The sequence below is a fragment of the Stenella coeruleoalba genome (assembly GCF_951394435.1).
Source record: "Stenella coeruleoalba genome assembly, chromosome: 3".
NCBI lineage: Eukaryota > Metazoa > Chordata > Mammalia > Artiodactyla > Delphinidae > Stenella > Stenella coeruleoalba.
In genome coordinates, this window is record NC_137148.1 from 127271751 (window position 1) to 127343591 (window position 71841).

Here is a 71841-nt window from a genome sequence, read left to right on the forward strand (position 1 = left end):
CAATATCAAAAAGCAAACAACCCAATCAAAAAATGGGCAGAAGACCTAAATAGACATTTTTCCAAAGAGGACATACAGATGGCCAAGAAGCACCTGAAAAGCTGCTCAACATCACTAATTATTAGAGAAATGCAAATCAAAACTACAATGAGGTATCACCTCACACCAGTTAGAATGGGCATCATTAGAAAATCTACAAACAACAGATGCTGGAGAGGGTGTGGAGAAAAGGGAACTCTCTTGCACTGTTGGTGGGAATGTAAATTGATGCAGCCACTATGGAGAACAGTATGGAGGTTCCTCAAAAAACTAAAAATAGAATTACCATGTGACCCAGCAATCCCACTACTGGGCATATACCGTGAGAAAACCATAATTCAAGAAGAGTCATGTACCACAATGTTCATTGCAGCTCTATTTACAATAGCCATGACATGGAAGCAACCTAAAGGCCCATCGACAGATGAATGCATAAAGAAGATGTGGTACATGTATACGTTGCAGTGTTACTCAGCCATAAGAAGGAATGAAATTGGGTCATTTGTAGAGACATGGATGGAACTAGAGACTGTCATACAGAGTGAAGTCAGAAAGAGAAAAACAAATACTGTACATTAATGCATATATGGGGAACCTAGAAAAATGGTACAAATGAACTGGTTTGCAAGGCAGAAATAGAGACACAGATGTAGAGAACAAACATATGGACACCAAGGGGGGAAAGCAGCGGGGAGTGGGGATGGTGGTGTGATGAACTGGGAGATTGGGATTGACATGTATACACTGATGTGTATAAAATGGATGAGTAATAAGAACCTGCTGTATAAAAAAATAAAGTAAATTTTTTTTAAAAAGTTTTAATTCTGGAAAAAAAATGGCAGGTCTTTCACTACTTCTTGTCCACTTAGTCCATTCGCCAGACCCAGAAAGCAACTCCCTAGCTTGCCCAGGCTTCCTGAAGTGTAACCTTCTTGTTGATTATCTGTGACCCTTGCTCTCAGCCACCCATAGGACCCAGAAAACCCAACCTCGGCCCTAGTCATTCAATTTATGGCCCCTGAGTCATTCTCTAGGTTGAATGGCCCAAGCAGGTATGCTTGGAACTCTCAGGAAACCAATCAAATTCCTGTTTATGAGTGTTCATTGGAACACTAATGACCATAAAAAACAGCCGAGAGGCTAGGATAAATCTGACCCATTTTTTTTTCCAGAAGACTTTCCCAAATTCCTTTGGCAGACACACCCAGTCCTTCTTCCTATTAATACTAACCGCAGGCCATCCTATTTGCCTTGTTTTAACCTGCCTAGCCTCATCTCCGGAATAGATTATTTTACCCTTGGTTTTAAAGAAGCACTTCCTAGGACCTCCCTAACCATCCTAAACCACTTAAGATTTAACATCCAGTGGATTGCCGTCTCCCACATGGTCAAGGCCAGAATTCTCAGCTCATTTTCAAGATTCTCCAACATCTGACCTCAACGTGTACCATGATCTTTTATGCAACTTCTACTTAACTTCATACTTGAGTGATTATTCTCTATAAGAGTGCTCACCCACCTTCTTGGTTTTTCCCAAGTTCGACAAATACTTTTTGGACTTTAGACAAGACATTTCCCTCTCTGTATAATCTGGTAGAAATTTCAGGTGCCTCGAGGCAGAGGTTAAGATTTGATTAAATAGCCCAGTTGAACACAAGGGAGTGGGATGGAGCCTTAGTGAACTGGACAGTATCTGGCCTGCATAAAGTCATTCAAATTTAAAATGTTTATGAACGAAGTGGTAGCCAGACAGAAAACACCTGTTGGCCTGGGACCTTCAGAAAATCTTTGCTATCAATTCTTTAATAATACAACCCCAATTCCAAATGAAATTGTACACACACTTTCAATATATTAATAAATAATAGTAGTGTCTTATCAATATAAGTTTATTTTCTGATTTTAAACATCGTTTTGGGAATTCCCTGGCAGGTCAGTGGTTAGGACTATGGGCTTTCACTGCCGAGGGCCCAGGTTCAATCCCTGGTCCAGAGGCTAAGATCCTGAAAGCTGCTTGGCGTGGCCAAAATAAATAAATAAACATTGTTTCCTGTGTTTGTTAAAACCAGTCAATGAGAAGAATAGGCATTGATGATCACAAAAACTTGAAACTGAAACTGGAGTTTGGATGACAATTGCAGACTTGAATCAGCCTTAGCAGCCAATCCACTGAACAATATATTTTTTTTATGCCATAATATTAAGAATATACCAATTTACGGATATGTAGTTGAAACTGGGCGCAATTTTTAAACAGCTCTCTTTGAAACACAGAATATTTTGCAGTTAAACAGAGAATAAAGGAGAAGTTTGATTCCAAGGTCTACACACACAAAAAAGTTAACCTGATAGTTGACTGCTGATATTTATAGACTTTTCTTTCTCAGAAATAGAAACTCTGATTTTTAACTGGGTGTGTGACAAACAGAATTTTTAAAACTAAATTTCCCAGACTGCTTTGCAGGTAGATGTGGCCATATAACTAAGTTCTGGCCAAAAGAATATACACAGTAGTGTCATATGCAATTTCTGGGAAATGTCTTGCTGACAGAATGCAATTGGGGTGGGTGGAGCTTAAGCAGCCATTTTGGAACATGAGGTTTAAAGCCAATGTTGGGTGTGGCAGAGCAGCAAAATAGAGTGAATCCAGGTCTTTCATGATCATGAAGCCAAAATCCCAGCCCTTGATAACTTGCCTCCAAATTTTGTTTATATGAGAGCAAAACAAATTTCTGCATTGTTTAAGGCATTGCCGTTTTTGGTTTGGTTTTCTGATACTTACAGCTGAAACTGTGATATGGAAAAGTAAACTGATGATGGCCTTGAATGGGTTAAAATTTGTTACCTAACACTTATAAGTGTGCCTGTTGTTCCTTAAGATTTTCAAGTGAGCCTAATATCTAAAACAGCTGGAAGGTAGCAGAATATGCCACTCCAAAATATGCCAACATGGCATGGGTGGCATATTCGGCTGCCCTTCACGATGATTCTCAAACTTTTGGTCTCAGGACCCCATTATTGTCTTAAAAATTGTTGTGAGGGGGACTTCCCTGGTGGCGCAGTGGTTAAGAATCCGCCTGCCAGTGCAGGGGACATGGGTTTGATCCCTGGTCCAGTAAGATCCCACATGCCGCAGAGCTACCACATGCCCGTGTGCCACAACTACTCAGCTTGCACTCTAGAGCCCGTGAGCCACAACTACTGAGCCCGCGTGCCACAGCTACTGAAGCCCGCATGCCTAGAGCCCGTGCTCCACAACAAGAGAAGCCACTGCAATGAGAAGCCCACACACTGCAATGAAGAGTAGCCCTCGCTCGCAGCAACTAGAGAAAGCCTGCACACAGCAAGGAAGACCCAATGCAGCCAAAAGTAAATAAATTAATTAAATTATTATTTTTTTAATTGTTGTGAGGGAGTTCCCTGATGGCCTATTAGTTAGGATTCTGGGCTCTCACTGCTGTGGCTCAGGTTCAATCCCTGGTCAGGGAACTAAGATCCCACAAGCTGCACAGCACGGCCAAAAAAAAAAGAAGAGAAAACTGTTGTGACTTCAAAGAATTTTTATTTAGTCAGTTATATCTAGCAATATTCACTGTGTTAGAAATTAACACTAAGATCTTTTTAAAACGCAAGAATATACAAACACACAACCCATTAGGTATCAGGGCAATGAGAACATCATATGTCACATAGCCGCGTGTCACGTAACCTCTGAAAAAACCCCACTGGATGCTTGGGAGAGAATGCGAGTAAAAAAGGCAAATAACATCTTAGTGTATTATGAACCTATTGTTTGGAACTCGTGGACCTTAAAGGGACCCCCAGGACCCTGGGGCCACACTGATCTAAAACATGAAATTTTAATCAAATATTTGGGGCGGCTGGACACACCTTCAGTGATTTCAGAATCTCGGAACACGATGATGCCTAAGATTCAGCAGTAGATATTTGTTGGGGCTTTGGGGGGCCACCAGCATCCATTTCCCCTTCTTTGGGAACCATGTCTTGATTTCCCTCTCAGGCAGTAATACCCTCTCCTGCACGCTCAGCCCAGCTTAGAAAAAGAGCCTGTGACTAGGCTAAGCCATCCCATGCTCCATGGCCACAGTGACCCTTTCAAGGAAGAGCATGAGGTGGAAGCCAGGCCTGCAGCCAAGGATCTGGCCTTTCCTCCTGGGCTGGACTAGGAGTGGATACGAGATCCAGGGTAGCAGCAGCCTTCCTGAGATCACACGGGGAGGCCTGTGTGAGCATGAAGCCAACGTGAGAGAGACAGAGACAGAGACGGAGACCGGTCCTGGGACGTTGGTCGGAGCCCCTAAACCAGCCCGAGCCAGACACTACTATTTGTCTGCTCTTCTGCTTAATCCGCAGACCCTCCTCAGGGAGCTCTCTGTCCACGTCCAGCCAACATACTGAGCTTCCTAGACCGCCTTGCTGTGCAGGGAGGCCGTGTGACATGTTTCTGGTCAATGACTTGTAGGCAGAAGTCCGTGCCTGGAAGCTTCTGAGGTAGCTTGCGAAAGGAAGGAGACTTTGCCCCTTGACCCTTTTTCTCGGATTGCAGGCATGAGACTAGAAGGAGGGCAGCAGGGGAGTGAAAGGCACCAGGAAGGCTGACGGGAGGAACGGGTTGCTTTGCAGAGAGAGATCAATGTGTTTGGAATCAAGCTTCTGTGACACACAGCAGTGTGCACTCCCTACGTGATATGTAGCCCTGCTCCTGGCCTTGCTGTTTCCAGGAGCCAATCAGGTCCCTTTGGGGCTTATGCTGCTTTGGGTTAGGTATTGTCACTTTCTTTCTTTCTTTCTTTCTTTTTTTATTAATTTTTATTGGAGTACAGTTGCTTTACAATGTTGTGTTAGTTTCTGCTGTACAGCAAAGTGAATCAGCTGTACGTATACATATATCCCGTGTTTTTTGGATTTCTTTCCCATTTAGGTCACCACAGAGCACTGAGTAGAGTTCCCTGTGCTATATAGTAGTTTCTCATTAGTTATCTGTTTTATGGGTGTTCTGTCACTTTCAAGAGAAGAATTCAGATTTCTAGCTCTGAGGAGATCTTGTGTTTACTCAAGCAGGCAGCTAAACTTTTCTCGCGTCTCTGAGACAAGGTGAGCCCCAGTCATAGCTTTAAGAGAAAGGAGATGAAATTCATTACGTGGCAGAGGAGAATCACCCTATGGCTTCAGAGAAACAGCAAAGCAGGACGAGAAAGGAAGAAAGTCACGGGAGAGGGCAAAGAGCAGCCTTAAGGAGAGCAGAAAACATGTCCTGGCTTTAGAAAGGAGCTGAAAGAGTGTCTGGGGCCGCTGTCTGGGTCACACGCATAATTCTGATGACTCTACAGCCAAGCTATGTAGGGAGGCTCCTCCAGTTTCTAGCAAGCTGCAGTTGGCCCTTACGCTTCTGAGGCATGTGAAGAACTGCATTCTTTCGGGAGCTGGGCCTCTCTCTTCTGGATTTTTCCACTCTCCTGGGGAGGGGCAGGGAGAAGATGGAGGGAGAATATGAATTCATGTGAGCATGCACAAACTTTAGAGTCAGAAAATCTGAATCGAAGTCCTGATTCTGCACCAAATTGCTGGGGATCTGGAGCAATGTATTTCATTTCTCTGGGACTCAGTTTCTTCCCATGTAAAACAGTCATGGTAATAGTCATCTCATAGAGTTGTTGCAAGCATTAGATGAGCTAGTAACATGTAATATGAAAGAATTACATAAGGAGTAGCCATTGGGGGAAGCCAGGTAGAGGGTACATGGGATCTCTGCGTACTTTTGCTACTTCCTCTTCAGCTTCTTGTGAATCTAGGATGATTTCAAAATTAAAAGTTCTAAAAAAAAATTTTTTTAATTAATAGGAAGGAAGGAAAAGACGAAAATCTACCAGTCCTGGGTGTCGTGTTTTGTAGTTTCCTAGCGGTTGGGCAGTAGGAGCGAAGAGATGAGAGAATATGATGGGGACGGGAATGGATTAATTCATTAGCTTAATTAATTAGATCCCTATAATGCTCCTAGAGATATAAAAGTAAAGATTATAGAGCTTTTAAATGACTGGTGACGGTGGGACTTTGTTTTCTTCGATTGTGGCTCTGCCCAGACTGGGCTGCGCGAAGCTTTGGGATTTTCCGGGGTTATGCTCTCACAGAGGCAGGTCAGCTATGTTGATCCCCTTCACTGCTCCGGCCCTGCTACCCTTGCAACAGGCTGCCCTGCAGTCCCACCCCTCACAGCATTCCTCTCAGAAATGTGGTCAGAATCAGGACAAAAACAATACCTTGGCCCCTGAGTCTGTCTAGAACCTTCTCTAAGATACCAAGTCTCTCAGGCTCATGACCTCATCCCACCTCTCCTCCATCCCTGGAATAGATTAATAGCCTCTGGTGCTGGAGGACATTACATTAGCATGTAATGTGCTTAGCTCAGAGCCTGGCACATAGAAAGTGTACGTTAAACTCAAGCTATTATAGTGAATGGAAAGCATCAGGACAAGTCAGTACATGGCTCAGCCCTGCTGTAAGTTGCTGGTGACTTCCAATAAATCTCTCCGCCTCTCTGGATCAGTTCTTCCTCCTGTGAAAAAATGAAAGAGTTGAACCAAAGGTAGCCCCCTCTACTCTAAAGATCTCTGATACCCTTGAGGGAAAGTCTAAGCCACTCCCTGCTAAGAAGCTGCCACGGCTTCGAAACACTGAGTTATCAATGCCTCAGTAAACTATACTTCCTCTAGGGAACTCCCAGCCCAAGAGGGAAGGCTGCTAAACGACAGAGAGCTTTTGAAGATATTTGGCTGGGGCTGTGCTGACTCAGAAGAAACAAACAGTACAATTCTCAGTCCTGAAGGTAACAAGAAGTCCCCTGCCAGTCCCCAGAGAGAACGCCCGCTGTAAGCTCACGAAACAGGGCAGGGCTTTCATAGATTTCTAGAATGTCAATACTGGAAAATCTCTTAGGGAGTTTCTAGTTCAGGGGTTTTCAAGCCACATTCTGTGAGTGCTTTTGCAGTTCCACAAACTAGTAATATTCATCTCCTTTTGTATACCTCAAGCTGTATTTAAAACTGTGACCAAAAAACAGCAAAGACACCAATATCAGTCGTATCAGTCACCCATTAGATTTCAACACATCAGAAATGAAAATCCATTAGAATGTTGTGCCAGATTCTGCTGGTTGTCCCCTAAATCTACCCTTCCATTTTCTCTTCGTGGTGGAAACTACAGTTGGGCCACCCAGATTAAAGACTACATTTCCCAGCCTCCCTTGCAGCTAGGTAAAGGCCATGTAATGAAGTTTTGGTCCGTGGGATGTAAGTAATGGTTGCGAGTGCTACTTCTGGGTGTTTTTTTAGAGTGAAGAGGTATGCTTTTCTTCTTCCCTCTTCTCACTGGCTCTGATTTGGACATGATGGTGGAACTCAGTCAGCCATCTTGGACTTTGAATTGGAGCTCATGTTGAAGATGGTGGGCAAAAATAGAGAAGGAATCTTGTGTCTTTGATGATCACTGTGTTCTTACATTAAGTGCCTGGGCTGTTGACTCCCATACTTCATTTACATGAAAGAGACATAAACCTCTGTCATATTTAAGTCACTTTCATGTTGGAGTTTCTGCCTTTTGCAGCTAAACGTAATTCACACATTTATGTTCTCAGCGATTGGCTTTACAATGCATTAGTAATACAGTATTTGTATAGTTTACTTAATGATTCTAAGGAAAACAGCAGTTGTAACTATCACTCATGTCAAGAAACAGAATTTTGCAGCCACACAGAAGACCTCCGTGTGCGCTGACTCAGTTACAACTACTTCTTTGCTTGTAAAAGCGCCTCTATCCTGACTTTTATAGTAAACGCTTCCATGTTGTAATATTACCTTAAAAACATTTTGGTTAAAAACCACTTTTATCTGTAGTATATGGGATACAGTTTAAGACTTTGTTTGACCAAAGTTTTCCTCTGGTCAAAAGGTAGAAAAGAACTGAAATAGTTTGACCACCTCATTTTCCAGAGGGAGAATGTGAGGCTTCTCGGGAAAGGACTTTCTAGTATCAAGTTAGTGGCAGGGTGAACTAAGACCCGGGTTTCGCTGAAGCCTTACCATTTCATTTTTCCAGTTCTTTCGAGGGGAAGGGACCCTCGATACAAGGTACCAGCCTTACCTAATTACTCAAGGATGGAAAAGATTTGCAAATATGGCCTGTCTAGTACGGGGCATTTCATCATCCACCAGCACCAAACTTGGGTCTTTCCACAGAGATCGCAGGGTAGAGAGGCTGCCAGTGTTTCTTCCCAGATGGCTATGCGTTGTAACCTAAAAGGATGCATCAGCAAAGATGGAGTCATAGACACAGAGCCACACAATGGGTATGCTAATTGGATGAAGTGATCTTCTCAGCATTTCTCAGAACCCAGCGTGGGGCATCTCTCCTGTGGTGCCGTGTGCACCCACCCTGATACTCAGAGGCCCTCAGACAGCACAGTGGTTAAGTATGATGCTGAGTCTCTGAGACCAAGAGAAGTGAGATGCAGAGATGCAGGCTGGAGCAAACCTGAGCTCTTCTGCCATATTCACTCAACTGTTATGACCTGCATGGGGCTACCCCCAAGTCAGAATTCCAGGAGAATCCCTCCTGCTCATGAAGGTCAATTATGTTATTTTGTGAAAGGTGCCCATTGTGCTTTCAGGTAGGACCTGGCAGCGTCCAAGATCTCACACTGGCCAGATTCCACAGCCCTCTCTCTCCTAGATTCTTGGACGTTTAAGGGTAGGCCTGTTGGCTTCTGTCTTATCCTGTGGATTAAAATTAGCAATCAACATTTAGCAAAGTTGTTATTATATATTCCGTGATTGGGGGTAGGGTTGTGTTCTGAGGACTCAAAGTTTGGGAAACAATGCACACTTTCTCCACTTCTGGAAAATTCATGAAGTATGGCATTAGCATATTGAAGGCTCTGTGAATTCCCACAGTAGAGAATTTTGCTTGATTTTGACTGACCTAGCATTTCCCAAACTTTTTCAACTTTTGGATCTCGTGTTTCACTAACACCGTTCTGCCTAGAACAGTTTGGCAAGTGATGCTCAGACCCTTTGGTGGGTAAAGGATGCATTAATACACATGTATCACATATACAACAGGGCTGGACAACCACCTTTCTGGCCCAGGTAGCCAGCCCATCTTTCTGGAAAAGTACTGAATTATCCCATACTCTGTAAAAACCCATTCCTAATAGACCCAAGAAGCAGTTGTGGAACTGACCTAAACCTGCCCAGTCTGGGGTGGGTTCCCGGGGGAAAGCTGCCTTGGCCGCACAGCCTGGCACCTGGCTTGTTGTACCAAGATCCCTGGCCAGCCGGCAGCCACCCAGTGTGTGTCTGGGCTTGTTTTTCCTTCCTCTCCCTGCTCTTCTTAGAACACGGCTGAATGGCTCCAGTCTCTCGGCCCTTCTCCCAGCCAACACTGGACCCCTCCAAGTCTGGCCAGCTCCTCTCCCACCGCCTTGATAAACACCCCCTCCAAGCTGGGAACCGCAGCACTGGGCTGTTTTTCTCCCTCCTGCACCCCAGGAAGCCTCCCCTTTGCCTGGGCTTCCTTCCAGGGGCCTTGGCTGCCAACCCATTTTAAACTCATCCTCAGCCCAGTCACCTGAAGAAAAAGAGGCTCACAGGAGACCCAAGATGAAAGAGTGTTTAATACTGTGGCTTTTTGAGTTTTGTTTTTAGCGGGAAACTTTATTTTCAAAACAAATTATCGTGAAGAATTTACCAGTTTATAGAACAGATAAATAAGGACATTTATGGCAGACTTGTTTATTCCGGCAAAACATGGGAAAGAAATGAAATGACCGTTCGTAGGGAATGGGTTTAATAAGATTATGGTGAAGTCATACAATGGAATACTATGCAGCCACCTAACAGCATGAGGCAATTCCCAACAATAATCACAAAAGTCCTAGGAAAATCCTTACTTTATATGGAAACTATTTGGTTAATAACTTAATTTTAGGGCACAAATGAAGATTACTACTCACATTGTTATAAGGCACCAACTCCTAATCAAACTTGTCTGATATTTTTATGGTACTTAAATATGATGACCAAACATCCCACTTCACCCAGAACTGAGGGGTTTCCCAGCATCCCGGACTTTAAGTAGTAAAACTGAAAAAAATCTCAGGCAAGGAGATGAGTTGTTCACCCTATACTTAGCACAAATTAAGACTATTTTAGAAAGAATAAGATGATTATGAATTTTAGCCCCCAGTATATTCACAAATGAAATCGAACCAGTATTTGCACTATAACTAGGAGGACAAAACTATGTGGATTGATATGAAACATGCAATCATTTCAAGATGTTGTGAAATGTATGGAAAAAAAAAAGCCAAAGTACAAAACACACCGTGCTAACTATGTTCCCATGGTCCATGTGTTCTCTCTTTTGTTTTCCCTAAAGGTCAGGGTAGGAGAGCAGTAAGGGGTGTGTCCGTATAAGATAAAAATGAAGTTTGTGACTTCTTGTCTATTTCTGTACCCCACTGCAAGAAAATGGCTGGACTGATTCATACCAAATTTTGAGAATATATTTGGGATGGTCTGACTTAAAATATAGTTTGTTTGGCATATGGAAATTTTATTCTAGGGGTCCTGGGGAGATAAGCAGTCATTCTCCAGAGAAGCTGACTAGTTAAATAAGAGAGGCCCACATAGTCACCAACTGGAAAAGATGCCCCAGATGGGTTCGGGTCCACTGACAGAGAAAGCAAAGAGTGGTTTCCAGTGAATATCCAAAATAAAGGGTCACAAGGTAGACTCTTCAAATGGAAGGCCTCGGTGTACAAGCTGCTTCCCACGTGGGGGATGGAATCAGATGTCCATGTGTGTAAGGATGGTTAACGATTCTTCTGAGTGGAGCCGCTCTTTTGGATCTCAAAGCTTACATTTGCAGACTATTTCTGAAAGATGATTATGAAATTGATAATAATCAGTGTCCCTGAGGAGAACCACAGATCTAAGATAAACTGGATGTTTATTTTTCATTGTGTATCCTTTTGAACTGTTGGCAGTATTTTCCATGTTTGTATATCAAATCTTTTTTCTTTTAATTTATGAGATACTTCAAGCATACAAAGAAGGTGTAGAGGATATTAAAGTTAGTATCTTTGTATGTAACTGCTGTCTTTGACGAATCTTGATGTTTTGCCATATATGGTTGTATTGAGAAACCTACAGTTCTCGTCCTGTGTCTTTCTCCTTTACTGCCACACAGAACACTCTGACACTTCTGGTCACCACATGTGTGTGTGTTTTCCCCACAGCAAGCAATTCTGGGTGTCCTACAATTTAACTCAATTCCGACACTCCCTACATGGAGATAGCATCAGATCCCACAGGTTAGGGACTCAGTCCCAAGACACTCCCCCTACTCAGATGTCACTTGCAAATAGTAGGTCCCCAGGTCACACCCAGCTTCTGACTTGGCTACCAATAGGAGGTTCCCATGACCTCCTCCCATTTGGATTTGATTATTTGCTAGAACAGCTCACAGAACTCAAGGGAACCCTTACTTACGTTTACCAGTTTACTAAAGGAAATGGTAAAAGATACACTTGAACAGCCAGATGAAGAGATACCTAGGGGTGAGGTCTGGGAGGGTTCCAGGTGCAAGAGCAAGGTTCTGTCCCCATGGAATTGGGGTGTACCACCCTCCTGGTACATGGATGCGTTCACCAACCTGAAAGCTCTTTGAACCCTAATTCTTTTGGATTTTCTACATAGATAATCATGTCATCTGCAAACAAAGAGAGTTGTGTTTTTTTTAAAACAAAGACAGTTTTATTTCTTCCTTCACAATCTGTATACCTTTTATTTCCTTTTCTTGCCTTATTGTATTACAAGAACTTCCAGTAAAATGTTGAAAAGCAGTGGTGAGAGGGGACATCCTTCCCTTGTGCCCCATCTTAGTGAGACAGCGTTGAGTTTCTCACTATTAAGTATGATGTTAGCTCTATGTTTTTTTGTAGATATTCTTTATCAAGTGAGGATACTGAGAGTTTTTAATCATGAATGACTGTTGGATTTTGTCAAATGTTCTTTGCGCATCTATTGCTATGATCAAGTGATTTTTCTTCTTTAGCCTATTGATGTGAAAGATTACATTAATTGATTTTCGAATGTTGAACCAGCCTTGCATACCTATAATGGTATAAAATTCTTTTTACGCAGTGTTGGATTCGATCTCCTAATATTTTGTTGAGGATTTTATGTCTATGTTCATAAGGTCTATGGTTTTGTTTTCTTGCAGAGTCTTTGTCTGGTTTTGGTATTAGGGTAATGCTGGCCTCATAGTATGAGTTAGGCAATATTTCTTCTGTTTCTATCCCCTGAGCGAGATTGTAGAGAATTGGTATATTTTCTTCCTTACGTTTGGTAGAACACATTGTTAATCTTAACAGATAAGAGGATCAGTCTTGCCAGAAAGGTGCTAGGGGCCTGGAGCCCTGCCATCTACTCCTTTTTCCCCTGACATACCTGTAGGAACCTTAGGTTTCCATAGAATACGGTTTGAAATCACTGATCTAGACCATGGATTGATAAAATTTCTCTGTAAAGGGCAAGATAGTAAACATTTTAGGCTTCATGGGCCACATGGTCCCTGCTGCAACTATTCAACTCAACCATTGTAGTGCAGAAGCAGCCACAGATAACACATACATTTGAGATGAAAATGTGTCTATGAACTATTTAGTGAAAGAAGCAGGTTACAAAACATCAATACTAATAAAATGGTTAAACTGCTTACTGAGTGCTTACTACACATCAGCCACTGTGCTAAATGATTTATGTGGATTACCTTGTTTAATTTTCAGAACTACCCTACAATATAAAGGCAATGATCTCCAATTCACTGACGGGGAAACAGAGATCTAGGTGGGTTAAATAACTTGCCAGTAACATATGGAGTGGGGATTTAAACCCACGCAGTCTAACTCCAGAGCCTGAGCTTTGAAATGCTACAGTTATTGCCTTTTATGTTTACTTACATATATTTACATGAGCCTAAAAAGGATCCGGAAGGAAATACACCAGAAAGTTAAGTGGACTCTCTTTGTCATGTAGAGATTATAATGGGGGGAGTGATTTATAAATAAGATTGTTTCACTTTTTTCTAATTATTCTGTATCATCATCGAAAGTTAGATATTTCTACTAGTAATATAACAACACCACCAAATGAGGCAGAAGGACTTTTTCTTTCTAAAGACCCGTCCAGTTCTAACATTCTGGAATTCCTCGAGGCCTCTGCCATCTCCAGAGTTTGGTCGGAGGAAGAGGCACAGGCCTGGGGCGATAGTGGGAAGGTCTGGGGAGCTTGTCTCTCTGCCCTGGAGGGCACGTGAAGCTCTTAGAGATTCCAGGCTGCTCCGCCAGCCTCTAGCCTTCCACCTCTCCCTCTAGCCCTTCCTACGATCTCAATGGCTTTTCTGGTCTCTCTAATTACCAGGCGCACGGAGGGAACCACAGCTTTTGCTTAGACCAAAAAAAGAAGTTAGGGGGCTTCCCTGGTGGCGCAGTGGTTGAGAGTCCACCTGCCGATGCAGGGGACACGGGTTCGTGCCCCGGTCCGGGAGGATCCCACGTGCCGCGGAGTGGCTGGGCCCGTGAGCCATGGCCGCTGAGCCTGTGCGTCCCAAGCCTGTGCTCCGCAACGGGAGAGACCACAACAGTGAGAGGCCCGCTTACCGCAAAAAAAAAAAAAAAAAAAAAAAAAAAAAGGAGTTAGATACTCACAAATGGCTGCCTCAGAGAGGATGGTTTCCAAATTGGACCCTGGGAGGGGCAGTGACTGAGCAGGATAGGGGCCAGGTCTGATTTGGGGGTGTGGCCTGACCAGGCAGCCTCAGTCTCCGTTTATGGAGCCATCGGATTCAGGGACTCACTCCCCAAAATGTAAAAGTGAGTGCCAGCACTGACCAGGCACGTGCCACACGCACACACGCATGCTAGGTGCTTTATGGGCCTTAGCAGTGAAGAAGGTACCATCCAGGCGGAGCCACAGTTCCCCGATGAGGAGAGATTGCGTAACCTGCCCAGGTTCCCCTGTGTGAGGACCTCGTGCTCTCTGGACTCAGCCCAGCTCCTTCCGTGCTGCGCCGGGAACCGTGTGAACGGGCCTAGGAGTGGTGGGAGCCCAGGGCTGCCTGGCCTTTTCGTGTTTTCTCGCCTTCCACTATCAAAAGGGCATCAACGAGGACTTCCCTGGTGGTCCCGTGGTTAAGACTCCATGCTTCCACTGCAGGGGGCACTAGTTCCATCCCTGGTTGGGGAACTGAGATCCTGCATGCTGTGAGGTATGGCCAAAAAAAAAATGGGAGGAGGGGCATCAACGAAGAGGCTAGTGACCAGGTGGTCTGATAACTCCAGCTCCGTCCCTGAGGAAGTGGTGGGCCAGGGAGGGGGTAGGGATGGGAAGGGGAGAGCGAGTTCTGCCTCTGAGAAGCCACCATGGGGAGGGGCTGGACTGATGCCCCGGGTGTCAGGATGAACCCAGCCCCAGTCGTGAGAGACGTGCCAGGGAGGTGAGGGTGGGCTCAACGCCAGAACGTTCCCCCAGATTGCTGTCCAGAGCGGAGCCAGCTGCTTGTGGCATTCCCTCGCAGGGGTAGTGTGCAGGCCGAGGCTTGGGGCCCCGCTGTCGGGTGTAGGGGGGCGTGGATGTGGACATGGGGCTGGATGACCAGCCAGGCCTTCTTTTCAAAGATCCTGCAATGATAGCGGCAGCCAAGCTGAGCACTCGCCGTGTGCGTATATCACTCTGAGAAGAAGGCGTAGTTATTATTCTTATTTTACAGATGAGAAAACTGAGATCCTGGACAGTTAAGCAACTTGCCCAAATTCACGCCGCTGGGAAACAGCCAGGCTGGCACTGAACCCATCCGTTTGTCTGCAGAGCCTGCATTCTCATCTGAGATGCAGCTGGCTTCTAGCTGCCTGGGGATTTGTGGTCCTAAAAGGATTAGGATACTAGGAACCCCTGATGAGCAGGCCGATGGGGGATAGCATCCTTATTTCCAGAGGCTTTGATCTTTTCTTTCAAGGCTCCAACTGGCAGTCATGAGATCTGCAGACCTTTCCCTTCTTGGGAGGCAGATTAGGAGACTCGCCTCATCCACTTAAACTAAGTGGCCACAGCCCCTAAAGACATGGAAACCTAAAAGCAGCTCTGCCGGGCACTCCCCAGAAATTACAGACTCATGCTTTGAAGAGACTGTCCCTAATTAAAGGAGGGTGCCACCAAGAGGGCTGTGACCTGAACAACCACTGCTCTCCTCCACACAGCACAGCGCTTGAGGGTCCATTTTTCCTTTTCAGAGTCTGCAGGGTTGAAAGGACCTAGATCCCAAGACGTCCAACTTCCAGTTTTCAAACTTCAAATTGTATAATTGTGAAACGTTTTGTTCAAAAAGCTTGATGTGTGGAATGCCACCATCAAGCATTAGGCATGGGATGATCTTAAGTCCCACCATAGCCATCTGACGTGGGTACATTATGATCCCCATTTTACATATGTGGAAACTGACTTGCACAAAAGAATCAGTTACTTGCCCAAGGTCATGCAGTTATGAAGTGGTGGAGGTGGAATTTGAATCCAGATCTGCTCAAGTCCAGATCGTGGCTGAATACCTCTAGGCTCGGTAGGTGGAGGCTCGGTAGGTAAAACCATACGTTGAGCTGCTTTGGTTTGGCATCTGGGACTGTCCCCCAGTGCCCTGTGGAGCCCTTGGGGAACCTGGCCAGCACCAGACAGCAGTTTGAAAAACTGGAAACAAGTCCAGTGTCCATCAACAGTTGAATGAATAACACTTTGTGGTATGGCCATGCAATGGAATACTACTCAGTGATAGGAAGTGAGTATCTAATCACTGATACCTCAGTAACATGGGTGAATTTCAAAGTCACTGTGCTGAGTGGAAAAAGCCAGACAAAAATGAGTACATTCTGTATGATGGTTATTTAAATAAAAGTCTAGGAACTGCAAACTAATTGATAGTAGCAGAAAGCAGATGGTGGTTGCTTGAGGGGGAGGGAGGGGTGGAAGGATTTCCCAGGGGCCTGAGGGGACTTTCCCAGGTGATAAATGTCATCACTCTGGTTATGGTGTACATGAGCGTGTATGTGTATCTTTAAAAATTACATATAGGCTTAAATTGTGTACAGTTTATTGAATGAAATTATACCTCATTAAAGCTGTTAAAAACAAAAACACTTAAAAGTCAAAAACTTGTCCTTAACAGGAGGCAGGGACAGGAGATGACTTGCTCAAGCTCACTCAGAGCAGACGGGCTCCCTCTGCAGCACCCCCCCCACCGGTCACGGGCGATGGACCCTCTCCCGAGTTCATGGGGGCTGTGAGGCTTCTCTCCAGCCCTGGGAATGTCAGCAGTGGACACGGTAAGGCTTTGGCCACAGGGTGGGGTGGTCGACAGAGGCCAAGGAGCCGGGAACAGTGAGCCCCAGGGGGGGTTCCAGGCTGCTGTACTCACACCAGGGACCTTTGACAAAAACATAACCCTGCTGAAAGGATCAGACCAGGTGATCTCCACCTCTGTGAGATTAACTCAACAAATGCCTCCTGCACACCTACCACGTTTCTGGGTCTGTCCTGGTCCGCTGGCTTACAGGGACCAGATGAAGATGAACGACGTGAACGCAAGGGCAGGACACACAATAAATGCCCCCCAGATGGCAGCCATTACACACCCATCAAATATCCCCTCAGTGCCTGTTCTGTGCGCTGAGGGAATAGATACGTGGCCTGATCCTTGAGGACAGGAGAGACACGTGGACGAAAAGCTTTGCCTCAGCCCCGAAGCTAGTGGGATAAATGCTGTGAGGGAAGAGGAGAAATAAATTACTTCCAGTTGTGGAGAGGTTTCATGCAGGCTGTGGTATGCAAGGGAAGAAAAGGAATTTGTACATGGCGACAGGCGGGGCTGGGGAGGCAGGCAGAGATCATGCCATTTCGGGGCAGCATAAACAAACGCAAGGCACCTGGGAGACACAGGAGGCGCGGTGGCTGCAGGGGGCGCTGGAAAAGCTGGGCAGGTAGGCTGGGGTCGGGTGCTGGGGAGAGCACCTGGGTGACAGGTGGACACATCTGCTCCCCCCTGCCACACCCTGCTGTGTGGTCTCATTTGCTCCAGCTGCTTGGGGCCTTGGCCTCAGCTGGAAACCTGGATTCCAGCGGCCCAAGACACCAGTGTCTTTACCCTTGGGCATTCCCAGTGGGCCAGACAGCCTGAACCAGGTCTCCTGGGAAGCTGTGAAAATGGAAAAACTCAAGTTTGTATTCCCAGCGCCCACAGAAACTGTCTTCAGTGTCTCCGTGGATGGTCAGAGCCAAAGAACACTGCCATCTTGTGGCCAAGGACCCTAGATACCATGAGGGCAGGGAGAGTCCCTGTGCCCCCAAGGGACCACAAAGGCAGAAATGGCCGGGACTCGTTTTAATACTCTCATAATGGGACCCAAATTACGCTAGCATACAGCTCAGAGTTGGCAAAGTTTCCAACTCTTACGTGAGGCCCCTGAGGTACAGGTATGGTACGTTGTGCAGGTGAGAAAACTGCCTCTGGGAGAGATGAGGTGACTGGTCCAAGGTCACAGGTCGCCAAAGGAAGAGCTGGGTCTCATCCCAGGTCCAGCAGCGCTGGTCCCCAGTCACTGCCCAGTAGATGGTCAAAGCAGTGATTCTCAACGTGTGGTCCCCAAGACCTTTCAGAAGGAACACAAGGTCAAAACTATTCACACAAGATGCCTTTTTCTTACAATCATGCAGTGAAGTTTCCAGAATCTAAGTGCTGTGCAAGGACCTCATCTCGCCCTGATGGCTAATGGGATATATGCTTGCGTATTCTTGTGTTTCAGAAATTCCTGTTTTAATTTCTGTTATGGCATAACCCGCATAACCATAAGCTCTTTGAGATACTCAGTAATTTTTAAGAGTGTAAAAGAGTCCTGGGATGAAACAGTTTGAGAGCTGCTGGCTTAAAGAAATTTTTTTTTTTTTTTTTTTGCATACACGGGCCTCTCACTGTTGTGGCCTCTCCCATTGCGGAGCACAGGCTCCGGACGCGCAGGCTCAGCGGCCATGGCTCACGGGCCCAGCCGCTCCGCGGCATGTGGGATCCCCCCGGACCAGGGCACGAACCTGTGTCCCCTGCATCGGCAGGCGGACTCTCAACCACTGTGCCACCAGGGATGCCCTTAAAGAAATATTTTTAAAAAATAAGTAAAGCTGTACAAACTAAAACATTTCCCTTTGTTTTGATCTAATTGCATCAACTCTGTAAGGCACTAACTTTTAGGCTGACTGGAATTCTAACTGCCATTTCTACAGATCTTTGATTAATTAAATACACACAAAAATGTATGTGAATAGAGAATGTTCACTCAGTGATTACTAACTGACAAGCACTATCTAAGCGACTTACATGAGTCCCCTCATTTAATCCCTACAACCACCACTTGCAGGAGATGCTGTTACATTTTATGCTTGCGGACACCAAGAGGTTACGTGGCCCAGCTGGGAGGTATGGAGCTTGGACTCTATCCCAGGCAGTCTGTCTTCGCTGCCTCTTCTCATTATTCTAACTGCCATACAATTTTACCTCCCTTAAATGCGATTCACTTGACAGACAAAAGTTTTTCACAATACAGAGTCTAAGAAAGTAGTGAAAAGAAAGAGGATCACCCACCTGATCCAATACCTTCACTTATAGGAAAAGTGAGGCCCAGAGAGGGGAAGTGACTTGCAAAAGCTCACACAGCAAAGACTCAGAATCCATCGGACCTCTTTCGCCCAGTTGGGAGCTCTTAGAACTCCAACCCAAGCAAGCACTGCACTTATCTCCTTCAGAGCAACATGTGAGCAGCACAGCACAGCACGTAAGCAAGTGACATCAAGACCAGGCAAGAGACAATATCTCCAGCAAAATCGACTTGACTTTATTGGAAGGGAGCTATAGAAGAGCAGGGCAAGTGAGGGTCTCCGCAGGAACTACCATCGCTGAGCAGGATTGTCAGGTCCTAGATCTGTCTGGAAGGCAGGAGCTGGCTCAGCATCCTGGAAGAGAAGAGAAGTGAGGTGGAACACAGGCGCCATCTGCTGGGCACGTGGAGACATTACAAAAGCAGTAAAGGTTCACTAAGAGGCAGTTGTACCAGGTGAGGTGGGAAACCCAGGTGCTGGAGCAGCATGTCCAGCCCTGCATGCTGCTTCTACCAAGACTGCCTCTTGGCAGTCTTGACCAGAACCCATTGATCTTGCTAAGCCGGTCACCGCCGAGGCCCTCTTCTGGGGAACTCCCAGGGCTGCTGGGGCACCTTCCCTGTCCTGTTTCAACTTATACCAGGAGGGCAACAAAAAAAATCACGAGCAAACAAATCTGCCGACAGCCAGACGATCAAGGAAACTTCAGAACAATAAACGTTCTATCTCTGGTTCCTGAACCTGGCTTCAAATCCGTCACTGGGCAGCCTCTTAAAACAGACTCAGAGACAGATGCTGCCTGGTGTGTGGGGTAAAAGCTTACCTGGTCAGTGATTCTCACCCAGTGCCATGCATATCAATCTCCAGGAGCCTTTTCATACTACACATGGTTACTGACAGATGTGCAGATGAAATTATATGATGCCTGAATTTGCTGTGAATATGGGGGTGGAGAGAGCGGGCCATGGATGAAATGATGGCAGTGACTTGATGATCATTGGATCTGGGTGATGGGTACGTGGAGATTCATTTTACTACCCTACTTGCATAGGTTCGACACTTCCTATAATAAAAAAGCTAAAATTAATTAATTAAAACTACTATGAGAACTATCCAGCCATAGAAAGGAATGAAGTACTGATACATGCTAAGCTTGGGTGAATCCTGAAAACATTATGCTAAGTGAAAGAAGCCAGACACAAAAGGTCACATAACGTATGATTCCTTTTATATGGAAATATCCAGGGCAGGTGAGTCCAGGGGGCAGAAAGCGGATTGGTGGTTGCCAGGGGATGGAGAGAGGAGGCAGTGGGGACAGCCTAAATGGGTACAGGGAGTTTTTCTAGGGTGATGAAAGTTTTGAAACTAGAGAGAGGTGGTGGATGTACAACATTGTGAATACACTAAAGGCCAATGAATGGTACACTTTAAAATGGTTAATTGCATGTCATGTGAATTTCATCTCAATAAAAAAAAGAGCCTACTATGAGAAAAATACACATTAAGCTACACATGGTTTACAAAAGGTAGGTATTGCTTTTTTAGTCAAACAAAATTCACATGCTCAGGTCGGGAGTTTCCAATTCAAAGTGTCTACACTGGGGCTCCCCCACGTGTGTAGCCAGCTGAGGAAGTTTTTTTCTCTTCCCTCCCTCCATCCCTCCTTGTCACAGAGACTTTTATAAACACAGTCTTACACGGAGGCCCAATATAAAACAGGGCTACTTGGGATACATGGAGGGGCCTAGGGTCCCACCCACCCACCCTCCCCCCAAAACCCTAGGGATGCAGGAACCATGTGATGAACACTGGTATGGTAGAAACGTTACCCTCCCTTTAAGGATCATCCTTCATATTCAGAGGGATTTCACAGTAACCTCCACAAGGCAGGAAAGCAGGGCAGAGGTTATAGCCCCATTTTACAGGAGGGAGGACTAAGTCTCAGGAATGAAAGAGAAGTGTCCACTGTCAGAATGTGAAATGAGGGCAGAGCTAAAAACTAGACTCCTAGAATACTGATTATTCATCCTGGGCTCATTCCTGAACATGGTTCATCCATGGGCAGGAAGGGGATGACGAAGACAGACACCTCTGACATCTCACGATTTGCACATGATGTCACCAGATACACAGGACACTGCCACGGCTCAGATTCCAACGCACACCTTTAGGAAGGAGGCTGCAGCTGAAGTTCACTGCCATGGCCCAGCAGTCAGTTGTAGTTGGATGCCTGATTCTCAGCCTGCCCCTGGCACTCACCTGTGTGGGGCTTTGGTCAAGTCACTTCCCCTCTCCAGGCCTCATTTTCCTTAATTACAGTGAGAGCACTGACCGACATCAGGGATGTGGCGATCGTTGTAATACACGCATGAAGGGCATGAGAGGCACTACGGGGCCAGTGACTGCTAGGAGGGCTGTGCTGTGAAGGATTTTGAGACTGTGGCTAGGCACGGAGGGAAGGAATGCTGGATGGATGACTAAAGTCTGCCCTGGTTCCGCAGTGAAGGGTGCTGGCACAGTGTCACTAGCCTCCTTTCTGGATTACATAAAATCAAAGGGAACATCCAGCTTAAACACGCTGCTGTTTTTTGTTTGTGTTGTGTTGTGTTTTTCACCTTTAACAGCTTTATTGGGGGTGTAACTGACATGCTATACGTAGACATATTTTAAGTGCACGATGTGATGATCTGTGACTTATCAATTGAATACACCCACATACCCTCACCACACTCAAGATAATGAACATTTCCAACCCCAAAGTCTCCTCCTGCCTCTCCTCGCCACCCCACATCATCAAGCAATCACGGATCTGCTTTGGTCGCTATAGGTTCGTTTGCATTTTTCAGAACTTTATATAAATGATATCATACAGTATGTGAGATTCATTGCAGTTGTTGCATGGACAATAGTATTCAATTCTACGGCTATACCACAATTTGTTTATCTATTCATCTAGTGATGGACATCGGGTTGTTTCCAGCTTTTGGCTATTACAAGTAAAGCTGCTCTCAGTATTTACAAGTCTTCATATGGACAGTGCTTTCCATTTCTCTTGGGTAAATACCTGGCAAAGGAATGGCTGGGTCATATGGTAGGTTTTAAGAAACTACCAGATTGACCACAGTATTGTCTTTGCACAAGTCTGGGCAGAGGGCATGCTCAGGCAGCTGAGAACAGTTCCAAGTGGGGACAGAGGCCAAGGTGAACTAACTCACCTGGTCAGTGCACTGGACCACAAGGCTCAGGGCGTAGGTGTCACCTCTGATGGGACCGTTAAGTTATCAAAGCAAAAGACACACTGCTCAGGGCCATATGCTTAAACTTAAACCCTGCTGATCATGAAATGTACCCTGAAGTCATAGAGGGGACCCTGGGAGACATCACGAAGTGCTCTGTCTACTCACAGGGGGCTGGAAGGAGTCCCTGAGCTTGTGATTTGCATCCGGTAGAGACATATTTTGTTGCAGTGTCGGGGCCTCACCCACCTGCCCACTTTGGTCCATCCTGCAGGCTGGGGGCCCAGGCCCTCGCTACTTGGGGCCGAGGTAGGAAACGGCCTTTCCTGTTTTCCCCAGGGTCTCCAGCAGAGTGTCCACGCTGTGCTCAGAGTCAACGCAGACCTTCTTGTTGGGCAGGTCAATGTCAAATTGAACTCCTGCAGGAAGGGGGGTGAGGGGGGACAGAGACGTTCCCAGTCAGGCTCCTGAGTTATTGACCACCACCCTTCCCTTCTCCTCTAGACCAAGGATTGGCACACTTCTCCTGAAAAGGGCCAGAGAGCACATGTTTTAGGAACTGTGGGCTGCATAGTCTTCTGTATATTGTTTTTACAACCCTGTAAAAATGTAAAAACCATTGTCAGCTGTGCAAAAACAGGCTGTGGGCTGGATTGGGCCCAGGGGCTGTAGTTTGCCCATCCCTGCTCTAGATGGGGGCTTTAAAAATTTTTTTTTCTTAATTGCAAAAGTAATACGGACACACTTTTTTTCTTTTTTGGCCGCGCCACCGCGGCATGTGGGATCTTAATTTCCCTACCAGGGATTGAACCCGTGCCCCCCTGCAGTGGAAGTGCGGAGTCTTAACCATTGGACTGCCAGGGAAGTCCCCAGACACACCATTTAAAAAGAAAAAAGGCAAGCATTTCTGAATAAAATTTGAAACTGTAAGGCCCCTACTACTTCCTACCTCTAAGGATCACTGAACAATAGGGCCCCTATCCAGTGTTTCTCCCTGATGGACAAATGAAAAGTAATTCCCCAAAGTGGCATCATACTCTGTAAACAGGTCTTGCTATATGTCACTTTCCAATGTCCAGGATATCTTGCCATCTCAGTGCATACAGACTTCATTCTTTTTTAACAGCTACTCCATATCCCATAGTGTGGATGTACCATCCATCTACTCAGTCCCCCTCTGAAGGACACTGAGGTTGCCTCCAATCTCTCACTATGATCACAACAATGTAAACATACTTCAACGTATCTTATAAAACTTGTGGAAATATTTCTATACCATGAATTCATAGAATGGAAATTGTGGGGCAACAGACTGGCACACTTTTTATTTTTTTCATTAGCATTTCATGATGTATTTCGTTGAACATTAAGACTCCTATGCACAGGGACCCATAAGTCCTGACAACTGCTTTCTAGAATCCGAACCACTCTGATTAAAAAAAAGCCCTGGTGTGTTTAAAATTCAGATTGTTGGGCCCCATTCCAACATTCTGATTATGACCAGAATGGTTTGGTCTGAGATGAGGAAGCCAGGTGGAAGAACCTTAGACTGAGGAAGTAAGTTCCAAAGAACCACTTCTATCCTACCACTGACCCATCTTTCCAACGTGACTCAGCAAAATGTGGTAAAGATCATGAGTTTTCCCCTCTTGAGTCCCATGGAACAGTTAAGGGCACATTCTCTGACTCATTTATAAATTCAGAGCATAAAATGGCAATAGGCTTTTCAACGATATGTCCATTATCAACAGGTAGCATTCTCACTTTCAAAGTGAGAAGCCTCAAATTAGGTAACCAGCCAAGGCCTCATTCTAAGTGTTGGTGCCATGTCTTCCATACTCTGAGGGGAGCTGGCAAAGGAGCCCAGGTCTTCATTCCCTAACTCCTAGAACCCGTTAGGTGGGTTTCGGTACAGGTAGGGAGGTAGAAGTGCCAAAGAACCTACTCTCACACCAGACGAGGAAAGCACTTGTTATCCTTTAATGCAGCGGTCCCCAACCTTTTTGGCACCAGGGGCCGGTTTTATGCAAGACAGTTTTTCAGGCGATGGGGAGGGCGATGAGGAGCAGTGATGGGGAGCGACGATGGGGAGGGAGATGGGGAGTGGCGATGGGGAGGGCAATGGGGAGCGGCGATGAGGAGGGGCGATGGGGAGGGCGATGGGGAGCGGCAATGGGGAGGGCGATGGGGAGCGGCGATGGGGAGGGCGATGGGGAGGGTGATGGGGAGCGGCGATGGGGAGGGGCGATGGGGAGGGCGATGGGGAGCAGTGATGGGGAGCGATGATGGGGAGGGAGATGGGGAGCGGCGATGGGGAGTGGCAATGGGGAGGGTGATGGGGAGAGCAATGGGGAGCGGCAGATGAAGCTTCGCACACTCGCCCGCTGTTCGCTGGGCTGGGCTGGGGAGGGCATGGTGTCGGGGACCCCTGATTTAATGAATCTCCCACCATGTAGCTTCAAGCTGCCAGGACACAAGCCCCACCCGCACCCTTCATCTTCTCCTCAGCTCTTCTGCTGAAGAATTTGGACTTCCCGATGACAGGCTGCTTTGGGAGCTTCCCCTCCCCCAGAACTTTGCAGTAACCCAATCGCACCACATCAGTGACAGGAGCAGCTCCAGTCTTGTTCTTGGCAGCATTTACCCGTGTCTGCTCGCTGACCAAGGTCCACAGTTTATCAAGGTTGACGGCTGGGCAGAAGCTCTAGTTCCTCGTTAAGGGGTAACGCCTAATACCAACTTTCCCAAAGTATCCTGCGTGATATCTGTCAAAGTTGATCCTGTGGTGATGCATGCCACCAGCATTACTGTGGCCTCCCGGGTGCTTCCAGTGTTTGATGATGCAGCCATGGCGCAGGTGGCCCCTAAGTTTCCGGGTCTTCCTTAGTCCAGATGGCATGTTGGCGGCCGAGATAAAAGAGGAAGGCCTCTGCAAAGTCTCGTGGGCTATTGAGCACAGGGGCCTAGCACACTTTAAATATTCATAGGTTTTGCAAAACTGCCCTCCTAAAGGGCTGTGCCCATTTGAAGCCCCTCGGTGGCATAGGGGAATAGGTACAAATGGGTCTTCTTGAAACAACAGAGGGAGAATCCCAGGCCTGGCTTCACTACTGACTGGCTGAGTCCTGCCTATCACAGGCCTCAGGTTCCCCATCGGTACATGAAGGAGTTGGGGTCAGCCAGCCCCTGTGGGCTCTCCAGTTCAAGTATGCCACTGCTCTGTGATTCCTCAGGCCCAGCACTGCTCATCTGTGGCCCCGACTAGCTCAGAAAACCCTTCTGACCCTTCTTAAGCGGCCACCCCAAGTGGGGACAGTAGTGAAAGAGGGAGAGATACCTGCCCAAGCTCAAAGGCAGATCCTCAGGTGCCAGTGAAGGGGCCTGAAAAAGCACACGGCACGGGATTTAGTCCTAACCTCTGACTCTGTACCTAATGGATACCAGGGAGAGGGCAATGTATCCTGGCTGCACTCTGGGTTTTGTCTTTTGGTTCAGAAGTGTCTCCCTCCTCTTTGGAGCAAATATTCTGGTGGCATCACAGAGCTGGAAGACACTCTGGCATCATCTGACCCAGTGGATTTCAAGCTGTGTTTCTGGTAGCCCAGGTTCCTGGACAGGTGTCCTGGAGCCAGCAAGAGTGAAAGCAGGCCCTCCCTCACTTCATGCAGAGCTGGTGCTTGCATAGAAGGGGTTGTGAGCAGAGTTATACTGTTAAAGCATCCACAGCAAAGCTGAGAGGCTGACTTTCCCATACCGTAGCTGGGGAAAGCCAGGCCCCGGGAGAGGAGGCCAAGGTCACATGGCAAGTCAGCAGCCGGGTTCTTTTCACTGTTTCAGATTCTTTTACAGTTCAGATTCCAGTTTACAGTCTAGAAACCAGCCATGGACTCACTGTGGGACACTGGGCAAGTCACTTCCCCTCCTGGGGCCTGGTGTCAACATCCCCATTCCACAGACGGAAAGTACAGCTCAGAGGACGGTGTCAAGTGCTGACGAGATGACATCCACATGAAAGCCCGTTGAAAACTGGGTGTTACTATTATCCAGGGTGAAAAGACTGACTGCCCCAGCACTACCACAACTCTGACCACAGCTCTGTCATGACTTCATGGAGCCCCAGGACCAGACCCCAGCCCCCTCTGGGCCTCCGTTTCCCCAGATGAGAATTGAGGGGACTGGAGGAGATTAATGGTTTTCTAAATACACCCAGAAGAGGTGCTTTAGGAGTTCTGCACAGGACTGATCCAAAGTTTATTTCTTAAAATGTTACAGCTTCTAAAAATCTTAATAGAAAATGACACTCAAACGTGTCACATAACAAAAGTTATCACACTGGAGATGAATGTGGTTACCAACATACTAAGTAGTACTGCCAGGGCTCCACGTGGCCAAATCCCAGCTCTGCCACTACTGGCTGTGTGATCCCAACAGGTTACTTAACCTCTCTGAACTTCAGTTCCCTCCTGCTTGAAATGGAGATGGTCAAAGCAGCTACCTGAAATGGTCACGGTGAGGATTAAATGATGTGATCCACGGAAGCCACGAAGCAGAGTACTTGGCATATGCTAAGTACGCAATATGTTTTGGTGTTACTGTTAGCAGCTTAAACTCAAGTTTCTCCCGTTCCATGCCTACATGCATTTAATATAAGTGTATCTGTCTCCCCACCCCCATCCGAGGGCCACACACTCACCTCCCAGCTTGTTGAGGACCCGAGTGACTGCATTAGAGCAGCCTTCACAGGTCATGTCCACGGAGAACTCGTGCTTCTGAAACAAAGGAGACCATGAGCCAAGTCCATAAGCCAAGTCCCCGCTAGCACGCAGGCCCACTCGGGAGCCAAGACGCAGGGCAGAGAAAAAGGCAAGATCCGGCTTTCATCACACTCCCCAGGAGCCTGAGGGAGCCCCGCTCTCTGAGCCCCACTCTCTTAAACCGTACAGTACCTAGGGGTTTCTATATCTCACAGGTGGTTGCGTTAAAGGACAGGATCCCTCGAAACCCTTTAGCGGCGTCTGGGACACGCGAGAAGAATCACCTGGGAAGGTAGTTTAAGATGTTGGTTTCTAGTCTCATCTTCAAAGCCCTGATTCTTCAGCTATGGGGTTGTCTCAGGATCACTAATAACTCTAATGTGGGTGGGCCCCATGCTCTGAACAGTGCTGATCTGGTGGTCTTAATTACGCATTAAAAGCTCACTCTCTGCATTAGACTCACCTGGGAGCTTACAAAAACTATAGGTTCCAAGGGGAGAAAGCGGGAGGTGGCGAGCGTGGGATGAATTGGGAGATCGGGATTGACGTATGTACACTAATATGTATAAAATGGATAACCAATAAGAACCTGCTGTATAAAAACAAACAAACAAACAAAAACTATAGGCTCTGGTCAGCAAGCCAGAGGGCTGAGGCATGTATTATGGTCAATAAGCTTCCCTGGTGACTCTGAAATATGGAGACCACTGCTGCCATCCAAGTGCTTCAGAGGCAGCACCTGAATCCTGGGAAGGGAGAGGATTTGCCTGGGCTCCCAGTGAGCTGAATCTGGGCCAGTAAGGGAACCCAGGCTCCTGGACTCTGCATGAGGGCTCAACATCCTACAGTCTCCAGGATATCTAACAAACCAAGGGCCTGAAGGCAAGCTCCCAGAAGATGAGGCTTTGCTCCGTTCACTGCTGCATCCCCAATACTTGGAACAGGGAGCGCCTGGCACAGAGCAGGGGCTTAACACATTTTGTTGGGTGAATGGATGTTTGACACAGCTGGCTGAACAACCCTGGGTCCTTCCTTTGCTTTCAAACAAAGGTTACTTATACCAATACTTCCCTTATTTTAAATCTCTGGAAATGAGACCTGGCTTCAGATCCCAGCTCTGGCACTTAGTAGCTGTGTGGCCATGAGTAAGTTACTTAACTCCTTTGTGCCTTGGTTTCTATATCTGCAAAATGGGGATGAAAGTCCCTCTCCAGGCTGGTGAATGGGATGAACACAAGATTTTAAGTGTGGTAGCCAGCATGCAAGATGGCCCAGTGATCTCTGCTTCCTGGTATTTATGCCCTTGAGTAGTCCTATTCCACAATGTCTCAGGGTTGGCCTGTGTGTCCGGTAGAATATGGCTGAAGTGACGTTAGGTGACCTTGGAGGCTAACGCAGAAAAGACATTGTGGTTTCTGCCTTACTCTCTCTGGGATCCTTCACTCTGGAGGAAGCTGGCTGCCATGTCCTAAGGACCCTCTGGCAGCCCTATGGAGAGGTGCACATAGAGGTGAAGAGCTGAGCCCTCCAGCCAACAGCCGTGTGAGGGAGCCAACTTGGAAGCAGATCCTCCTTCAGAGGACCACAGCCCTGGACAACATCTTCACTGCAGCTTCCATTAGAGACCCTGAGCCAGAAATACCAGCTAATCTGCTTCTAGATTCCAGACTCTCAGAAACTATAAGTTAATAAATATTTGTTGTCTCAAACCACTAAGTTTTGGGGGTAATTACTCAGAAGTAATAGTTAATTCATATGTTAGGTAAAGAGACTGGAGCCTAGTAGTAGGTTCCACTGGGGTAAAAAGTTGGCTATTGGGGGAATTCCCTGGCGGTCCAGTGGTTAGGACTCTGTGCTGTCACTGCTGAGAGCCGAGGCTCAGTCTCTGGCCACGGAACTAACATGCCACAAACCACTCGGCGCGGCGAAAAAAATTCTTGAAAAAGTTAGCTATCAGATTATTAGTATTACTTTGTTCCACTTCCGTTTTTTCTGTCCCTTTAAAAAACTATGGCTACGTTTTCCATGGAGCTTTTCAAATCTCTTACCTCAATTGGAATTCTGGGCACAGCACTGTGTCTTGCTGGAAGACCTCAGGCAAAATCCCTGCCCTTAGGGGCCCCAGTCCACTTATCTATACCAAAAGGGCATTAGCCAATTCAGTTTCCTCAGCCTCAGTGCACAGAAGAATCACAGGGGTACCTGGTGACTGGGCAGCTCTGCAGGCAGCTGCCTCAGTGAGCTCTGTAGCTCTGGGGGGGGCCCTGTGACTCTCCATTTTTAACCCACCGAGGAGAAACAGAGGGGTGAGACCACACACCTGAAACATTGGTCTAAATGGCTTCTCAGGCTCTTTCCAAGTCTCAAACCACCTTTGGGTCTGGGTTATCATCATGCTGTACAGGGGAAACTGAGGCCAAGAGTGAAGCAGTTTGGTTTCTCGGTGCTGAATTACATAACCATCGTTACAAACATCATGACACAACCAGGAGACCACTATTTTATGGAGGCCAAATCTGCCAAACCTGCCTTAAAGAAAATGGTGAGTCTTTCGTTTTTTCTAAACACCTCTGATCCCTTCAGCTCATTGTGTGACTGTTCAGCAACCACCACAGCAAATTCTGGAAATAAGGATTTCTAGGGAGGATTCCATCATCTTGTCTTTAATGGGTGGTTCTCAGAACAACGGTATCAGCATCACCCAGGAGCTTGCCAGACTGCAGACTCTCAGGTCCCACCCCAGGCCTCCTGAATCAGAATCCTTTTTTGTCTTTTCTTTTTTTCCAGAATCTTCATTTTTAACAAGACACCCAGCGCATTCCTGCCCACATTATAGTTTGAGATGCTGCTCTAGCACACAAACTGGCAAACTACAGCTTGCCTGCCACCTGGTTTTATAAAGTTTTACTGGAACACAGCTAAGCTCATTCATCTACTTTCACACTAGAATGGCAGAGTTGAGGAGTTGTAACAGACCACATGGCTCATGGAGCCTTAGGTATTCACTATCTCGCCCTTTAAGAAAAAGTTTGCTGGGCTTCCCTGGTGGCGCAGTGGTTGAGAGTCTGCCTGCCGATGCAGGGGACACGGGTTCGTGCCCCGGTCCGGGAAGATCCCACATGCCGCGGAGCGGCTGGGCCCGTGAGCCATGGCCGCTGAGCCTGCGCGTCCGGAGCCCGTGCTCCACAGTGGGAGAGGCCACAGCGGTGAGAGGCCCGCGTACCGCAAAAAAAAAAGAAAAAGTTTGCTGACTCCTGCTCTAGAATAACTGGTAATCAAGATTCATCAGTGGTTGGTACCTGTACACCCATCCAAAGCTTTAATGGGTTTGTAAGACGAATATAAAACCCAAATCTAATGAGTGCCCACTATGTGAAATGCTCTTTATATAGTATCTCAGTCCTTACCCAGCCTGGAAAGGGAGCTAGTCACTGTACTACATGTAGGAGAAAACTTGAGGTTCCAGGGGTTAACTAAGCCACCCACAGTCCTGTGGTGGGTATGCGTTGAGGATGGGACGTGAACCCAGGCTTTTCTGGTTCCAGGGACACCTTGCTGGCTCTGGACCAGCAAATGGGGCTGCCACCCCCGCACAATGATGACTCTTAGCAGGAGACCTGAGATGGGGACACCTTGTGAAGGAACCCAAGTTTTTGCTGCCCGAGGACTTGAAGTCAACAGACCTCTAAAGCTTTCTGTTGTTGGCTACAGACAGCGGGTCTCCTTCCCTCCTGCACCGTACAGAGGTCAGAAGCCAGCAGACGGCTTCCGTTGCGCAATCATTACAATTCAGTCCTCTCCTCCTCCACCTCTGAGTTGCAAAAGTAAATATGGGGTTGTGGAAAGTCTCCTTCCTGCGCAGAGTAATCCTGTCTTTACAGAGAATCCCAAGGCCGGCCCCACCAGCGAATGCTTGACTTTGCACAGTCCCAGCCCCTCAGAGCCTCTGCTCTGTCACCTACAAAACGGGTCCTGTAACTTAGAGGAAAAAGCCTAGTCATCTGTGCAATGCTTTAACAGAATCTCAGAACTGGAAGGGTGGGAATGGAACGGGGCCATACTATCCAGACCCCTCCCAGAGACGAAATGCTTTCTCATATATCCGGGGCGTTCAGTTTTTGAAGACCCTGATGATTGGGAATTTGCTATTATTAGAGTGCCTACTATGTGCCAGGCACTGTGCATGCATGTCCTCGTTTAATCGTCACAACAACACCATGAGGTAGGCATTATTATTATCCCTTTTTTTTTTTTTTTTTGCGGTACGCGGGACTCTCACTGTTGTGGCCTCTCCCGTTGCGGAGCACAGGCTCCGGACGCGCAGGCTCAGCGGCCATGGCTCACGGGCCCAGCCACTCCGCGGCATGTGGGATCCTCCCAGACCGGGGCACGAACCCGCGTCCCCTGCATCGGCAGGCGGACTCCCAACCACTGCGCCACCAGGGAAGCCCCTATTATCCCTTCTTGACAGATGAGGTTAGGTCACTCACTCTGAGTGACACAGCTAGTGAATAGCAGGGCCTAGACCTACCCAAGCCTAAACTTTTAGCCAGTGTGGTCCTTGTTGGTTGAAACCTGCCTGCCTATAGTTCTACCAATTTGTCCTAGGTCTACACAAGACCTACCATTTCTTCGGGACTAGGTCAGTGGCTGAGCTACATATTTTACTGGGATTTTTCCAGTTACTACTAACAACAGCCCTGTGAGGTCAGTTTTTACCCCCATTTTACACTGAAATCAAGGCACAAAGAGGTAAAACAGCTTGCCTGAGGTCACGCAGCTGGCAAGGGGGGTGGGGTAGGGCACAGATTTTTCAAAGAGGTTTCTGAGATTCCAAGTGTTTTGTGCGAGAAACCTCTCAGGTGACACATCAATCCCTTTCCAGTTTTGGTGTGAGTCTCCTTCAGCTGTTCATCCCGTGGTATACGGCCAAGTGCCCTCTTCATTTGGATCATCCACTCTGGTGGGTCTTTTGTTCGTCAGAATTCCCAGAAGTGAACACAGAATAGAGCCATCCTCAAGCTGGCCTTTCCCTCACTGCCATCCCCCACAAAAGGTTGGCAGCCTCCGCCATCCCAGTGCCAGAGTGATTAATGCTGTCCTCTGACATTGCCACAGGCAGATTTGCTCAGCTGGGGGGGCTGATTCTCTCAGGTTCTTTGTCCATACTTTGTGTCATCTGAGGATTTGTCTCAAGGTACCTGGCAAGACCCAAGGGAAATGACACCTGAGATGTTTGTGGCCTACCCCAGGAGGCCTCTGGCTCACCTGTCAGCTCCCCAAAGCTAGGCCGCTAGGACACAGGGCATCTGTGGGACACCTCTGTGTACCCACTTGGAGCAAGGCCAGAAAACCAGGCACCCTGGGGGAAAGTGCTAACCACCACCAATCCAGCCAGTAGCCCTGGGATGCAACTGGGATCAGAGCTTCCTCCCAAGCCGGTATGACTACTTTTGTTGGACATGTATCATGTGGTGAGGTCAGGAGAGACTGGGCCCCCGAAGATAAGGGGCTTAATCCTGGCTGCACCCATCTCCCAACACCACCTTGAATAAATTAGTGGGATTTTAATGTTTGTTTGTTTGTTTTTATCTGCAAAAGGCCTTAATCTTTTACCTACAGAATGAGGCCCTGAGTCTTATCATGTATACTGGATGGTAAGACTGAGTGAGCGGTTCATCCATCCCTCCCCAGACTCTGCCACTGAGCAACTGGCGACTTTGGGCAGGTCCCTGAACCTCTCTGTAGCTCACGGGTTCAGGTTCCTAAAGTGACCTGTAGAAAAGGTTAAAAGCACTGTCTCCATTCAGTGTGGCCCAGCGCTGACCTGAAACTCAGACACAGTGGGCAGAGGAAGGGAAGACAAACACGGATCTCCAAACTCCTGTCCTGTCCGGGAGGTAACAGTCACCCCAAGCCCCTCTTTCAGGCCAGCTCCGCGGTAAGGGGCATCCACGTGGGAGACGCAGGGACTAGCTATCCCAGTTCCGGATCGCCACCGACTCCCTGTGTGACCTCCAGCGACTCTCTGCCCCTCGCTGGGTCTCAGTTTCCTCGTCTTTGCAGGGAAGCTTTAGGCTTGTAATCGCTTGAAGGCCTTGCAGCTTCGATGTTCTGAAGCCTGACTGCCAGATAAAACTCCCTTGGGATCCGATTTTCGGGAGGGTCGAAGAAGCTGGGGGCTGGGTGGGGAGGGGAGAAGAGGGGCGACAGCTCCGGGCGCGGCCTGTGCCCTTCAAGAGGGACCGCTGGCCAAAAGGCGGTGCAGCCGAAGCACAAGCCGGAGGCCGCGGGTCTGCGCGGGGCGGGGACGGCGCGACAACTTACCGGCATGACTGAGGAGCTGGCTGCAGGCACTGGAGCGAGGGCGCTGCTTCCCCCGGCTCTGAGAGCGGACGCCGGTGCGCTTCCGGGTGTGCACGCGGGCGAGAGCCGCCCTCTGGCCCAGGCCCCGCCCACTCCGGTCCCGCGGGCTGGCAGCTGCCTGAAGACCGTAGGCCTCCCCGCCTCCTTCCGGCCGGGACGGGGCCACTGGAGCCCCGCCACGACTACGCTGGGCGGTGGGCGGGATGTTAGGCGAGCCTGCCTTGCGTGTTAGCCATTTTTAGAACTCCTGCTCCGCGTCAGGCTTGTATTAGGGGGCTGGGAATACTGGGGCCCCCGCGCTGTGAACAGGACAAACTCCACCCCCCACCCTCCCATCCCTCCCTCCCTAGAGGGACAATCTCAGTTACTCAGTCAGTATTTGTTGATTGCCAACCATGGGCCGGCACTGTGCTAGGCATCCAAGATGCAGTAGTGGAAAAGACACAGCCTAGTAGGGAGCCAGGGAAGCAGGCGATGATAATGCAAGATGATGCAAGTGTTAAAGGAGCTGTGTATTTGGAGCGAAGAAAGGATCTCTAACTCAGGGGCGGTTCGTGAAGAGAGGAGGCTTCCAGAGGAGGAAGTCTTCGTTCATCTGAAGATGGAAGATGGAGAGAGATGGAGAAACGAAGCTGCAAAGACAGGAGACCCACAGATGCTCTAGGACACTTACAAAGAGGTATACCAAGACCCAGAACTTCAGACACACACACACACACACACACACACACACACACACACACACACAGTACCAGGCTGGTTCTGTCCTTGTAATATCCAAGGGGCTCCCTCCAAGTTAATAGCTTCAAAGATCTCTCATCACTAGAACTGCTTGGAGAGCTTATTAAAAACTCAGATTTCTAGTCCTTTCATTAGATACACTGTCCCTTAATTTCCAGGTGTATTTTTAGTCTGCGTCCTCCTTCTGGTTTGGGGAACCACGTTGAGGAAAACTATAGTCTTTTTTTTTTTTTTTTTTTTTGGCCAAGCAGCGAGGCGTGCAGGATATTAGTTCCAGGGATCAAACCCGTGCCCCCTGCAGTGGAAGCGCAGATTCTTAACCACTGGACGGCCAGGGAAGTCCCAAATTATAGTCTTAACACATACCTGAAACCTTTTTGAGAAAGTGTGCTGGTTGTTGATTTATTGTCTCTTAGCTCCAATTCATCCTTTTTTTTTTTTAAAGAGCTCATTCATGTAATTTTTTTTTGAATTTTTATTTTTTATATGGCAGGTTCTTATTAGTTATCTATTTTATACATATTAGTGTGTATACGTTAATCAAAATCTCCCAATTCATCCCACCACCACCACCACCGCCCCCAGCCACTTTCCCCCCTTGGTGTCCATACGTTTGTTCTCTATATCTGTGTCTCTATTTCTGCCCTGCAAACCTGTTCATCTGTGCCATTTTTCTAGGTTCCACATATATGCGTTAATATACGATATTTGTGTTTCTCTTTCTGACTTACTTCACTCTGTATGACAGTCTCTAGATCCATCCACATCTCTACAAATGACCCAATCTCGTTCCTTTTTATGGCTGGGTAATATTCCATTGTGTATGTGTACCACATCTTCTTTATCCATTTGTCTGTCGATGGGCAGTTAGGTTGCTTCCATGACCTGGCTATTGTAAATAGTGCTGCAATGAACATTGGGGTACATGTGTCTTTTTGTCCAATTCATCCTTTTTGCCTGCTTGTGAAAATCTGGACCCATTAAACATTGTTTTTTCATTGCCTGATGGCAGGATGTTAAGCTTTGCCAGTAAAGGCTCTGGAGAGACACTAGAGGAGAAGAGCTTTTCCTTTCTGATTCCAGTGTGCTCGCTTTCCAGGCTCTTGCAGGATGTGTGATTGGCCTCTGCCTAGCTTCTGAGGATGGCTTCCCCAGCACCAGGCTCCTGCTGTGTACAGGGACCAGCAGCACCTAGCAGCCAGCAGCTTCTCCCAGTACCTGCCCTGCTTATGCACTTTCATAGAGTAACTACAGTGAGATGATTCTCTGTGAACAGCTTTCTCCAGCATCCTAGAGGGCAGTTTTCCAGCTCAGAGGGTGAATTTCTAGCAAGTTCCACCAGCATGGTACCATAGCCACTCCTCTGCCATTCACAAGGGTTGGATCTCAGCCTGGGTGTGTGGGGTGCAGGATTCTTCTTTACTATTTTAGCCTTGTGGGCAGTGGCTTCTCCCCGAATCTGCTACTCCTATATTCTTTAGCGTTCTGTTTACTTCTTACTAGCCAATCCTTCATTACTCTAGCTCCATTATAATCTTTAAACTCTTCTATTTCTAATTATGGTGTGGTTTCCCTCTCCTGATTGAACCCAGACTGATTCAGGGAGTGACAACTTGCCTACTTCAGTTTAGGAAAGAGGATAATGGTTCCACCCTTAGTCTAAGTTCAAGGAAAACAGGACATCCCTGGTGGTCCAGTGGTGAAGACTCTGCCCTTCCGTGGTTAAGAATCCGCCTGCCAATGCAGGGGACACGGGTTTGATCCCTGGTCTGGGAAGATCCCACATGCCGCGGAGCAACTAAGCCCGTGCGCCACAACTACTGAGCCTGCTCTCTAGAGCCCGCAAGCCACAACTACTGAGCCTGCGTGCCACAACTACTGAAGCCCATATACCTAGAGCCCTTGCTCTTCAACAAGAGAAAACACGACAATGAGAAGCCCATGCACCGCAATGAAGAGTAGCCCCAGCTCGCCGCAACTAGAGAAAGCCCGCACACAACAACAAAAATTTAAAAAAAAAAAAGACTCTGCCCTTCCACTGCAGGGGGCACGGATTTGATCCCTGGTCCGGGAACTAAGATCCCACATGCCACACGGCCCAAAAAAAAAAAAAAAAACCTTAATTTTCAAGGAAAACAGAAGGGGTAAGTCTAAACCAGGACCAGTCGCTGACTCACACTGACCCTAGATGACTAGGCCCACCAGCATGGTGAGTAGAAGGGGCATGGATATTAGAGCCCGTCCTAATCTGCTCAGGCTGCTGTAAGAAAATACTGTATCACAGACTGGATGACTTAAGCAACAAAAAGTTATTTCTCACATTTCTCACAGTTCTAGAAGCTGGGAAGTCCAAGATCAAGATGCCAGCCCATTTGGTTTCTGGTGAGAGCTCCCTTCTTGGCTTGCAGACAGCTGCCTTCTTGCTATGTCCTCACAGGGTCGATCGACCTAGCTCTTGTGTCTCCTTCTCCTCTTACAAGTGCACCAGCTCTACTGAAGTAGGGCCCCCCCTCTTTTAACCTTTACCACCTCCTCACAGGCCCTGTCTCCAAATACATTCACATTGTGTGTGGGGGGGGCTTAGGGCATCAACTATGAATTTTGGGGGAACACATTTCAGTCCATAGCAAAGCCATGTATACCACAGTTTGAATCTTAGCCCTATCATTTACTAGCTGTCTATCCTTGGACAGATTACTTTACCTCTCTAAGGCTCAGTATCCTCACTTACAAAAGGGAGCAGTTTGGGACTTCCCTGGCCATCCAGTGGTTAGGACTCCGCGCTTCCAGTGCGGGGAACACGGGTTCCATCCCTGGTCAGAGAACTAAGATCCCGCGTGCTGTGCAGCACGGCCAAAAAAGTAAAAATAAAGTGTTTAAATAAAAGGGAGTAGTTAAGATAACTGTATACGTTTTTATCCAAACCTCTAGTTGGTGAAAGGGGATGCCGTTAATAATGTTGTCAGGACAACAGGCATATACCATGACTGTTCCAGGGCATATGGTTCCCTCAAGGAAACCTACACTGTAGTATTGTTTGGAGGAATATATATGGTAATGTATGCATATTGTCTAGTACATTGCTTGGCACAGGGTAGGCATCAAAAAATATTAGAATTCTTCTAATTGCTAAAATCTCTGCTGGCCTCCCTGGCACTGGGTCTTCCCCTACTGGCAAAATGCTCACCTGTTAACCCTCCACCCCCTCCCTACCTGCCAGGTGTTTCCTAAAGGAGGGAGGGAGGGAGGGAGGGAGAGAGGGAGGGAGGGAGACCAGTGAAGGTAGCACTGGGGACAACTGTTTACTGAGACTGGGGAAAGCTAGATCACTGTAGGAGGCAGAGGAGGGAGTAAAGGAAAGACAGAGGAAGAGTGAACAGCTCAGAGAATTGGGGAGGAGAGGGTTAAGCAGAGAAAGTGCAATTTAATGATAAGCAGCATTATGAAAACTCACTAGAGATAGCAAATGAAGACCTGTCAAAGAGGAGAGGAAAATGTACAGGATTATAGTTCCTATATATGAATATATACATAAATTCCATTTATTTACATGAAAATAAATCTGAAATAAACTACAGCCAGTGTTCCTAGAAGTTATCTAGGATGGGTGCAGGATTACAGGCAAAATCCCAATGTACATATTATTTTTAAAATGTCGAATAATACAAAAAGATACGGAGGGAAAAGTCAGTCTCTGTCCTACCCTAATCCCCTCTTTTAAACAAAAGGCATACTATATACAGTTTTGCCCCTTGCTTTTCTCACTTTACAAAATATCTTAGAGATTGTTCTTTACTAGTACGTGTCAATTCCCTTCATTCTTTTTAGCACTACATGGTGTCCTACTATTCAGTTGTACCATAATTTATTTAGCCGGTCCCTATGGCAGAAACCTTTGGTTGGTTAATCCAGCACTCATTCCCAGTCGTTTTACTCTAGCTACTGTAGAAGCTGGAATCCCTAAATACTTGCTTTCCCATCCTCTCTTGCAGCCAAGTGCACCCACATGATATGACTTAGGCCAGTGAGTCAAAAGCAGACTGCTGGGAGACTTCTGGGAAAGCTCTTGCTTTCCTCACAAAGGAAACAGATACCACTCCTTTTCCTTTCCTGCCTAGAATGCTGATAAGATATCTAGAGCACAAGTGCACCATCTTGCAACCGTGAGGGAAATGTCAAGAGAATCTAGTTCTGACTGTGTGGTCACTGAACTGATGCCAGCTGCAGCTTGGGCCTCTGCACTTGTTATGTCAAAAATGTAAGCCCACCTTTATTTTTAGCTACTAGTACTAAGACTTCCCGCTGACACATTCCAGATACAGTCCCTTACCACTGGACATATAGGTTGCTTCCAATCTTTTATTGCTAATAACAGTGATGGAATGACTATCCATATCCATACATCTTTGCTTAAAATTTTGTATAGAATTCCTAGATGTGAAATTGCTATTCATTTTTAATTTTGATATAGCCAGATTGCCTCTCAAAGTTTTATTAACTACATTTTTCCCATCTCCAGATCTCTGTGTATTATTCTTACCCTTTCCGATATTATAAATCATTTTTATTTCCTTTTAAAAACTTTGTCATATTTTCAAGAGTGAATGTGTATTAAAAGAAACACAGGGAAAAATATTTTTAAAAAGCACAGTTCAGGAATTCTGAGTTCCAGACTGCCCAGCAGCGGTCTCATTACTAGCCTTGTCAACTTGGGTAAGTCATTTCATCACTAAGCCAGTGGGCCTGGGAAAGACTACGGTCATGTGTAGTGGTGGGTTCTCAGACAGTGATTGGAGCCTTCTTCCAGGGATACCCTACCTCTAGACTCCACCTACCGGAGTGACCCTTTGGTGGATGCTTTCCAGTTAAGCTTTGGAAAGAGAGGCCTTTATAGCTGCTGCCTACTCCCTCCAGGAGACTAAGTGTTTATTTTCTGTGTTATAATACAGGTATGCACTAGCTGCTTCACTGCTTTATCCACTAAGGAACGCTTAACCTAAGATCAAAGGTTCTGATCTGAAAGGGCCTGCAGAGAAGCCCAGGCATGAGAAGAGATGGGCTATAAAGCCAAGGGAGCTTGGGCTGCAGGCTTGGGAGAGGGAGCATAGCATCTGGCAGAGTTGCAAACTGGCTCAATCTGGCCTGTAGACATATTTTATTCAGTTCCTAAAGTATTCAAAATATTTTTAGAGTAGTTAACATTTAAGAACATTGAGTGTGGTTGCACAATATTGTGAGTATACTACGTGCCATTGAATTGGACACTTAGAAATGGTAAATTTTATCACAATTAAAAACAAATCTACTTGTAGAATGGCATGTGAAATTAGTTGCTTCTTTATTACAAGAACTAAGAAAAGCATTTAAAAAATTAACATTCCAAATAATGTTTAAAAAAGAATGAATTTAGTTATAGTCCTCTTAGAAAGAATATTTCATTATTTTTTAAAGTGAGAGCAAAACATTTTTATACCATTAATACAATGTTAAGAAAAAAAAGAATGCTGAGTGATGTCACGTGATGACCCAGATTTTGAGTATCTCCTGAAAAACTGGAAGATCTGGAAACCTATCTATAATTGGCAGGATAGGTCAGGTAATGCTGTGGTAACAAAGAATCCCCAAACCTCAATGGCTTGAAACAACAGATTTATTTCTTGCTCATGCCCTATGCCCACTGCAGGTTGGGCACCTTGGAGGAATGGCTCTGTGCAAATTGTTTTTCCCCAGGGATCCACATCGAGAGAGACTATCCATATGGGGCAACATTGAATATTGGGGTGGGGTGGGAGGGAAGACCTTGGCAAAATAATCACCAGCTCCAAAGACTGCCTGGAAGAGATCTCTGTCACTTCTGCTCACATTGCTTTGGTCAAAGCAGAGCACATGGTCATGCCTATTTTTTTTTTAAATTATTATCTTAGCTGCTCAGCTTGTGGGATCTTGGTTCCCTGACCAGGCATTGAACCCACACCCTCAGCAATGAAAGTGTGGAGTCCTAACTGTAAGGTTGGATCTTAACAAACGGCACCGCGAAACAGAGGAAAGCTTCAAGTGAGCTTTATTAGGGAGCGCTCCCGGGCGAGGTTCACGGGTCCGAGAGAAAGGGGCCAGAGAAGCGGGCGAGGGTTGGGCAAGATTTTATAGGGGAAGAAGGTAAAGGAGTGTGGTGAATCTGGGAAGGCTGGGCTGGGTTCAAAGTCTCCAGGTCAGTTTCTGGAACTGGGTGGTCCGGAGAGTTTTGGTCTGATGCAACCTGTGAATCTGATTGTGTTCCCCTGCCTCGGGCCAGTTGGCCTTACACTAACCACTGGACCACCAGGGAATTCCCATTCATGCCTGTCTTTAAAGGCTACAGTAAAGTAGAATCTTGCCAGGCATCTGGAAGGAGGAGAAACAGCATTGTCAGAAAACAACACTAATGACTGCTAGGGACTGTTTAGACAAGGCACGAACTCTTTGGGTCACCACAGTCCCCAGCATGCCTTAGTGGACTCCCAGCACTACAGCCAAAGGTCAGAGGACATTTGTTACTTTTGTTCCTTTTGTTCCTTTATTTTCTGCCAAACTACTCTAGGCTTCCAGGATTTAAAGCTGTGTTCAGTGAGATAATCCAGACAAACCTGTGTTCAATTCCTGGCTGTTTTGGACAATTAACCTCTTCAAACCTCAGTTTATTTCCCTGTAAGATAAAGATAATAATTAGACCTATCTTCATAGTGCAGTTGTGAAAAATAAGACAATGCTCACAAAATAGTTCACCGCCTGGTACACAAAAGCACTCAGAAGCTATTCTTAGGGTTATGACAAGTTATTTTTTAAATTACACAATATATGAGACATTTCTTAATGTAAAAAAAATTAAAAATAATACAGATAAAGTAAAAGTCTCCTTCAAGCTCTTAGGTCACTGTCTTCCATAGAGGTAGTAACTATTATCAGATTGCTCTACATCTTTCCAGATATTTACCTATGCATTTACCAACACTGACAAACACATGCAAATAATAGTTGGGATTTTTTAAGCATATATGACATACTGTACATAATTCGTAAGATGCTCTTTTTAATGAATATGCTCTGGAGATTTATGCTATATAATATTGCAATATATACTTAAAATGTCAATATCTATGTATATAAACACACATATATACACATATTATAAACCAGGTCAATCTTTAAAATTACTGCATAAAATTCTCTAGTATGGATTTATTATTGTAAATTTAAATATTCCCTTGTTGAGAGATGTTTCGATTATTTTTCAATATTAAAAACAATGCTGTAATGAACATCTTTGCTCACTGTATACATGTGGGAGAGTTTCTTCAGAAGGGATATAAAAAAGTGTAATCTCTGGGTCATAGAGGGTATGGATTTTAATTTTAATGGATACATTCAAATAGCGCTTGGAATGGTTATGCTAATTTATATTTTCTACTAGTAGTATATGAGAATAACTACTTTTCCACACTCTTGTCAACATTTGATTTTAGCAAATTATCATTTTCTCAATTTGACGAGTGAACAGTTATTCAACTTCTTTTTGCCTTGGTTTCCTCCTGTGTTAAAGTGAGCAGTTTGAGGATTAAATGAGCTATTGTATGTATTTTATTATTGTTCCCTTTTTCCTTATTGGGCTTTGGATTTTAGAGTGCTATTATCCTGAATTTGAATACCAGCTCTGCCACTTCCAAGCTATGTGACCTTGGGCCAGTCATTTAGCCTTTCTGAGCCATAGTTTCTACTGCTGTAAAATAGAGTTAATATTTTATGATGTTTATGAAGAGTTTTTGTGAGGAGGGCCTCAAACATGGTGCCTAGAGCACCATGCCTGTCATATAGTAGGTGCTTGATACATGCTACGTTATTTAGACTTCAAGTTTTTGTCCCTCTTCTAAGCCACAGGAAGTGAGGACACCTAGGTCTATAGATCGTACTGGAGTGTGCTCTTTTTGCAAAGAGCTTTGGCTGCAGATTACCAGGATTTGCCATGGATTAAATTCTCAAACCACCTGGAAAGCTGTCTATGCAGCAATACCTGGTGCTGTGCCTGAGAGAATGAAAGAAAATCCCAGCCTCTCAGGGGTTTCTGAGGAGGTCCTGTCCCTTTTTCCTACTTGGGGCTGTATTATCCTGCCCTGGGCAGTACTGACAAGTGGGTAAAAGAACATGGACTTGAAGTCAGAGAGTCCTACTTTCTAGCTCTCGCTGTGTGACCTTGGGCAATTTGCTTACTCCCTCTGAGCTTGTTTCTGAGAAATGGGAAATAGGATTGTTGTGACTATTAAATTAAATGATCTTTGTAGAGAACATTAGTAGGGTGCCTGCCTGAGGCATTGGTCAGAGGTTGAGGAGGTGATGTGTTTGCAGACAGTCAATGCCAGAGGAGAGAGGGATCCAATTAGGCATGCATTTCTAAGCCAGTAAAGGGTCTCTTTGGATCTTTGTATGATTTTTGTAAGGTAAGGAGAAAAAGGAAAAGAGGTTAGCAGTCTGGGAGGGAGGCAGATTAAAACATTAATGCTTCATTTCCAAAAGCCCTCATATACCTAAAGGGGTAATGTAGTATTCCAGCTGTTTGTTTTAAAGATTAAAGTTTTCATATGTGTAGTTCCTCATATCACTATTAAAATCTACACTTAACATTGAATTTTTGAAAAATACATGCACATGTTTAAAAAAATTATAAAGTACCAAAGGGTACTTTCAATGAATGAAAACTAAGCCTTCTTCCAAATCAGGTCCAATTCATCTCCCTGTTAGCAATCATAGACAGTTTCTTATGACTCCTTCCAGGTATTACCTGTGCATGTACAGCAAAACCATACAGGATTGTGCATGGATAACTGTAGCAATACAGAGTATCAATAGAAATAATTGCCCCATTAATAATGGCCCCCTACCCTGTTTTCTTTTTTTCCTATCTTCATTTATTGATATCTCCTGGAGATCTTTATAACCATACACATAGATCTGCCACATTTTCTCTATGTTTTCATGACAGTCCACTGTAAGAGTGAAACAGGCGGGAAGGGGGCAGGGCACAACTTTTAGAAGAATGACATAGCCCAAGGACATGACATAAACTGATTAGAACCAAATAGGTCCAAGATGGCGGATGAGCCGACTTTCCACTAGACCTTGAGCCTCAGTATACGCTCATTGTAATACATCAGCAAGCTAAATGACACACCCACAGGCGCCATGACAGTCCCAAGGCTGACCCTAAAGGTCGAGAAGTGGGTGGTGGCCCAACTTCTGGAAATCCCCACCCCTTCCTCAAAATAGCTGGAATACTCCTCCCACTCATTAGCCTATGAAATTACCCACCCCTATAAAAACTGACAACCCCATACCCTGGTGCCTTTCTCACCTTCTGAGATGGCCCACACTCCGTGGAGTGTGTTTCTCTCTAAATAAATCCACTTCTTACCTATCACTTTGTCTCTCACTGAATTCTTTCTGTAACGAGACATGGAGAACCTGAGTTTCATTAAGTCCTGAGAACAGGTGTGTGGTCTCAGTTAAAAGACCATGGGTTCAAGTCCCAGTCTGAGTTGCACGGTTTCAAGAGTGCACTGTATTGTTGTATTGTATCTACCCAGTCCCATATAGCTCGACATTTGGGTTGTTTCCTGTCTCTACTGCAAGCAGTGCTTCAGTGAATAATATTACACTGGGTCTTTGTTCATAGGTAGAAGTTTAGCAGTTAAAGGTACCTACAGGCACATATATATATATATATATTTTTTGCAGTACGCGGGCCTCTCACTGTTGTGGCCTCTCCCGTTGTGGAGCACAGTCTCCGGATGCGCAGGCTCAGCGGCCATGGCTCACGGGCCCAGCCGCTCCGCGGCATGTGGGATCTTCCCGGACCGGGGCACGAACCTGTGTCCCCTGCATCGGCAGGCGGACTCTCAACCACTGCGCCACCAGGGAAGCCCAGGCACATATTTTTAATCACCCTTCCTGAGTGATTAGCTTTGTTTGGGAAATACTGATTCAGGTGATATTCTTAGGAGCATTCCTTACTCAATACACCACCCATCCATCCTCTCCACAAAAGCGTATTTTCTGGGGTCTTGCCCATGCTTTTTTCTGTTACTAAACACAAGTCCGTGTGCCAGATGCACAGTGAGGCTAAACAAACTGAAATGTCAGAGTTTGGAGCAGAGAAAGGTTTATTGCAGGGCCATGCAAGGAAAATGGGTGACTCAGGCTCAGAAACCACCGAACTCCTGACGGCTTTCAGGGACAAATTTTTACAGGCAAAATTTGGGTTGAGGGCTGTAGAATGTGTGACTTTTTTCTGATTGGCTTGGTGGTGAGGTAACGGGAGAGTTTGTTCTTACTTAGTTGAGGCATGCATCGTTAAGGTGCCTGGGCTCTTCGCTGTGGCGTGCAGGTTTCTCTAGTTGTGGCATGCGGGTTTCTTCTCTCTCTAGTTGTGGTGCGTAGGCTCCAGGGCACATGGGCTCTGTAGTTTGCATCATGCGGGCTCTCTCACTGAGGCGTACAAGCTCAATAGTTGTGGCTCTCGGGCTTAGTTGCCCTGCAGCATGTGGGATCTCAGTTCCCCGACCAGGGATCCAACTGTGTCCCCTGCACTGAAAGGTGGATTCTTTACCACTGGACCACCAGGGAAGTCCCAGTTCCAGGAATCTTGTGCTCAGCCTGAAGTTATCATCTTCCACCTGGGCGGAGGGGCCTTAGTTCCTGCAGAAGAACTCAAAGATATTGTTATGTATCTTCCTTCAGGAAGAACTAAGACCCTGCCCCAAGGCTGCACTATTGTTTCTTGACTTCTCCTTTATCTCTGCATTCCGTCCCTTCCCTGACTAGCAACTGTTTGAACCTCCCCTTTGGAACTCAAGGAAGGCCAAGGAGGCCGAAGTCTTTTTCCAGCAAATAAGAAACGAGACGTGGAAAGGATTTGTACCAGGAAGGGCCCCACAGCTCCATTTCATTTCCACCTCCATTCTCAGACCTTTGGGAGAATTGACAGAAACAAAAGGTTGAAGTTGTGTTCTGGAGGGTTTGCAGAATTTGTTTGCCAGTAGAAAGGCTAGTAGGAGGCCGGGTACTCTCCCTTAGATGACTACATCAGGGTTCTCACCGCTGGCACTATTAATTTGGCCCCCTTCATAATGGGGGCTCTCCTGGGCTTCCCAGGCCTAGGCCTCCATCTATTAGATGCCAGTAGCCCCTCTACCTAGTTGTGAAAAGATCGTATGTCTCCTGGGGGCAAAATCTCCTCCATCTTGAGAACAAGCGCTCCAGACACTTCCATGGTGGTAAATTACTCACTGAACATTTACTAAGTATCCAGCATCTGGATCCTGAGGTAAATGACCACAGGAAGATGCCAACTTGTTCTCTCCCGTGGAAGACAGTCACAGCCACCTGAAGGGTCTTGTCCACATTCTCACTCTGGTAATCCATTTCCTCTTTCTTCCTACCCACTATTAGACAGCAAAACCATACAGGATTGTGCATGGATAACTATAGCAACACAGAGACAACACAGTACATGAACACAGTCACATTGTAAAACTTTCCAATAATATATTATCCTTGTTGCTCCCACCCTAGGGGAATCCCTAAGGGGAATGGCTTGTTTTAAATTTAGAATTCTTCCCCGGTGCACTTACATACCTATTTTAACATACAGAAATCAGGCGTTTGGGTTTTTCGTTTTTAACATAAATGGGAATTCACTGTATGTTTTGTTGAACTTGATTTTTGTCAGTTAACAATCCAATTAACAACTGGAGACAGGCTCATATCAGTATAGTTCGACCTCATTCTCTTTTAAACTGCTGCATAGTATTGTATACTATGGGCATATTACCGGTTAATCAGTTTGCAAATTGATGTGCAATTACGTTTTCAGTTTTTAAATATCATAACAAAGCTGACAGTGCTGTAATGAACACGTAGTACATGTCTCTTGGTAAAAAGAAAACACATGGCTATCAAGCAAGAAGGGAGATACACACAATTTTAACAGACTGCCAAACAGCCCTACAAAAAGAGCTGTTATCACTTAAAATTCCCTCCAAATGTGATTAAGAATAGCTTTGACCCTCATCACAGGCCACCTGGGTTAAATTACCAATCTGAATTTGAAGTGTTGCCAATCCGCTCTCCTTAGCGTTTCAATTGGTAAAGTCTTGTTGTAAAATGCAAATTTCTTAGTTCACCCTTTAAGAAACCTTTCAGGGGCTCTCCAACGCCCTCAGAATAAAGTCCAAATTCCTTAGCAAGACTAACGTAATCCTGGAGGTTCCTTACTCCAGAAAACCTCTAGCAGCTTCTCTTCTCTGAGCCGAGTTCCCTCCAGTGCCCCCATAGCCCCAAACGCCCGTTCCCCAGTTTTGGGAGCTCCCGGCACGGCGCAGAGGAACTGTTTGTTGAATGGGTGACAGCGGCAGGAACAGCATCTCGGTCATCTCTGACCCCAGCCCCTGGAGCTCAATAAATGCTTATTGAGCAAGGCCAGTGCGGGAGAGGGGCTTGGGGGTCCAGAGGGACGCTCCTACTTTGCTCCTGGAGCCGCACCTCCGACCCCACCAGGCTGCTGCCTGCGCCCCATCGGCCCCAACAAAGAGGCCTCAGGTGCTTCATTTCCAAATTTGCAAAACAACGAGAACCCCTTCCGCAGGGTCACATGCCTGGAAGGAGACTCTACAGAGGCGGTCTCTGTATTTCCATATAAAATGCTCATGTGATCAACAGAGGGCCCAACAAAACAGTAAGAGTCCTGGACAGGACCAGGCTGGAGTGCCACTTATCCCCTAAAGTATTTCGGGAAAGCTAAGGTGTCTCATATAGTTCTTTTTTTTTTTTTTAATATAAACTTATTTACTTATTTTTGGCTGCGTTGGGTCTTTGTTGCGGTGCGCGGGCTTTAGGCACGTGGGCTCAGTAGTTGTGGCGTGCAGGCTCTAGAGCGCAGGCTCAGTAGTTGTGGTGCACGGGTTTAGTTGCTCTGCAGCATGTGGGATCTTCCCGAACCAAGGCTCGAACCCGTGTCCCTTAGCATTGACAGGCAGATTCTTAACCACTGAGCCACCATACAATAGTCTGACAATCAACCTTTTAAAGACTGCAACGACCTGAAGAAATAAGCCCTCACAGCCACAGCAACTGGAAATCTAAATGACAATGGTGGTGACGCCCAGGATGCTGCAGGAAGGCCCAAGCCCATCGGAGAATTTACAAACTCCCGTTTCTCGGTGAACACCCACCAGCCAGCCTGCCGCAGCACTTGCCGAGAACAGCAGGGTAGAAATGGGTGTCCTCAAACTCAACGGTTTTCACCTGCGACCTTTTTACAGGATCTTAGGTAAACAACGGGAGTTACTTTCTCCTCTGGCTTTCGTTGAACAGTTGTTCCACAAGAGTGCTGACTAATGGTGGCAGCCAGCAAGTGCCCTTAGGCGGCCTCATGGAAATAAAAAAGTTGGTATAAGAAAGAAAAACAAAACAACCAAACAACGGGAAACTGTACCACCTGGCTCCAGTGATACCAAACTGTGAGGAAAAGGCGGGAGAGGGGTCCTCAGGGATCGCACCCAAGAAGTGAAGAAAGAAAAAAGGACAGAAGCCCGAGCCCAGACAGCCTCAGAACCGCCCCAGAGGGCACGGCGTACCCGGGGCTAGGTCTCCTCGGTGCGGTCCAACCTCTGCGTCAATCAGCTCTTTCCCGCGCTGTGATTGGTGGGCTTCCTTGGCCACCCTGGCGCCCACCTCCTAGTTGCTTGGGGTTTACTTCCCCAAAGTACACGGGCCCCACCTTGTGGAGCAACCGCTCCTGCATGGAAAGCGGATCTCCGCCCTGGGGAAGACGTTGTAACGAATGGGAGCACCCTCAAACATTTATTGGCTACCGTGGATATCGGTCAAAGAACTTCCCACCCTCCTTCCCACCGTACCTTTCAGTTACTGGTCTCTCTTAGTGCCAATCCGTTACTAGGGAAACGAGCTCCTCACAGTCTCATAGGCATGAGTCAAAGCCAATCAAGAGCCACGCCTTCATCCTGAGTCAGTACCCAATTGCTGCTCGAAGAGCCCAGGGTGCGCAGTCGGGATTGGCCACCAGACTGCCCGACCTGGCCGCAACAAGTTAGGCTGAATCGCCCTTATATAGCCCGGCGACGGAACACGCGTGTGTGCGGACGCAGTTGCGTGAGGGGTTTTTTGCGTTTTGCGGTGCTGTGGAGCAGAGCTTGTTCCTCTCCCGCTCAGCCGTGCAGGTACGCCGAGGTGTGGGCGGGGCTGGGCAGCCCCGGGACGAGGACGAGCTGGGGCTGTGGTGAGAAGGAGACGTCCTAACGGCGGCCGCGCGAGGCGCGCCTCCCCCCCCCTCCGCAACGGCCGCAGGCGCGCGGCGGACGCACGGGCGCGCGGAGGCGCTTCGCCCCCCGCCCCCACCGGCCCGGCGCGCGTGGCTGTGGACGCGTCCGCAGCCTGCGCGTGCCGCGCCCAAGGGCCACGGCGGGCGAGAGCGAGCCGCGGCCGCCGCCCGGGTCCAAGGGTGATCTCGGGGGCCTGGGGCCCCGCGCGGCCGGCTCGGTAGCTTTTCCCGCCTGCCCCCCCGCCCCCACCTCCGCGCGCCAGCCGAGTCCTTCCTCCCATGGCGGGGGTCTCCAGCTTAGCCCAGACCAGAGGAGGCTTTTCTTTGGGTGGGGGACACGAAGGTGCGATGAGAATTTCTCGACTCGGGAAGCAGAAGTGCTGCTCCTAGGTTTTATTTACTAGGAGTAACGGGGGGAGCAGCGAGTTCGTGGATATTGAGTGATGATAATAGCTAACATTTTTCCAAGCCCTCGCTGTGTGCCAGGCACTGTGCGGAGCAACTTGTGTGTGTCTTCTTTACTCCCGAAATGCCCCGTTGAGGTATGTACGTTGCTTTCTCTCTTTTTACAGCGGACTCGAAGGCCCAGAGGTGGAGTGACACGGTCAAAAGCGCACAGACCGTAAGGGGCAGGTATTTGTTTGAACCTAGGCGGTCTGACTCCCAGTCCCCGGACCTGTTTTATTCTTTGTCCCAGCGCCCTGTGCGGCTCTAGGGCATCTTTGCCCCCAGAACGCTAGTCCCTGGGGTCAGCATCAGCCTCGGAAGGCCGACTGCAGCGGCATTTGTACTTGGGCCAGTTGAGGGCTTCCAGGGAGACGAGGGTTGGACGTGGGATTATTTCAAAGGAAAAGAAAGGGTTTTTTGGGCTTCTTTTCTACAGATATTCCTAAAGGTAGCTGATGGATGTGCTGCCCTAAAAGCTTCTGGGAAAAGCGTAGAGTAAAGTGAATAAGCCCCAATGATCCTGGACAGTGTTCCTCGTCAGATTTGAAACTTAGAGGCTGATGATGGGAAGTTCCCGCCAGCAGGAAGTTAGGCTCTGATATTAGATCTTGAATCTTCTTTCTTCCTTTTTTAATTGGAGCAGACTTTTGAGAAAGACCCTCGAGAAGACAGTTGAACTTCCTCGATTTATGTGGTTGAAGAAAATGAGGTTGCAGAGCGATGAGTTTCAAATCTGGCCATGACGTATAAGTGAAAATTTGAAATTGGAGCGGAAAGCTTGGTGCCCAGTTACAGGACAAATTTGACCTCTGTGGAGCCTCAGCTAGGTGAATTAGGGGTGATTGAGAGGTGTTGGAAATCTTACCCTTATGGCAGTTGGGAACTTCTGTGGATGAAAACTTGTCTACATACATTTATTTAGCATTGTGTGTATGCTCCTGTTATATGCAAACGTAGAAGACACCTTCAAAGACTTGAGTGTAAATTTTTCTAGTAGAGTTATATCTGAGATTTTTATAAAACCAGTTTATTCCTTGACTTAATGAAATAATAAATGTTCCTGTGTTGCAGGTCCGCATCATTACTTTGCATCACAAATGTCTCTACTTGAGCTAAAGCTACATTAAAAGTTTTGGAGCTAGCTCTTCTGAATTAATTTTGATTGGAATGGCTGTCGACCATTTTCCTTTCTCTCTTTTTTTTTAAAGAAGTTTATTTTGTTTGTGCAGACACTTTTTAGAATTGGTCTTTGTATAAGAATTGTTTCTGCTGCTAGAGGGAACACATAATTTACATCTTTGTAAGTAAATTAAAAAGCTGTGAGGAAACAAACATTTTTGTTTCCATTTACCCAGTAATTTCCATATTTCTTAACAGAAAGTAGCGGTAGATACAGGATCAAAATAGCTTATGGACAGGTTCCAACACCTTTGTTGGTGTTGCCATGAATGACACATAGCTTTAGAGTATAACATTGTTTTCTTTGGAACTTGCCTTCTTGTAGCAATTCCAGTTACCTGCGTTTATATACACCAGTTAGCTATTGAAGTAACATTTTAAGTTACCAAAGTTAAAACACTAATGATCTACATTTAAACTGTTAATGAGTCCACTAATTATTCCTTGAGGTAAAATGTATCAGAATGAAAGTTCTTTGTGTATTATTTGACGGAAATTTTTGTTAGTTTCCCCTTCAGATATTTTAAAAAATACTGTTCTTGGCTTCAGGCAAATGGTTATCGGTTGGGTAGGAATATGAAACCTGGTATTTCACAGATTGGTAGCCCAGTTGATCGCTTGTGTATTCATTGATCAAGAACAAATGAATTGAAGCAAATTGATAATACAAGAGTTGTCTGCCTGTCTTCAATCCAAGCTAGGTTACTTTTGCTGTTAAAATCCTTTGAATCTAAGCTTTTGTATCTCTTCTAACTGGTAGAAAAGTAGGTAGTTCTTTGTTCTTTTATTTAACTCACTTTAGTTTGCTGTTCTCAGCTGACAGTCTGCTAAGGGAACATCAGGAGATTTGGTAATGTTTCTTGGTGACCTACTTCACAGCAGTTTTTGGTAATTTACATTTTTTTTTAAACTTGTTTCAGTACTTTGCCTAGAAAGTAAAGGGCAGAAGTTTGTTTTAAATTTTTATAGGTTTGTGAATTGTATATGGTTCTTAGGACGGATGGGGCAGTGTTAAAAAATGAAATTCAGTATAAAGCCTGAATGTGTGACCTAAACCAGTTTTTCCTTTTGCCAGTTTACTAACATTACCCACTTGATCTTTCAACATTTTGCAGTTAGATTTGTTTCTTAAAATACTTCAAAATTCAAATATGCATTGTATATTCATTTAATTGCACTTTAAGACTTCCTTGGACAAAATTTACTGACTCTAAAGAGGGAGATAATTGTTAAAGTAGGTAGCTAAGAAAAAAAGCCCCCCCCACATCAGTTTTTAACACCTAGTGGGACCTTTAGTACAGTACTATCCTTCCAGCCATGGAGTTAAACTTAAGATTCAGCAACAGTAATCACACTTGTAGTTGGTGATCACGCTGTGGTGAAGAACTAAGTTTGTTTTTAAATCTCAAAAGTCAGCTTTCTGTTTGTTTGTTTATTTATAGTATTCTTGGTCACCCTCTCTGGCTTTGGTTGGGAAAGCTTAATTGCAAGCCTGATGATAAGGTGAAGAGGGTGAAGAGTTAGGAAAAATGTGCACATGAAGAGTGGGAAGAGGGGGCTTAACAAAGCAGAAAGTTATTAAAAGTTCTCTTGTAGGCTGTGGCCTTTGTAAATAAAATCAGGTCTTTAGATTTTAAGTGATAAGATTTCCACTTCTGCATTCTGGCCAATCTGTTATGTCATATTGCTTGGCTGTTTAGCCTGGGTGCTGTATTTCAGGTATTTAATAAAAAGTAAATATTAGAGATGGTAAGTTATGGTTCAGAGGATAAAAAGCTGGCTTCCTAGATGGGACACACTTCAGCTTAGTAGGAATGTCATCCTTGGTGGCTGTTAAGTGGCTTTGTGGCAGCATCATTGCTTATTTGTATAGCTGTTTATGTATTTTTAAAGTGCATTCACACATCTTAGGTTTTCTCATGTTTTTGCATATAAGACCTGGAGCTCTGTAACCTAAGTAGTTGTCTAAACTATTTTGTAAAGCAAGTGGTGTAACTGGTAAGGATATGTGCTAGATATATTTCCTTGTTCAGAAACTTAGAAGGTTTTAGAATTTCCTTATTCAAAAAATCTTTGAAGGTTTTAGAAGGCATCAGTGGCACCTACCTGCCTTTCCAGGTTTTTTTGTTTGTTTTAACAACTGCGCCTCAAGTATATCCCATGTTTATGGACTATCTTGAGCTTACTCCTAGGGATTCCTGGCACACATCCACCTATGCTTTATGAGATCTAAAGCATAGGAAATTCATGTTTTCAAGGAATTTCATACATGAAGCATTAGTATATAGTTAACAGTATTTTTTCATCTTGGTGAGAAAGGACAGATTGTTGCTTAATTATAAACCTAGCTGACTAGCTTTTAATGCTGGATTGGGGAAGGGATGTTAAAAACCAAGAAAAGTTAGTGAATTAATTTTGTCAGTTCTTGAGTTTTTTTCTCTTGAGGAAACATGTTTTTTGAGGTAATTTTGTATTTACAGACAAGTTGCAATACAGACATGTTTTGTATACCCTTTACCTAACTTCACTAATGTTAACGTCTCACCTAATCATGGTACATTTTTCAAAAATAAATTGACATTGATAAAGTATTATTAACAAAGGCTTGACCTTATATGGATTTCCTTAGTTTTTCCACTAATGTCCTTTTTTTCTGTTCTAGGATCCAATCCAGGATACCACATTGCAGTTAGTCCTCCTGTCTGCTTGGTTTCTCTTCTCTGATCTGTGACAGTTTCTTGTATTTTCTTTGTCTTTAATGACCTTGACACTTGATCTCAGTTTGGTTATACTTGGTGTTGAGTAGACTGAGGTTATGGATTTTGGGAAGAATACCACAGAGGTGACTTAGCCTTCTTACCGCATCACAGGGCACATAATACCATTCCTAGTTGAATTTAACCTTGATCACTTGATTAAAGTGGTGTGTACCAGGTTAGTATTTTTTTCCTTTCCATATTCTTTTTATGAGAAGCTAGTCACTAAGGGAGGAAAATCTTTGAATATGTGGACATATATTAAAGCTACCGCTGTAGTTACTAAACATTTGGGGGGAAACACTTTGAACTTAGGCAGATACTCTGTTTCTCTAAATTTTCCCCGCTTAATGTTAGCATTCATTAGTGGCTCTTGCCTGCAGCTCTTAATGGTGCTGTTCTCATGGTGATTCTTTATTTCCCTTGTTTCTTCTCCGTCATTGAAATTCTTAGGTAAGAAAGACTTGCCTCTTCTCCCCATTTTTTTAATTCTTCATTTTCCCATTTTTTAACACTATTTACCCATTAATTTTTAAATTTTTAGTTATATCAGTATGGGCTCATGGATATTCTTTGGGGTTGTAATCCAGTGTTCTCCTAACTTATTTTTGGTTTTTTACTTATTACTTTATTTTTTGAATTGTTCCAGTTTTGACTCTTGTGTTCTTTTGATGTTCCCGTATTTTTTTTTTTTTTTTAAGCATTTTCTTTCTTTATCAGGTACTTCAGGCTCATGTTGTATTTTGCCTGTCCTGTGTCTCCAAGAAGTTGTCAGGAAGAATTTTGAAGGAGGGTGACAGGTGGTAAATGTCAAGAGTTTGGAAAGTAGATTGAACTGTAGTAGATGTAGTGATAGTTAATGCTGCTCTTGCTCTGAGCAAAAGCGGCTTGGTTTCTGTAGTTTTTTCTCTGGTCTGGGAAAGCATTTTTATTTCTCATAACTAAGCCAAATTTCAAATGTTTGAATACATAGCATAAGTTTGCAACAAAATTTGCAACATATTCATGTTAGTACACAGAAACCCTCGCTGTTTATTTTTTCGTAGTGTTTTAGATAGGTTATTACAAAAGAGTAAAAAGATCCCTTAAATGTCATTGTACTCAGAATTGACAGTTAACATTTTGAGTCACTCTTTTAAATTTCCTTTTTTTTCCTGTACAGGTTCCCGTTCTGCTCTCTTCCCCTGAGATGACCTTTTGTCTTTCCAAGCTATTATATTGGTGGGTTAAAAAACAGCTTTATTGAGGTATAATTGACATACAATAAATTGCACATATTTCAAGTGTAGAATCTGATAGCTTTTGGCATTGTTTATACCTATGAAACCACCGCAATCAAGAGAGTGAAAATAGCTATCATCCCCAAAAGTTTTCTCATGCTCCTTTGCATTCCCTCTTTCCTATCCACTCTCCCTCTTCTTCTGCCCCCAGGGATCCCTTATCTGCTTTCTGTCACTGAAGATCAGTTTATACTCCCTAGAATTTTTATGTAAATGGAATCATACAATATGTGCTTTTTTTAAAAAAATTGCTGAGTAATACTGTTTGTTCTGTCCTGTAAATATACCACAATTTGTTTATCCATTCACCTGTTGATGGACATTGGTTTGTTTCCAGCCTTTAGCTATTACAAATAAAACTTCTTAAGAAACCGCCTAACTTGTACAACGTGGTTGTACCATTTACATTCCTGCCAGCAATGTTTGAGGGTTCCATTTCCTCGATATCCTGGCCAACGCTTTCTTACCAGCCTTTTAAGTTGTCATTCTGACAGGTGTGTAGTGGTACTTTACTGTGGTTTTAATTTGCATTTCTATAATTACTAATGGTGTTGATGTTCAGCATTTTTCATGTGCTTATTTGACATTCGAATAATTTCTTTGATGAATTGTCTCTTCAGATTTTTCGCTCATATTTTTTAGTTGTTTTTCAGTTTTGAGACTTCTTTAATATATTCTGTATACAAGTTGCTTTGCAAATAGTTACCTCAAGCTGCTTTGCCTTTTCATCCTCTTGATAGTGTCTTTGCAAAGTGAAAGTTTTTATTTATTCGTTTATTTTGGCTATGCCGTGCGGCATACGAGATCCTACTTCCCTGACCAGGGATCAAACCTGCATCCCCTGCAGTAGAAGTGCGGAGTCTTAACCACTGGACCGCTAGGGAAGTCCCTGGAAGGTTTTAATTTTGATGGAGTTCACATTATCAATCTGTGCTCTTATAGATCACGTTTTTAGTGTTGTGTCCAAAAATGACTCACTGTCACATTCAGATTTTCTTTAGAAGTTTTATAGTTTTAGGTAAAACCTAAAACTTAAGTAAATTTTAATATTCTGTGAGTCTTAATTGAGGTTCTCTTTATTTCTATATATGGATGTGCAGTTGTTCCAGCACCATTTGTTGAAAAAAGTATCCTTTTTCTACTGAATTGTCTGCACTTTTGGAAATCAGTTGTCCATTTATGTGTGAATATATTCCTTTATTCTGTTTCATGGATCTATTTGTCTGTTTTTACATCCAGGCTGTTTTAAAAATAAATTTACCAATGTATCTATGAACAATACTGCTATTGTTTTGTGTATACTAAAAACAAACATTTCAAGGCTATCATACAGTACTTATTTGGCAAGTGACTTTTTGTTTTCTTTAAATCCAAGCTGATTTATTTATCTTTTAAAAATTTATTTATTTATTTATTTTTGACTGCGCAGGGTCTTCATTGCTGTGTGCAGACTTTCTCTAGTTGCAGAGAGAGGGGCTACTCTTTGTTGAGGTGCGCGGGCTTCTCATTGCGGTGGCTTCCCTTGTTGTGGAGCACGGGCTCTAGGCGTGCAGGCTTCAGTAGCTGTGGCGCACGGGCTTAGTTGCTCTGTGGCATGTGGGATCTTCCTGGACCAGGCTTGAACCTGTGTCCTCTGCATTGGCAGGCGGATTCTTAACCACTGCGCCACCAGGCAAGCCCAACTTATTTTGTTTCTGAGATCTAGTTCATGCTGACTTTATGACTGCTATAAATAGGGTGACTTTATATCTCGGTTTCCCAGGAACACTCCTAATTCACTCTAGTTAAGCTGGCGTAATTATTAATTGTATCACTTTTTAATCTTTTTTTTAAGTGCCCATATGATAATCTTACATACAGCCCGCTCCATGATGTGAATAAACTGCAACTTAACCCATTACCCCTTCGATGGATATGTGAATTGTTACCTGTCTTATGTTTCAGAAATAGGGTGGCATTTAATTTCTCTGTTTATATCTTGTGTAAATGGGTGAGTTTCTCTTCTCTATATATCAATCTACAAGAGAATTGCTGGATTCATCAGATTGGTTTTAATTTTGTTAGACAACTGCAGAGTTGTTCTCCACCGTGGTTGTACCAGTTGACACAGCAGTTTTGCAGGTTCTTTTTTCATTACTTCCTTTCCAGTGTTTGATATTGAGTGATATTTTAATACTTTGGAGGATCTCCTGTGAGAAGTGAGAAGTTTTAATATGCATTTTACTAGTTACTTACTTTATCTTTTGTTGTTGCCCGTTTACTTTCCTGAGAGTTGCCTGTTCCATTTCTTTGCTTGTTTTTCTCTCAGGTATTCTTTGTTTTAATGATCTGTGTGGGAGTTCTGTATCCATTCTGCATATTAATCTCTTAGAGTATGATGTGCTGTGCTTTTTCTTAATTTACAGTGGGCATTTAACAGATCCTGAGTTATTAAGACATTTTGCTATTTTGCTATTATTAGAAAGAGTAAGCTCAACTATTTAAAAATTCAGGTGGATTATAGTTGGTCTTAATGCTTTCCTGTTCTTGGAACATAAATTCTCACAGCTCTATTAGACTCAGTTAAAAGAAGGACCTTTAACATTTCTCTGAATTTCAGCAAAATTGATGTGGAATTTCTTTAAAGTTGCCATGCAGTCTAGTTAAATTGGGCTAAGTGAGTATTTTGAAAGTTAGGGAAGTATTGAATATTTCACAGATCAGGGTCAACTAGTAAAAACAAATCAGTGATTATGTTAGTACATGAGGTATTGACATTTCCGTGTGTGTTTTTTTTAGAATAGCACTCATTGATGTTGCATGCTTTACAAATAAGGTAAGAAAAGTATAAAAATTACATTCTTCACTCCTTGTAGGTAACTAATATCAACTCTGTTGCCTCAAACTTTTTTTTTCCTGTTTTGTAGACTACCTTAGTCATGCTTTTATTGTTTGCTTTGATGGATCCTAAGGCCAACACGAAGTGATGCTATTGGAAAAATTATACTATTAGAAGCCAGAAGCGAATCTTTCCTAAAACTGGAAAACTTATCAGAAGATATTCTGATATAATCCTTTAAAAAAGCAAAGTACATAGATATCATAAGACAGATTTAGAGATGAAGCCAAGAGCTTTTTAGGAGGTTGCTCCACTCTAAGACCTTAACCCTGAAAGTTGGGAGAAAGTAACCAGATAGAAACTTCCTGCATCATGAAAAAGTTTAAATTGGACCATCTATACTTGCTGCTAGTAAATACAGAGAGATGTTCTGTGGTCCTCAGATCTGGTAAAGTATCCCACTTGGACTAATTAAAATCACACAGTGTGGAGTTAGTTTATGGAATTGTGAACTTAAAGGGATTTTTTTTTTTAGTTTTTTTTTTTTCTTTTAAATTTATTTTATTTATTTATTTTTGGCTGCTTTGGGCCTTCATTGCTGCACGTGGGCTTTCTCTAGTTGGCGGCGAGCGGGGGCTACTCTTCCTTGTGGTGCATGGGGTTCTCATTGCTTTGGCTTCTCATTGCAGAGCACAGGGCTCTAGGTGCGTGGACATCAGTAGCTGTGGCTCGCGGGCCCGAGAGTGCAGGCTCAGTAGTTGTGACCCATGGGCTTAGTTGCTCTGCGGCATGTGGGATCTTCCTGGACCAGGGCTCGAACCTGTGTCCCCTGCATTGGCAGGCGGATTCTTAACCACTGTGCAACCAGGGAAGTCCCTTACGGGGATTTTTAAAGATCATTTTGTTTTAAGAGCTAGAATATGTAAGATAACAGGTCATAAATTATTGGATGTTGGTACCCTTTGTTGCGTTTTTCTTTTTCTTTTATTCTGAAAGTAATTCATGTTCATCCCAGGACATTCCAGCAATTCAGAGGTCTATGAATTTTATTCTTTTTAACATGTACATAGTATTCCATTAAAATGTTTTATATATATTATATGGAACAAAATATAATTTTCTGTAACACAGGTAATGAAACGGTGAATACTTTTTAAACCTTATGTTGTATGTATTTACACCTTGTGTTTTTTATATAGTACTTTTTGTATGGTTTATTTCATAATATTAACACCCTCTCCGCCCTGCCCCCCCCAAAAAAAGGAGTGGTCAGTATTCTCAGTTTTTAGGTTGCTAATGTGAGATAAACATTTTGACTCGTATTTTCTTGTAGTTTTTCCTCAGCGGAAATATTCTTTATGACTCCGATAGATAAAAATTGTTTTAGAAATACTTCAGTTCAGCAAACTTATTTTCCTAGCCTAAGAATAAAATAAATTTTTAGCAGTGTTTAACAGAAAAGTAAGACTTAATGCTTTATTTATGTTTTTTTAAAGAGAGCAGAAATTTTTATATCTAACATAGCATAAACGTACCTAAAATTATTGTAGCTTCGTGATGCATGTTTTAAAAGTTAAGATATTAAGATGTGCACGTCATTTGGTTTTACAGTTTAATTGGGCCAGTTACATTCTGTGGTCACACAGGTGACTATGGCATTCATGAGTAGACCACTGCAGTCATCAAGTCAACCTAGAAGTTCACTACAAAGTAGTTTTACATTAAGTGCTTGGGCTTCCGTAGTCCAAGGTACTCTAGAAAAATTCTTTTTTTTTTTTTTCCTCTGCGGTACGCAGACCTTTCACTGTGGCCGCTGCACAGGCTCCGGACGCGCAGGCCCAGCGGCCATGGCCCATGGGCCCAGCCGCGGAGGCTCCGCGGCACGCAGGATCCTCCCGGACCGGGGCATGAACCCGCGCCCCCTGCATCGGCAGGCGGACTCCCAACCACTGTGCCACCAGGGAAGCCCTAGAAAAATTCTTATTCTCTCAGGAGATAATCCTCTTTTTATTTTGCTAGCAAAATAGTTAAATAGTCTTCTGGGTGACAGAAAATGGTGGGATGTAGAAATGTTTTCTTTCACTATAGTTAATGGTTATAATAGTAAAAGTAATAGTAACAGCTAACATTCATTGTTTACTACCAGACACTTAATTCTTGCAGTTGTGATTTTAATTTTAAAGATTAAAGAACTGAGGGCACCAGAGAGATTGTTACTAGCTCAGGAGCACAACTAGTGGTAGAATTTTGCCCAGTGAGAATTGATCAGAGAAAATTTGAAGGTTTCCTTTTGTTGCATCTCAAATACTCATTCACTGTTTTAAAATAGAGCACTCAGTTTCAGAGTTCATTTGTTACATATTGCTGGTCTTAGACTTATCAGTTCAGTTAGAACTGGTAAAGTGAAGGTATTGTTTACTATCTTTGCTTCCTTAAGTATTTCTAAGTGGCCAAGTTTTTCTTTACTTTTTGAGGTCAAGAACTGTTCTGTTCTTCCCCTTTCCCTAAACTAGGACTTTTTCAGTATTTCTTGAAAAAATTTTTAAGGGGAAGTATAATTTTTAAAACGTATTTTTCTTGTCCCCTTTGTAGAGTACAATTTTGGCATATTATGACATTCAGAATATTACAAACTTGGATATAAAATTAATGGAAGGTAAACTTTAGTGGAAGTGAGTGATTTCCTCCTTCCCCCTGTATTCTTCCTAGGTCCTGTTTCTTTCATCACTGATCTTTCTAGACCACAATGATTTAATTTTATATCATTTTTTAGGAATATTACTTTTGAGTGATTTGTAATATATCATAAGGTTTATCCTGTAGATCTGAAAGGTTTATCCTGTAGATAAAGGTTTATCCTGTAGATCTGAAAGCAGAGGTTTATCCTGTAGATCTGAAAGCAGAGGTTTATCCTGTAGATCTGAAAGCAGTGTTGCAAGGGAGTGATCTCCGAATTGGAATTACTTGGAACGTTTAATGAACTTACTTTGTCTTGGGAGAGTGTCATGTATCTTTTAGGAAGTCTTCCGGTCTTCACATCAGCATGGGGAAGGGGGAATTGCTGTTGATAATTAAAATAATAAGACTATCTGGTTTGTCTCTTATTTCTGATTTTGGTGCATGCTTCATAGTCCAACCAATAATGTATCCGTTGGCATATGCTGTTATATAAGGAACAGCCAGAATCCATAGTATTATAAATTTGTAAAACCTCTTCTAAAAGGACACAGTGTTTCAGGAGTATTTAATAAATGAGGGAGGATCTCATGTATTTTTAGCATGTATTTTCATTGGTATGCAGAGTTTCTAATTGTCATAGTGGATCAGTAACTGGTAAAACATCAGCTTTTCTGAGATGCCATTTGATTTTGTTTACTTTCATTATTTTAGATTTGACAGAATTGAGAGTTCTAATGAACGAGGGTGAGATTAAAGACTTTATTCTCAGGAGGGTATGATGTTAGTTTACATATTTCTCATAGCTTCTGTTTTATGTTTGGACCAGAAATGTGGAGATTTCAGGGTGGTGATTTACCAAATAAAATTTTTCTAATGAGAATTGATTGAGTCTGTTTGTATAGACTAAATCTTTTGGGCTCAAATTGCCAAAATTTTCTGCATTTTCTTTTTTACTGGGAATGATAATCAAATAGACAAGGTTATTCCCAAAACTTTCAGTGTATGGTCTTAGATTACTGAAGAACTTGCCTAAACATTTTGTAGTCACTGGTGCTGTTGGGTGGTTCAGTACTCTTAATTATTCTAAGACATTTTATGATGTCTTCAGGATTTTTTTTAATGTGGAAGCATTTTTATTTAGATTTTTTGAGGCATAATTTACAAATCACAAAATTATAGAATTTAAGGGTTCAGTTTGAAAAGTTTTTTAGTTGTATACAGGTAGCCATCACCCAGATGCATACAGTCCTCTCACCCCAGCCAGTTCCCCTCCAGTCCTTCCCAGTCTGTTCCCTGTCAGGCAGCTTCTGTTTTTTAAGCATGGTAACTTAGTTTTCTCTTTGGCCTTTTCCTAATCATTGGAAAAAAAAATGTATCTACGGTCATAATCTGCATTCTGGACAACCTGATAGTTCAGCCTGACAAATGGATGATCAGAAGTCTGTTTTGCTTGTATAAAATTCTAATCTCCACTTGTGTTGAGAATGATGAATGAAAGAAAGCTTTTTATTCCTGAGTGTGTCAGACACTCTTAAGTTTTAGGGCTAGAAAGTTGCATAAGAAATTGTCTCTACTCATGAGAAACTTTATGACTTCAAAGAAGCTTGTAACCTTTTTTCAAAATGTTATTTTTATCTGACCATGACTTACATAGAATTCTTGACGCTTTTGGTTATTTTAAGAATCAGTCCTTTTTTTTTTTTTAAATATTGAAGCAATATAGTTTCTTTTCACTAAAATGCTATGTGTATTTACACACATGGAATATTATTTTTTTCTTTTTTTCTCAATTATTGAGATATAATTGACAGAAAGATTATTTTTAAATACTGCTACCATTTCCCTCGAGCTGATTGGTTGATATTTATTATAGAAGAGCTTAAAGGAGAGACTTGAGCTGGAGTTTCCACCTTAATGGAACCATAGTGTGAATATAAGCCTTGGGAGTGCGCAAGGCTATTTGAGGTAATCCTGGAATAAAGTACCATCTGTTTGGAACATTTTAAAATGCTAATTGAGAACCTAGTTTGCAAAATATTCAGTTATATTAAGCTGTTAAACTAATAAAGAAACTCGGTTAATAATACGGATTTCTCTGACAAGCTTCAGAAGTATAACAGTTAAAGAAAAAATTCACAAATGAGGTAAAGATCAATTTACTGTATAAATATGTTAACTTTCTTGGCTTTATGGCAATGACCTGAAGTAAAACACTGATGATAATGGTAATCAAACTAAGTTTTTTTTTTTTTTAATTTGAATTATCTAGATAATCTCAAAGGGAAAGGAGAAGTTCCAGATGTGGTCTTAAGTTTTTATTTTTCTTACCTTTGATATATAACCTGGAGGATTTTCATCATTTTTCATGGAAAGATTGGATGTGGGAAGCAATATTTGATAAAATATTATTTAGAAATTTATATTATAATGAGACTACTTGACAGTATCAAAGGATGCAGTTAGGTTGATGTTATTAGTCTAGTTTCTTAGATCCTGGTGAAACAAGTAATAAACGGTCTAGGTATTCAAGAATAATGCAGTCATGCACTAGATGAGGATAATCATCTCTATAGATTGCTTGTATGGGAATTGACCAACCAAACTCGATCCATTTTGCCCATTCTTTAGGAAAACTGAAATACAATTTCTCTCATTTTTCCTTTATACTGTAGTTAATTATACGTACCTCTGTTTGCCTTTATGTTTATAAAGTTCGGGATGATTTTATCTCCTCAAATGAAAACTTGGATTATCTCATGCCAAATATTTTTTTGAAAGGGTTTTTAAAAAAATAACAACTGACAGTAATTGAGAACTTACTGTGTGCCAGGTGCCTTTACACTCCAACATACTTTAAGTCATAATTTTGAGGTGGTAGGGATTATTTTGTTGAGTAAAAACATTATTTGTTACTTTTTGCCTATTTTTTTTCATTTTAGAATTTTTTTTCATTTTTAAAGATAGTAAAAATTTCTCTGATTTAGTTTGACTAAAAATGTGATAGTATGTGTCTATATTGTCAAATATATATTTATCACCCTTGAACCTAATATTGCCATAGTAATATGTTGTAATATTACAAGTGGAACATGCTTAATTGATTTTATTGGCTTGGGAAAGTTACGATAGGATGCATGTTGGCAATATGTACTTTTTTTTTTTTAAATCAGGGGTGATATTATTTATTTATTTATGGCTGTGTTGGGTCTTCGTTTCTGTGCGAGGGCTTTCTCTAGTTGTGGCAAGGGGGGGCCACTCTTCATCGCGGTGCGCAGGCCTTTCACTATCGCGGCCTCTATTGTTGCGGAGCACAGGCTACAGACGCGCAGGCTCAGTAATTGTGGCTCACGGGCCCAGTTGCTCTGCAGCATGTGGGATCTTCCCAGACCAGGGCGCAAACCCACGTCCCCTGCATTGGCAGGCAGACTCCCAACCGCTGCGCCACCAGGGAAGCCCAATATGTACTTTTGAAGTTCCTATATTAAGTTTAAGGAAATTGAATATTGGGAATAATGATGAATTAATTCTTCGTAGTGATTTTTTTCCCCCATAGCATTCATCTGATTACAGTAAATTTGAATATATAAAACCTCACTGGCCTGTGTGGGTTTTGTTTCTTATAGTGTTTATTCCTTTTAAAAACCAAGAATTGCTGAAGTGATCTTGTTGGTCAATGAGTCCATCTCAGCTCTTCTCCCCCGACCCTTTCTCCCCTTGTACTTGATCTTTCAGGTTGAACATATTTGACTTTTTTTTTCCAGGTTGAATTGACCAAAGCAATGGTTATGGAGAAGCCTAGTCCCCTGCTGGTCGGGCGGGAATTTGTGAGACAGTATTACACACTGTTGAACCAGGCCCCAGACATGCTACACAGGTGAGATCTTTCTTTTCCTGAGCATCACGTAATGCTGTGTTTTAGTGTGTGGGTACTTATCCTTAAGATTCTCTTATTCATCATGCACCTTCTAGGGTTACTGCATAAAAGTGCTTTGTAAGTACCAAAAAGTGATGGTTGTTCAAATTATGTAATAGTAGAATATACAAATACTATTTAAAAATTAGTCTAAGTTACCTATACATTATCAGAAAAGTAATGCTTGATAATGTAAACGTATAATAATTGTGCTTTTGATTTTGTTTGCCGTTTTGCTGTTTTTGGTGAATCATGAATTATTTAGTAAGAATGTATTGAAGAAGATGTAAGAGTGTTTCTGTAATGACATACTTTTGTGTTGATATGCTAACGATTTTTCTATGTAGGTGCAAATTTTTTTATCAAACTGTGTTTTAGCTTTTTTACTTGATAATCTGTGATCATCTTACAAGGGTAGTACATGTATCACAGTAATTTTGTTACCCGTGAGGTTTTATTTTCCAGAGGTGTAACATATGTTTTAATCCCCTAATGATGAATATGTAAGTTGCTTCCATTATTTCCTCTTACAAATAGTGCTGCATTATACAAAGCTCTTAAGTTTGTTTATGTAGACTTATTAGAATATTTTTTAGAAATTCTAAAATGTGTATTTGTTGGACCAGAACTATTTTTTCTTCTATATCTTGCCAGTTTGCATATTGGATACCACATGATTATTAGGTGAAAGAGAATGTTTTTAAATTCATTTTGAGTCCTTGTTCTGAAAATGGAAAGAATCACTTGTGTTTTGTTTTTTTTTAAGGCTTTATAATTTCCAAAACACTTTTACCTTTTTCTTCTTGATCTTTATAAAAACCTCTTAGTAAGGCATTGTAGGATAGTTAACTTCATTTTACAGATAAAGACACTAAGGGGTTAAAAATTTGTTGGTACTCACACACCTATTAAGTGATAGAACAAGTCCTAAACCTTTCTTTCCCCCTCTTTTGTTGTTCTTTTTGTCAATTGTATTCTGTGCCTTTAGAAGTTAGACACATTTGGAATTTAAAGTGGAGCAGGAGTTGAAACAAACTAACCAAATACATTTCTCGTCAATATTGTTATTTACTGGTTCTAACACATCTGTTTTTCACATTTCATCTCTGAGGTACATTTTAGATACAGTGAAAAGTGGATTAGCCAGCAGTGAACTGATTCTGGCTGATGTGCAGCCTTTTAATAACTTTGAAAGTTGAAAGGTACTTTTGAGATCCTTAAGGCCCCAGATCTGTCCCTTTTTTGGAGGAAAAAACAGTCAGTATGTAGAATGACATGTATGGGCTTATCTGTGAAAAATTGTTAATTTGGAGTACAAGTGTCAAGAAATCCTAAAAGTGATTATCCCCAAGTTAGGGTATTTTCTCTGTGTCTGTGTGTGTGTTGGGGTGGGGTGTTGTTGGCGCTTCCCTAATTCAGTATTGTTGTAATGAAAACAAGACAATTTTGAGGATATAGGTGAATTAAAGCTATGAAGATTTAAGTCTGAAGCTCTTAATGCATCAGCAAAAATTGTTAAAACTACTCCTAAAACCCATCTGCCTGAGTTACTGGGTTTTTAATGGGAACTCATCACATGCATTCTCAGATATAAAAGGACTCTCTCTAAGTCGGTAGAGAGTATAGATGTCCTCTTGTATATCAAGACTACCTGTGGTCTCCTTGAGTGAAAACAGGAACTTTTATCTTAAGGTGCCTTCCTGACGTGAACTACAAGATCCTTCCCAACATGATCATCCTTTCCTGAGACCTGAAACTTGTGACTCATAAAAATTCCTTGACCAGATTCATTCCCATTCAGCAAATGTTGTGACATGTAGATGATGCATATATTATGATTGCATACAAAGATGAAAAAGAAAATACATTCCTGCCTCCAAGAATGTACTAGTCAGACAGATGGGTTCAAACATGAACAGTAAATACCTGGTCTTAGGATACTTGAAGATGACAAGTATCTTTCTGTTTTACAGATTTTATGGAAAGAACTCTTCTTATGTCCATGGGGGATTGGATTCGAATGGAAAGCCAGCAGATGCGGTCTATGGACAGAAAGTAAGCAAAACAAGCTTCGTGTAGGCTGTTGAGTAGCTAGAAAATAACCCATAGAATTGAGATGGATACATGCTTGATACGTTTGTTGATATTTAAAGATGAAATTTCTCAACTTCTGTTTAGAAATTTAGGTATTCAGTAACTACTTGGTTTATATGATAATCATTGAAAAGCTTATAATGTCACTTTCGTTCATTTTGTATGATATATTCTGAAGTTCTTTTATGTTAGAAGATGATAGGTTTTAGCATGGGGATCATCTATTGTAAACATTTTAGTTATGTTAATTAAGGACAATAATTTTAATAATTAAGGTTAAGGTGTCATTGGGAATATACTATATTAAGACAAATTGAGGTGGGGTCTGTGTAGTTTGTAATTTAAATGTGCACAGGTAAATGCTCTGTCTTTGTTGTGTTAGAAAGTTTTTTGTTCTTGGAGATTCTGCATTCTCTTTCTTCGATTCCTTAGGAAATCCATAGGAAAGTGATGTCACAAAATTTCACCAATTGCCACACTAAGATCCGTCATGTCGATGCTCATGCCACCCTGAATGATGGTGTGGTGGTCCAGGTGATGGGCTTGCTCTCTAATAACAACCAGGCTTTGAGGAGATTCATGCAGACCTTTGTCCTTGCTCCTGAGGTATGAAAAAAAAATAACAATGAAAGGTTGTACATGTCTTTTTAAAAACTGTTCATTTTGAAGTTTTAAATATACAGAAAAGTTGAAATAATAGTGCAGAAGTACTCTTTCATATATCTTACCTAGAGCCACATTTGTCCACACATTTATAATTCTTTTTCTATTTACCTATCATTTTTAATTCTAAACTATTTTAAAAGTATATTGGAGGACTTCTCTGGTGACACAGCAGTTAAGAATCCACCTGCCAATGCAGGGGACACGGGTTCGATCCCTGGTCGGGAAGATCCCACATGCCGCGGAGCAACTAAGCCCGTGCGCCACAACTACTGAGCCTGCACTATAGAGCCCGCGAGCCACAAGTACTGAGCACATGTGCCACAGCTACTGAAGTCCGCATGCCTAGAGCCCGTGCTCCGCAACAAGAAAAGCCACCTCAGTGAGAAGCCCGCACACCACCACAAAGAGTAGTCCCCACTCACCGCAACTAGAGAAAGCCTGTGTGCAGCAACGAAGACCCAGCGCAGCCAAAATTAGATAAATAAATAAAATTTAAAAAAAAGAGTAAGTTGGAGATATTATGCCCAGTCATCCTCCAGTACTTAAGTGAGCATTTCTTTTTTTTTTTTTTTTTTTTTGTGGTACTGGGGCCTCTCCTGTTGCGGAGCACAGGCTCCGGACACGCAGGCTCAGCGGCCATGCCTGACAGGCCTAGCCGCTCCATGGCATGTGGGATCTTCCCGGACCGGGGCACGAACCCATGTCCCCTGCATCAGGCAGACTCTCAACCACTGCGCCACCAGGGAAGCCCGTGAGCACTTATTAAGAATAAGGACTTCTCTTCCATAACCATAGTACAGTTATCAAATTAGAGTATTTGTAATACAATTATCCATCTATAGTCCATATTTAAATTTTGGTTATTGTCCCAGTAATACAAAGAATAGTAATTTTTTTTTCCTTGTCCAAGATTCAGTTCAGGATTACACATTGCATATAGCTGTCATGTCTCTTTAGGCTCCTTTAATCAGCTATAATTCATTAATCTTTTGTTTTTCAAGACGCTGACGTTTTTAAAGAGGACAATCAAATTACCGTGTAGAATGCATCAGTTTGAATTGTCTGATATTTCCTTATAATTAGTTTTAGGTTATACATGTCTTTCAGTGCCTCACATTAGGTAGCACTTGATGTCATTTAGGCCCATTATTAGTATTACTTCGTTAAGGTGATGGTCACCAGGTTTTGCCACTGTAAAGTTAGTGCTTTTACTTTTCTCATTAGTAAGTAAATTGTGGGTGCTTCTTTGAGACTGTGTGTATACTTTGTTCTTCATCAAAATTTAGACGCTAGTTCTAGCATTCATTGATTCTTGCCAGAATCAGTTGCTACTCTGATGGCTACAAATGGTGATCATCTAATTCTTTATTAGTTGGCATTCTACTGTAAAGAACTTTGCCTTTTCTTCTATCTGTCATGGGGTCTTTATTTAATGGATTTAGTTAATTTTTTATTAATTTCCGAAGTGTCCTAGGATCTGCTAAGTGTGAACCCCTTCAAGCGGGTTTCTGGTTTTTTTTTTTGTTTGTTTTGGGGTTTTTTTTGCTGCGGGGGGGCAGTTTGTGGCACAGATGTTTCAGGTTCACCTTGCACTCTCCCTGCTCCAGACACGACCCCAGTTCTGGAGTCAGCTGTTACTTCAAGGAGCCCTGTTTTTTTTTTAGTTATCATGCTTTTCATGAAAAGACTACAGGCTTATGTTGATTAATTGCATTTGTACTGCCTTCTCGACTGGTCCAGAATGAACAGAGTAAGGAATCCTATCTGTGTGAGCGTGTGGAAGGGGTTCCAAGAGGACCTGCTGACTAAAAGTTTTCTCTAGCATTACTTGTCAGATACTTTTCTGTTGAAGGGTAGTGAATCTAAAATCCCTGTCATTTTACTGTTTGAATATAAAATAACTCAGTTGTCTATTTGAAAAATTACATGAAGTTGCTTTAGTCATGATTTTTAGAGGAAGGTTTAGATTATCTATAGTGTTAAAATTGTTGATGGACTTCTAAATATTCAAGGAATCATGGGATGATTATTAATTATTCTAAATTTAGTTCTTTTTTGCCTTTAAAGATCTTAACATTACCATAGTATAATGGATTGTTACATAAACTGTCTCATTTAATATTCAAAGCTCTAAAGTATGAGTTGGTATCCTTCATTTTGCAGATGAAGAAACAGCCTTAGAAATTGAATGACTAGTAAATGACATAGTTGGATTTCAGTGTAGTTGTGTCTTATACCTAGGGTAGGCAAACCTTTTTAGCTACACGTTTGAGTGCTTGTGTCAATATTCTTGGATAGAGATTTAGCGAATTTTAAAATATCTGTTGCAATTGGTAATATGTATTTATTGTTCAAGAAATGATTTGAAGTCTGGGCTTTGGCATCTTAAATACTTAGAGTTTGTCAGTTTTGGATATTCACCTGGTGATATTTTAAGCACACAGTATGTAATGTAAGGCAGGGATCCTTTCAGCCTTGACCTTATTGGCATTTGGGGCTGGGTGACTGCTTGCTGTGGGGCTGTCCTGTGTGGCGTAGGGTGTCTGGCAGCGTCCCTGCCATCTCCTCAGTAATTGTCAGCTCTCCTCCCTGACGGGAAACCTGAAATGTCTCCCAAAGTTGCCAAATGTCTCCTGGGGTGGGCAGTATTGCCTTTAGTTGAGAACGATGGTGTAGGGTGATGTGGAATTTTAAAAGTTTGCTGAATAAATGAAAACTTTCTGTTGGCATTGCAGGGCTCTGTTGCAAATAAGTTCTATGTTCATAATGATATCTTCAGATACCAAGATGAGGTCTTTGGTGGCTTTGTCACTGAGCCTCAGGAAGGTAAGTTACTTGTCTAAATTTTTTTGGATGGCATCAGATTGACCTGAAGAGAGTGTAGGTTTCTTGAATGTTTTCATAATTCTCTGTATCTTTCATTAGTAACTTTTGTCAAGGCATAAGAAGGGTTGGAGATTTTAAGCTACTTGAGGCTGATAGGTTAGTCTACTTCACTGATATTGGTAGAAGACATCAAACTCCTAAATCAGAAGTAGACAGGTTATTATAGCAACAATAGTAGCATCTTAGCCATAGTTTCCGTAGGACACTGCAGAAGTTTAGATGATACCTGCAGTGCAGTGGGGTGCATTACTAGAGTGGAACCTAAGTTTCAGCAACCAAAACCTTATGATGGGGCAGCAAACATGCCTGCCCGTTGCTCTGGAGAGAGATGCTGTTTTCTGAGAGTGTTGCTGTATAAATATTCTTAAAAGGTAGTCTGGAACAAAGATTAGCCATTGCCTCAGTTGTAAGATATGCAGAAACACAGCTACCCGTGGAGAATTGTCTCTAAATGCTAAGAGTAATTAGTATTTTAGTGTTTTCTGTATGACTCAGAATTCTAAGTGCTTTGTATTTATTGTATAATAGAACAGCCTTACAGATAAGTATTTTAGGAACTGTTGTTCCATTTTAATAAATTAGGGCACTGAAATGCACGGAGGTCATTTGCCTGATGTCATATAGCTAGTTAGGTGGTAGAACCTTCGTTGGATTACTGGCAATATGACCTCAGACTCCATGCTTGTAACCCAAACATTACGATGACCTTAATTCTGTCCTTAAAGCCTACGTCATGATTTTACCCAGTTTTCTTTATCTTTTTATGTATGTGTACTGTTCTTATTTCATTGCCTTTTTTATCATGATGAACATTGTGCAAGTGAATATATTTGTGAGTTAAGTGAGCACAAATATGTTAAATTTCTTTTCTCACTTAGAATCTGAAGAAGAAGTAGAGGAACCGGAAGAAAGACAGCAGACACCTGAGGTGGTACCTGATGATTCTGGAACTTTCTATGATCAAACTGTCAGGTAAGGAAAACTTTGTTCATCTGTCCAGAGCTGCATGAGAATTTGAGTTGTTTAGTCTTTCTGTTTGTTGGAGGGCAGCCATAATGCTGAGAATTATCTCAGAAAATAGTGATAATTTCCCAGAAGAAAGGTTTTGCTTTTGGTATGTAACATAAATATATAACTTGTTTAATATAGATTGCAGTCTGAGGACTACTTAAGTAGTATCCATCAGTTGCTTTTCGGTTATCAAGTATTTAATACATCAAGGCATAGCTTTAAGTGCTTTTTTTGAGATGCAAGGTGTACAAGGACTTAGACATAAATTGACAAAAATTCAGACATGAGTTAAGTAACAATAAAGAACTTCATTTATTAGCTCAGACAAATGTGTGACTGTATCTTAGGTTTTTTTTAATCTGCAACTGGAACAGAAATATGTTGGATAGCAATATAAATTAGTATTTACTTGTTGCCCTGTGATACCCTTAATGTTAATATTCAGTGCTTAAAGGATACTCTCAAAAGTGTCTCAAGGTGTGGTGATGGGACTGACTTTACTCACCTGGGTTGCTGGTTGAAAATGAAGATTTGTTGTCCTACCACAAACTTATCAAATTAGAATTTCCGGTGGGGGGAAGCATCTGCAGTTTGTTAAAGTGACTTATGTGGAAGTTTAAGAACTATTCTGAATCACAACTGATGGGTTTTTTTTCCCTCCAAAATTCCTTGTGTGTTTTTGTGAGAAAAAATTTTGATACTAAAAACCACATAACATAAAATTTACCTTCTTAACCATTTTTAAGTGTACTTTATAGTAGTGTTAAGTATATGCACGTGATTGTGCAGCAGATCTCTAGAAATTTTTATCTTGAAAAAACTGAAACTGTACCTTTCCACCTCCCCATAGCCTATTAGAGTTTTGTGATATGTGATAGGTAAATTGTAATAATTTTGGGATTCTGAGAAACACTGCTCTGGTTCATTTTGATCTGTTTGATGCATTTGCTTAATCAGAATTTAGCAAATCTGACTGCAGTTAAGATTTGCTCACTGAGGGCTTTTCTAAAAAGTTGTCTTGTTTTAATACGCAAATACATAATTCTTAGATCTTTTTGGGGAGGAGAGAGCTATGTTTTTTAGGTTCAGGTCTCTAGGAATTTCTTGCTAAATCAACGGAAGCAGAATGATATTTCTCAAATTTTACCATGAAAGCAATGACTTAGAAGAACATTTAGAAGAACCTGTTGCTGAACCAGAGCCTGATCCTGAACCAGAGCCAGAGCAAGAACCTGTGTCTGAAGTCCAAGAGGAAAAGTCTGAGCCAGTATTGGAAGAAACTGCTCCTGAGGATGCTCAGAAGAGTTCTTCTCCAGCGCCTGCAGACATAGCCCAGACAGTGCAGGAGGACTTGAGAGTATGCAATGCGTCTTCATTTTTATTCCACTTCTATTTTTAAAAATCTCTCTTCTTCTTTATTGTTGCTTGGTTGCCTTTTGTAGGTACATTTTCATATTGGTTGTTTAGGGAAGTTTCTTCCATATTGAGCCATACCTCAGATAAGAAGTAAGATGCATATTGCTTTCTAAAATCAAAAGTAGTTTTTCCCCTCCTCTAAGGAAACTTGAATACTTTTTAGACCAGAAATTTCAGGTGCTATTTTATCACTGCATCAACAAACCTTTTTAATATTACATCTTTCAAATTGCAGATTATTGTGTGCTTGTTAAATAAGTGATAGTCTATCTTTGAAAAATAACATGGCACAACAGACTTTTCCTGCCCTTTTCTATGAAATCTAATTGAGGACAACTTTATAGTACAAGTAGAAACAAATTGCTCAAGTATAACTACTTTTCTAATCAGAATACCTGATTTGAAAAGTTTGAAGATTTTCAGTTACT

At 43.5% G+C, this 71841-nt stretch overlaps 2 protein-coding genes and 1 pseudogene across 12 annotated transcripts in view; 1 reads left to right on the plus strand and 2 right to left on the minus strand.

Moving 5' to 3' along the window:
* Positions 1 to 19004: 19004 nt before the first annotated feature.
* ATOX1 (antioxidant 1 copper chaperone) lies at positions 19005 to 33279 on the minus strand. Its single transcript, XM_079917269.1, has 4 exons — positions 33124 to 33279; positions 26736 to 26811; positions 22292 to 22461; positions 19005 to 19160 (listed from the first exon to the last, which is right to left on the minus strand). The coding sequence occupies exons 1-3, from the start codon at positions 33127 to 33129 to the stop codon at positions 22337 to 22339; spliced, it is 207 nt and encodes a 68-aa protein (XP_079773395.1). The 5' UTR covers positions 33130 to 33279; the 3' UTR covers positions 19005 to 19160; positions 22292 to 22336.
* On the minus strand, positions 24337 to 24941 carry LOC307184021 (large ribosomal subunit protein uL15-like; annotated as a pseudogene). The gene has a single exon. The product of its transcript is annotated as a large ribosomal subunit protein uL15-like (transcript).
* Positions 33280 to 48031: 14752 nt separating the features above from the next.
* Positions 48032 to 71841, plus strand: part of G3BP1 (G3BP stress granule assembly factor 1) — a 1009408-nt gene continuing 985598 nt past the window's right edge. For 3 of the 10 annotated variants that reach the window (XR_013827805.1, XR_013827806.1, XM_079918412.1), the window contains exons 1-7: positions 48200 to 48810; positions 63189 to 63301; positions 65314 to 65395; positions 65867 to 66040; positions 68836 to 68926; positions 69865 to 69958; positions 71153 to 71354. Coding sequence is in view for 1 of the 10 variants with exons in the window: in XM_079918412.1 (XP_079774538.1) it covers positions 48712 to 48810; positions 63189 to 63301; positions 65314 to 65395; positions 65867 to 66040; positions 68836 to 68926; positions 69865 to 69958; positions 71153 to 71354 (855 nt within the window). In the remaining 9 variants the exon portion in view is untranslated. The other 7 variants (XR_013827807.1, XR_013827808.1, XR_013827811.1 and 4 more) reach the window with 6 other exon arrangements.

Bases quoted from the DNA above. Each gene is read 5' to 3' on its own strand.
- ATOX1 (XM_079917269.1), bottom strand. The intron at 22,462-26,735 runs GTGAGTGTGTGG...CCCTTCCTGCAG, and splicing joins GGTCCTCAACAAGCTGGGAG to GAGTTCAATTTGACATTGAC.